Genomic DNA, 72,089 nt, shown 5'->3' with positions numbered 1-72,089 from the left:
TAATAATGCGTGGTACTGGCAAGTGAGGTAAAAGCATATGCATGCTAAAAAATGCGAGGTAAAAATGCGTTGTAAGGGCATCCAATGTTTTTACCTGTGTTGTTCCGTCATACAACCGATCCGTGGCATGGTGGCCTGTACTGCGGGAGGTGTTTGTGCCTGTGCTGCCTCATGGGAGCAGGAGTGGTGGGAGACTACTGACCGTGCATCAGGCTCAAAGGGCCTTTCCTTCAATGTGAGTGAGAGCTGCAGAAGCTAATACCAGGTTACCAATGCCTCTCTGCCTCCAGGTACTGCTGGCAAGATGCCACTGACTGACTTGATGTGTCTAGTTGCTGCCCATGGAGGGTGTATATCATGCTACCGCAGTGCTCAGCCTGGAAGCCATCTCCTCCAGATAAGCAACCTTCTATTATGGGCAGGGACAACCTGTCAAAGGAGCATCGCTCCCTGCATGCTGTTCTATATCTCCAGGCTGCGTATTGGCGTTTGTGAGGTGAATAGAACCAGGCCTCACTCCTTATCATTTAATTTGATTACATCTGCTTGCCCAGTTGATTATTGCGCTCAGTATTTGGGCTTCTTTTGCTTTGGGCACTGACAGTAGAGCACGGATGGGTGCTATTTGTTAGTTATTGCTTATCACCAGCACTGTGGTTGTTAAAGTTTCAGATTTGCTGGGTTTTTTCTGACATCTTGTGGGCGTTTTGGGGTTATCTGGTTATTCCCTTTCACATATTTGTTGTTTTTCAGAGAGTGATATGTTAGTGGATTTATAGCTTACTTTTTCTACAATAATTCCTGCTTTTTCTACCAGCCATGTAGACGTCTGTCTACCTGATCCTCTGTTCTTCACCACAACACGGCAACATGGTAAGGAGGATCAAAGACAAGCCAAGATTCCTTTCGACAGGAAGACAGTTCCTCCAGTCACTGAAAACTCATTAACCCAGGCTGTCGCACACAAGGCATGTAATGGCCCTGACGCACCACAATCTGATTCTTATGGGTTTAAAAGCCAGCACGACAGTGCTTAATTTGTAAAATATTAAGTGCCAGGGCTCTGACCAGGAGGCCAATGCAGCTTGCACCACCCATCGCCCCTGTCATCACTGCCAAAACAACTACTAACCCTCTCTCTCGCATGTAAATGCGACAGTAAAGATTATTCTAGGTCCCCAAAGGTAAAGGAATGGCTGGGTGTGGCAGGTATTAGTCATTAGGTCTCGCCTGACCCAGCGCATGCGCTGGTCTGGCGAGACTTATTGAGAGGGCTCCAAAAAGTGCTACCAGGCCAGCCTGGAGCCACAGTGCATGTGCGCGGGCGCACGCGCCGCGCTTTACCGCGATTACTTTCACTTTCGCAGCCGCAGCCGCAATCGTGATCGCGATCACTTTCACGGCCGTGTACATAGCCAATAGATCTCGCTTTTGGGACCTTATAAGTATTTAGTTATGCAACTGTTGCATGGCTAAACACTTATAAGGTCCCAAAGGCGAGACCTATTGGCTATGCCAATGCTTGTTTTTTAATGTCTATTGTTTCTCTAAACAGCTGATATACTGCTCCTTTCTAAATTACATGAGCAGCACCACCTTGTGGCAGACTGCCCTAAGGGTGGTGTTGACATTTAGGTGCGGGTGCCGAGCACCGGAAACCAATTAAGTGCCGGTGCTCAGCACCCAAAAGCTCCGGCTCAAATTAAGCACTGCAGCACGATTGTAATTGATAAAAGATAAAAAAAAAAAAAAAAAAATCGACAGCCTCACCATCTCCATGGACCAGAGGAGGGAGCTTCTAGGCAAGAAGACTGGATGTGTGGGAGGCGGTTTCAGGCACGGAGTATGGCTGTAAGGACAGCAATGACAAGTTTCTAAAGATGTAAGCGGGCATTTGAACTGACCATGGGAAAAAAAAGGTATCTGCAAGGGTGGTCAAGATTAAAGAAAATGCACATTCTGGGAGCTCCAAACACTACGACCCCTGGCAGTATGGAGTAGTTAATGAAACCTCAGCTAGTGCAGCTTTTTCAAATCTATTTGTGGTAGTTAGGGCCCTAAGATCACTGGCCCCAAGATCTGTTCATGAGCAGCCCCCTCTTATACTCACCATTCTTCCTAAGTCTTGTGATGCTCTGATGCTGGGCCTGACCGATGAATAGTAATCAGGTCATTAGGTTGCCCACTTCTCCATTTCCCCGGATTTTGCTGCTGATGTAGAGGAGGCATGTAGATCCTCTTTGGTCATTAGGAGGCGACTTTGAAAGCATCAAATGAAAGACGCCTTGCTGTCCCCGCTAATCTATCGATGGAGTACAAGGTAAAGCTTTGATTCTTAACAAAGTCAGAAGCCACTTCGCACTTTGTTGATTCCCTCTTCCCAGGTAAGAGGAAGGGTGACATATGGATGAAGGGGGAGACTATTGTAACACTGGCTTGAGTGACAATGACTGAGGTATGCTGCACCTTTTCACTGTAGGTTGCTTTCAATTATCTGATTTACCAAACTATTCATTTCTGAAATGAGAGTGTTTGGGCACCTAATTATCCATTTGGTAGCTGATCTAAACTACCCTACGTTGTTCTTCATTCTGATTCTATGATGGTTCCCATGTTTTTTGCCATTCTGGATTGTTTCCCCAAGTGCATAGTCCTGAAGTTTGTAAAATGCCTTTCCACATTTTACATGTACTACCCCCTTATTGCCGCTTTTTAGGTTTCGCCTAGCAAACGCAGCGCATGCGCTGCGTCGCCTTGGCGAGACTATTGTTGCCGGTTTGGTGCACTAAGGGAGACAAACCATGTGCGCACACGGACTGACGATGTGCAAGTGCATGTCGTCTCCGCTCTGCTCCCACCGCGCGCTTGATTTAGCTTTCCCGCGCGCTCCCACCACGCGCTTGCCTCCCCGTGCCTGTCCCTCTGCCACGGGATACAGCCTGGGCCTGTATTATACAATAGGAGCCAGGCCATTGCTGTACACCGGATGCCAATATGTGGTGGGGGAGGGGGTTTGTTGTGCGGTGAAGTAGAAGGCACATCCTGCGCTGCTGCAGCTTTTTAAATTAATTTAACCAGTGCGGCACACCTCAATAGCGGCCGTGACTTTCTTTTATTTGTTGTGCATAGTGAGGCACATGTTTTTCCTGGTTTCGGTTTCTCTCCACTAATATATTGCGCTTGTTCTCTAAGTCGCCTATGGCTACGCAGATTCCTGAATTCTGCTTGCTTCAAAACAGAGTGGCTTTTGATTGTTGTTGTGCCTAATTCATTTCAATCGTAAGTCGCGCCCTTGCAGCCTCGTTTTACGGGAGTGTGGCTGCCTTGGATTAAATGAATTCCCGCCGAATTCATTAAAAGTGTACAGGATACTGAAAGGATAGCACCACCGTCCAGCTGACAGACTGCAAATCCCAGCAACGTGTGCTAACTGCGGTCTCTGTACAGGATCGTGATGTGATAAGTCAAAGGTCTCTGTGAATACACCAAGTAAGCAGGAACTAAATATTTTTATAATAAGATTCCTACCATGCCATGGGGATTTTCTCTGGTGCTGCAATTGATTGAATTTGTGTATAGGGGAGCATGCAATCAATAGTGAAACAATACTGCATTGTTTTCCACCTCCTTTCGGTTATTAAGTGTCCCGTTTTACATTATTGAGCTATCACCGCAGAATGCATTCACCCCAGGGAGTGGCATCAGCCTTGTGCATCATTTTATGCATTGTGATGAGGCTGTTTTCATAACTGCGCCTCTCTGACCCTTCGCACACACGGCCACTGTAAGTCAGAAGCACCAATAAATGTTATGGTGCAGAGCGTAGTTTATTGACAATATTTTCAAAATATTTGTGCGCTGTTGCTACTTTTAAAAGTAATTCTTACAATTGCGTTTTACCCTTTGTACAATACAGCCTTTTCGAGGAAGAGCCTACATTTTAAACAAGCATTACAGCAGTTAATGGATCTGACTATTTAAAATGGGTTTCTACCCTGGCGAGTTTGTTGTGTCTGAGCAAAGGCATGGACTCTTTCAGGGGCACAATAATATATTCTTCATTGTATATACAGACTCCTTGTGCCTCACACTTCACCCAATGATTTACTTCCTGGTGCACATTACCCAACTCGCTACACACTTTCTCAATCTCTTCTTGGAACTCACCTGAGTCAACCTCTTTATGATGTGTAGTTGCCCCTTCTCCTTCCTATGTGCGTTTCTGCCAATCTTTTGTAGTCCACCCATCTTTCGGGCCGCTTCCCTTTTTTTCTGCCATGCACACCTGGCCTCCTCTTCTTTCGGTTCACGTTCACACCATCCCTCTATTCTACAACAGCTGGGTTTACCTTCCTTACTCTTGCACACCCTTCCTTCCTAATGCATCCATTCCCCCCTCATGGTAGATGCCTTTTTTACATTATGCAATGAGAGAGAACATAATCAGTCTACACCAAGCTGCCATCGGTGACCAAGGTACAAATGCGTGTACTCTGCAGAGGACCCAGCGTTGTGGACATCTCTCTCTTTGGAAGTCTGTCTGCCCGTGCAAACTCCTGGCACTTCATCAGCTCTCCATTGATGTGGTCAAATACTGAAGCCCTTTGTGTATTTCAGCCGCCTCCTTGCTCTCAGCAGGTGAACCCTTTCAGCAGCGGCTGATTGTCTCTTCAATGTCATTCCGTTATTCTCACAGTCCATCCTCAGTAATATAAGCATTTACAATGCAATACGTCTTGCATTTGCGAGAGTGTGAGCTATTGCATTGTAAATGACAATGCCTTTTATTTATGTGTTTTGAAAACCTGCAAGCTGTACGGAAACATGCACTTTGTGCTTATAGTACTAATATATTTATTTATTCATTCATTTTATAGTCCTTGCTTACGAGAAGCAAGGCTGGCAGTAAAAGAGGCGCAGTTACTGCCAGCCTTCCTTCTTGTGAGCAACAACTACAAGTACATAGGGCATGTTTATGCACCGCTTGCAGGTTTTAAAAACACATAAATAAAAGGCATTATCATTTACAACGCCAATTGCACAATCTCTCGCAAATGCGAGACCTATTGCATTGCAAATGCTTGTTTTTTAATAGGGGCTCCAAATGCACTGGGCGCTTTTAATTTGTAACTATCATCCAGGCTTGGTACAGAAGAGACTACTGCATTTATGCAGGGTTTGGATAATATGAAGTGGGCCAATGTAGGGCGTGGTGTGAGTTTACCTGTGTCACTGCCACTTCTGGGTGGAATTTGGCAAATTGTACACTATTCACAGAAGTTTCATCAATACCATAATGTATGAAAATGGAAAAATCACAATGATTTTTTGCTGATGTGGAAATAAAAAAAAAGTGGTTATTTTCATTTTTCACTTTCACGTATTTGCAGAGAAGGAGAATTCCTTCAGCCCTAACCTGGAGCTCCTTGAGTTAATTAAAAAGATGAGAGGGTCTGAGGTTCTGTTGAAAATCTTGGTTGTCCACCTGGGGCAATGGGCCACAGACTGGGATTTTGATTAAAATACTAAACTAGGAAATGGATATAACAGATGTTGTTGCTGAACTATGGCCGCGCCCAATCTGTCAACACATGGTGGCAGAAATTATGCAATATATTTCTTGTGAAGAATGAGCTTCAGCTATACATGGCATGTACATCAGGTTCTGCAAAGTCTGTCCTCCATCTCTGTCTAAAGATGTGTACAATTAAAAGCACGTTACCTCATCCAAACCTGGGCAGATAGGATTCAGATTTTTAACTCTCTCCATGCCCCCTCGCAAAAAATATAAAACACTTTGAGTTCGAATATTCTGGAGGATCCAATGAACATTATGATGTGTGAGATATGAGCAAGGTACATTGTTAATAGAGATTATCCTGAAACCAGTTCGCACCTTGAACCAAATCGTTGAATGTATCACCTTTTTGTATTGTGAAAGGCCTTTTCTCCTATATATCTCCTGCGATATGAGACGTAACAGTGTGATTCAAATGGTTTGTGTGTGAGTGGACTAACAAGCCCCAATTTTGAATTTCTTTTCTTTGATGGTTCTTGTTTTGGAAAACTGTGAAGAGAGACATTTACAAATGTACAAGTTTGCAAAACTAGCCAAAGTGACACGTTTGCTCCCTTTTTCCTAAAGATAAATTCAATGCTAACTTGGTCATCACCCAGAAGTGGTATACTGTAACTAATGAATATTCATAAACTTAATGGAATGTTTTCACAACACTTGCATAGTCACAAATTCATTTCAATGTGGAACACAGGCAAGTGGCGCATTAGTATACAAAGTGTTGCTAGGTGCACAAATCAGTACATTTCTCCAAAAGAAGGTTGGAAGAGTAGGCATAGTAAGAACATAGGAAAACGCTGCAAAAGTAATACAAAATATTACAAAACTCCTAACCCCCAGTTTACATACTGTACACTGAGTTCAAACACATAAATCTAGGTACAGGAATATTGTTGTGAATTACCATTGTACTTAAATACCATGACCTGGTTTTTTTTACCAAATCGAAAACTAACTAGGTAGCCGTAAATTGCTCTTTACACTTGTACATTGAAATCTTATTAATCAAAGTTCTTGTGTGTTTTTGGTGACGACCCTTGAAGTGTCCCTGTTTTGCAGACCTCTTGGCGAGCTGTACAGTTAGACTGAAAACCACCCGACTAAGATTTCTTTTGCCGAGCTCTGAGCTGATCTTTTAAACAGGAAGAGACCGGCAGCCAGAGAGTGTCTGTCACACCTGTTTGGCAACCCTTAATCCAACTGTTTGCTAATCTGGATCCCGCCCTGTTTATAACACGCAGGCCTTGTTTCCATTCCGCCTTTTCAATCTGCGTTCATTCGCTGGCTATGTTGCATCAGCTATGTTGGTCTATGATGTCCGGTTACACTTCCCTTTATTATGGATACCAGCGTTTAAAAATATACGAGACAATGAAAATAAGAAATATGTGTGTGTATTTTTTCTTCACTTAAAAAAAACACAGCAGTTAAATCGACGGTATAGTTAGGTGTTGGAATGAGACACAAGCAAACATTAGAAAAACACAGAAACCACTGAATTATGGCAGTTGAAGTTTAGCGAAATTTAACTTGCGACTTCTTCATGAACTACTATGAGCTCACATATTACATCACTAAGAGACATGCCAAATGACATCCTTGATGACATCACTGATTATATTTAAATAACAACTAATGATTCGGACAGTGTTCTGTAGACTTTGCGAACTAGGAGTAACACAACTACCTAAATCGATGGTTGGACTCATAAGTTTGTAAATTTTTAAAAGATGCAAAAAGCAATTGTATAATTTAAAAGTGAAGTTACTTGCATTCACTCACCGGATGGGTGAAGTGGGGGTAGGTCACTTGCAGAGCGATGTCCGCTGAACATCACTGAACAGACCCTTTGGACAACCATTGCTATGAAGGGCTGAAGGCTGAGCCAGTAATGTGATAGGTGGTCATGGGCCAGGCCATAGGGCAAGCCCACCACTCCATCTCTATAGTATGTTGGATGCAGGGTCTGGTGTGACACCAAGCCTTACAGACTACCTCCACTGTGTAAATCCAAAGTCTGTGCATAGTGAAAGTTGGCAGCATGTGGGGTGGGGCGGGGTTGGTACAGTACCCTGGCCACAGGCTAAACCCTGTGTCAAACTTGTCCTTCGTATGGATGAAGATTGTGTGTAGTGGAGGTTTGATGCTCGCAGAGGGTTGAGCGCAAGGCCTTGTAAGAGCCTAAGCACTGAGTCAGTGTCCTCCTTCGGATTGGCTGCAGGGTCTGGGCAGAAGCTATGACTGAAATATCATGAAAGATGTTATCATTTATTTCATTTATCATGTCACTAATGATGTAATATGTGAGGTCATAAGTAGTGCATGATGGGAGCGCAAAAGTTATAGTTAGCTCTCTACACCATAACATCTGTGGCTTTTTTAATATACACTTGCATCTCATTCCAAAGCCAAATTATAATGTTGCTAACATTTCTACACAATTTTAGCTGCAGTAGAAAACCGGGGACTCAACCGATAGGCTGCTGCTGCTACTAGAATCACCTTTTACTCAGAATATCAGGCTATATTCTCACATGGCTGAGGAACATAGTATGAGATTAAAGTAAATGTAGTCTCATTTGTGATTCAAAAAGTATATTAAAAAGGCGATGGACGGAATGCTTGAATTAATTTTTGCCACTGGTAATTTCTCAGGGCTGCATCCCAACCCATCGTTATTTTGTCCATCTGAGTTTGGACCCAGCTATATGCCAATCAGTCTTGATCCTGTTCCAGTGGACACAGTCTAGCCCAAACTGCCAAGCCAGGTCCTACCTGAACCGAAACACAAGCAATCCAGGACCGGTTTTGCCTTGCTTAGCACTCATCAGCCAGGTATAGCTTGGCTCCAGTGACACAGTGTGCACAAGATCCACATCTGGGCATACTCGTCCCACTTAGGGCGACAGAATAAGTATACAAAAAGTGGTGGATGGAATGCTTGAATTAATCTCAGCCACTTGTAATTATTCAGGTCACATACCAATCCACTGTTATTTTGCACACCATGTTTGGACCCAGCTATATGCAAATCAGTCTTGACCCTGCTCCAATGGGAACAATCCAGCCCCAATTGCCAAGCCAGGTACTCCCTGAACCAGAACACAAGCAACCGAGGACTGGTTTCGCCCTACTTAGAGCTAATCAGACAGGTATAACTTAGTTCCAAAGGCACAGTGTGCACAGGACTCACGTTTGGGCATACCTGTTCCAAAACATAGTTATAACACAGTGACCAAATCATGAGAGCTGAGAGTAAAATGTTCTAACTTTTGTCCAATGAAACTATCTCTTTATATCTATTTTCTGATTATGAGCTTCACCTGAAATTCATACATCTATATAATCCATAATGCCATAAAACATGATACATAATCCATTATCACCATAAATGAAACACCGCAACTCCATGAAAATGCCATCAACAGCCAAGAAGATACAAGTTGAAGTTTAATTGATCAATCAAATCAATATATGATTCTTTATTTGATTTAAAACAAGCAGCCCATAAAAGAAAGCAGTACAATACAATAGAAATCCAATTTGATTAAAAATAAATCAAGTGCATGATATACGACTTTTAAAATCAATCCAAGCAGCAGTTAAAACCAATCAAGATGCCAATACAACACGAACTCAATTACATCATTCTAAAATCATTGCATTTCTAATTCATATAGCACCATTTAAGAAACATGCACAATTAAATCAAGTTTGAATGTCAGGCAGCATCTGTAAATATAACATGGGCTGGCCTAGCTTGCCTAACATTTCTCTCAACAAAAAGTAGCTTTAAGAATCTTTTTCGCTGGAGGAGGGGGGTAGATGGAGGGGGAGGGTGACGGGGGGGGGGGGGGGGTAGGTATGCCCTGCAAGATGGCTAACAGGCAGCACTGAACATCCTACGGGCCAAGGGACTCGCGATGCCTGCAATGGTGTGGAGGCTGTTTTAAGAAGTGCACCCATCGGCTCCGTGGCCACCCTAGGTGACAGCAGGGCCGGTCTGGGAACCAAAACCAGCCCTGGCAAACAGCACAGCTGGCCCCCCAGTGAGGGGGAGAGGGGTGGGGTCGAGCTGTTTGCAAGTGCCAGTTTTGGCCTATTTTTTTACAGGGGAACGATATTTCAGGTCCCCCGGCAACAAAACAGCCCCCCAGGAGCCCCAAACCAGCCCCCACCCGGGCGGTCCACCGGGAAAATGCCTGGTGCCCGCTATGGCCAGTCCAGCCTTGGGTGCCAGGGTGCCGGATATTCATGAGAGGTCCTGTTGCTAGACCTGCTCCGCCGGGAAGGTCAGGGAGCTCTACGCTAACCCCAGGGCTCACGTAGTAAAGAGGCGACAGACGAAGAGGGCACAGATGGCATAGGAAGGTGGCCTGGTGCTTGGCCCCTCTGCCCCCGTAGGTCAGGACTCTGTGGTGTGGGCCCCAGCTGTGGCCGAGAGTGACCGGGGACCAGCGGAGACTGTGCCAGTGGACTGGGGTGGGGCCCCTTGCCACAAACACCTGGTGAGATAGTCCTGGAGGCACGGGGGAGCCAGAAGATCCCCCCACAACTCGCACTGATAACGCGCGGAGCCTGGGCATAGCGTACTCACCTCTGTCCTGGCAGGCCCAGAGAGATGACAGCCATGAGGCTTGCCAGGCCGACTGGCGAAGTACAGCGGTCGGAATGTGCCTCAGGTTGCACATCCACAATCGACACCGGGTTACACCCCACCCCAGGGTACTTCAACTGGCTGAGGAGAGGGGAGTGGGTTCAGATACACACTGGTGCAGTCACGAGTTTGTAGTAGTTACACTTAGTGAGGGGTGGGTATAAGACATAATGGGGAGGCACAAGCCTTTTGGCGGCGGGTGGAGAGAAGGCGACGGGAGGGGATTTCGGGGGGTGGGAGCCAGGTGGATCCGAAGACTTGCGAGGATTGATAGATTATGATGGGAGGACCCACATGCTGTCAGAATCCACAGCACAATGAGTTACTCCACATGTCACCAATCATAGGAATTGTAAAGAACACCAGATGAAGAGCCATGGGCACCCTTGGAGGGTGGCATGGAATAAAGATAACTCCAAGATGGCTACTCTAGTTTTCAACTAAGAACAGTTCTAGTCTTTTCACAGCCCCTGAGACCAGAAATCTACATGAAACGTGCGCCATCTAAAAACAGCACACTTCACTGAAGTGAATTCCAGAGTACGCACCTCACAGGCTTTCGGACGTTGAATGTACAAAGGCAGTTTTTGTAAAGTTTGATATATTTATAGTTATTCGGCGAGGAGTTTAGGGGTCACTTTACCGTAGTACGTCAGGCTGTCAGTCTCCTAAATTATCCAAAGGCATAAGAGTTCTTCAACAAAGTCTGCGCTCTAGGGAAGTTTTCCCTTTTGAGCATGTTCAAAATCAGCACTAGAACAAAGTGGAATTTACCTATGTTTGGAGTCGGCATAGGGAGAAGTGTCTTCTCTAAATGCATGCTGAAAAATTCACCATCGGGAAGCTGAGGCGGTCCACAGATTAGAGTATGCACAGTAGATTAGCGTTTTCTAACACCTACAAGCTCTTGCTTCTTGAGAGCAGTTCCTTGATGACAGAACCGCAGTGGTGTTCTCGTTGGCAATTTTTCAGAGCTCTTCAGTGAACAGAGCAGTGTTCCTCAATCCAGAACATTCAGCTTAGTATCATTTTTTGGGGAAACTGCTTATAGTATCATGTAATGTACATTATACGCGAAGACTGAGCAGAGCAAGAAAAGAGACAATAGTTACCAGAGTTTCGTTCCTCAGGAATCATTTGCCTGTTAAAAAAGAAAAAGAAAAGAGCTAAAGATTCGCAAGAAAAGTAGTTCCTACACTATAACAACTATACTATTATACAAAAGGTTTTTACTTAGGATATCATCTACTCACTTCAACAGAAGAGGAGCACAGGTCTTGGATTTACTGGGTATGTTAAGTCGAATAAGAATTTAAAAATGTATAAGTATAGTAAGTGTCTAGAAAACTATTGTCAATCTTCAGAAATCTAACCACACGCCATGTTTAGTTTCATTGGTACTCCAGATAGAAAGACGCGCACATCAGAACTAGACAGATGAGGTGTTGATTGAAAAAAAAGTAGCAGAAACCAAGAAAACTCAAGGCAGTCTCTTCCTCTTTTATTATTTTGTCCCAATCCCCTTACCCCCCTTAGGACCCTCAGGGTTTCCAGTAGATAGTCTGGTCATCTGAGGAGTGCTGGGAGAGGCATTGGGAAAGATCATAATTCTGCTCCTATAAAAGCCAGAGGTAAGACTCTTGATAGAGTGAAGTGCCTATGTTATCTATACTTACAGCTGAGCAGTATGGCTGAGGATGTGCATTTACAAAATCTCAGGGAGGTGTTAGAGGCGATCCAAAAAGAATAATTGGCAGTCAGGAAAGAGAATACAAATTTGAGAGAGGAATTGGTGACTTCAAGAAGAGAAACCTCAGACCTAGCCTCTAGAATGACTGGGATAACATCAGGGACGAATTTCCAGTCTCAGAGAATGAAACATCTAGTGCAGCCACAGGTCCCACATCTAGAGTCACTCAAGTATTACATTTGTTATCTCCAGTTATACTCTTAGCTCCACCAGAATGCTGTAGTGGGGACCAACAGAAGGATCAGATTTTCTTGACACAATGCTCTTTGCAATTATGTGCCTTCCTTTGATTTTCCCTGATGAGCAATCGTGAGTGGCTTTCATCTTATGATACCTTAGTGGAGATGTTGCGTCTTGGTCAATTCCCTTAGTTTCTCGAGAAGACGCATTACTCTACAATTTTGAGGATTTCAAAAAAGAGTTTCTTCGAATATTCGTTTGACGGAAGATTTCACAAGCTGTTGATAATGAGCTTTTATAATTAAGGCAAGGAAATAGAGACTTCGTTGCCTACCTAACACAATTCAACAAACTAATGGTAGAAACAAGTTGGCCAGAAAATAAAAGAGCAGCAGTTTTGTATTGAGGTTTGAGGGATTAACTTAAGGATGCCTTGGCGCAAATTCCAAACAGACTCACAGAAATATCAGCATTAGTGGACTTCGTGTTGGAGACTGATTTCCGTCAAAGCGAATGAAAGGGAGAAAGAAGAAAACAATACCAACTTAGTGTACCGAGATTCGACAGGGTAGAATTAGGCCCTTCCAGAATGATTGAAAGTCAGCAAGAGATAGAACCAATGAAATAGGAGCAATTCAGGGGCCTTTGACAAAAGAGGAGAAGGATAAGAGACGACAAAACAATTTATATCTGTTTGAAAGTGCAAGTGGCCACTTGTAAGGCTATGTCCAAAGAAACCAAAAACACCATTGAAGGAGAAGGAAAAATTGAGGCACTATCAGTAGGTGGAATTTGAATGATGAGTGCAGACGAGGAAACAACTATAGTTGGACACCAGCTGACTAATACCTTACAATTGTCATCCCCTCACTTGATTTCCTGTACGGCCCTAAAATTGAGACAAATCATCCTATTAGGCATTTCTGTGATGATAGATTCTGGAGTCACAGGAAATTTGCGTGACCTGAAGTTTGCGCCAGAATTGAATTAAGAGCCATTCGGAAACTCAAGAGTGAACCTGTACGTGCTGTGGATGGAACAAACCTGTCTTCTGGACCAACAGTGAGTCATACCGAGCAAGTGGGAGTTAACTTCTTAGGAAGGCTGTAAGGAAGTAATCCAGTTCAACTTAATTGACGCCCTCCAATTTCAAATCATTTTGGGGTTGCCTTGGTTCACAGAGCATAATTCAACCATAAATTGGAGTGCTAGACCAAATGCTGTGGATTCAGATTTCTGCAAGGAGAACTGTTTTGGAAAAAGAGAATGGTCAAGAGAACCGAATCCAGCAACTCCGTTATGTAGCGCTGAAGCACTGGTGTGTGCGATGCATGCAAATGAGATACCTCAGGAGTACAAGGATTTTGAAGATGTGTTCAATGAAGTAGAAGCTGAGAGACTACGACCTCTCCGATCGATCTAGAACCAGGTTCTGTTTTACCTTGTAGTGGAGTCTATGCATTGACAGAGAAGGAGAATCAACATTTAAAGGACTATATAGAAAAATACCTCGCAAATGGATTAATCTGACCATCTCAATCCCCCTTGTCATTGCCATTATTCTTTGTACCAAATAAAAAACAGGACTCAAGGACTTGCATAGAGTATTGAGCAATTAACAAAATCACAGTGAAAAATCGTTATCCCTTACCCCTCATATCGGTTCTGCTGGACCAGGTGAAGGGAGCACGGATTTATACCAAGCTTATCACTTGTAATAATGAGGGAAGGCGACAAATAGAAGACCGCCTTTCGAACAAAGTTTGGTCTTTTTGAGAATCAAGTGATGCCTTACAGGCTCTGCAATCCTCCAGCAGCTTTTCAACATTTTATTGACAACATCTTGAGTGAATTTATTGACCGATGTGCCTTAGTGTTCATAGACGATATACTGATTGATTCAGCTTCTAAAGAAAAACATCGGGAACAGGTACGAAAGGTCTGACAAAAACTACAGGAGAATAAACTATACATAAAGTTGGAGAAATGTGTCTTCAATGTAAAATCTGTAGAATTTCAGGGGTTCGTGCTTTCTCCAACAGGAATCACAATGGTTACATTGAAAATAGGAGCAGTGATGGAGTGGAAATCACCAACGTGTGTTAAGGAAGTGCAAAGCTTTATTGGCTTCGCCAATTTATTATAGAAGATTCATTTGTGAATTCTCACACTCAAGAAAGGGGCTCAGTTCAAATGGACAGATGAGGCAGAGAAGGCGATTCAATCTTTTAAGAGATTTTACCTCAGCACCCATCCCCCAGCATGCAGATCCCTTTGACCCCTTTTACTTGGAAATGGATGTCTCAGATCAGGTCATTGGAGGTGTGCTATCCCAGAGCCATAAGACAATGGAACAACTCCATCCAGTGGCATATTAGTCAAGGTAGTTAACCCCAGCAGAAGTGAATTACACCATTATGGAAAAAGAATTGATGGACCATAAGCATGCATTTAAAGAATGGTATCACTATGTAATGGGAGCGAAACACAGTCACTGTGTTCACCGATCATCGTGATCTAGTTTTTAAAATCTGCAAGGACCCTAATTTCGCGCCAACTTTGATGGTAATTATATTTTGCAGATTACAATTTAGTCATCACTTATAGCCTCAGAACTAAACAAGCACTGGTATAGCCAATAGGTCTCGTTTTTGGGACCTAATAAGTATGTTTACTTTTGCTATAATCGCGGCACGTAAAGCGCGGGTGCCGCGATTATAGCAAAAGTAAAGAAATAGATGTTTTTTTCTATTTCTTTACTTTTGTTATAATCGCTGCACCCGTGCTTCACTTTTAATGTTAAAAGTAAAGCGTGGGTGCCACGATTATAGCACAAGCATTGGCCGCGCGGAATGCATAGATGGGGGCTGTAGCGGGAGAGAGAGGCGGAGGGGGTTGTGTGCGCGCGCACTGCGCGCGAAAGCACTTAATTAGCCATGACGGCTTGAAGGCTTAATGAGATAAGAAAGGCAGATGACGGCTGTGCACATTCACGCAAGCTTTAGGCCACAAAAAGCTTGTGGGTAGCAGTTTTTTTACCCCCTACTAAAAGTCAAGCAAGCAGTGCATGCGCTGCTCTAGGCTCGACCTAAAAATGGAAAGACGGACGCTCTTTCGAGAATTGATACTGAAAACCAAAAAGACTCGATGGAAGTTCAGAAGATAATACCAGAATCAAAAAGTGTGGGAACAGTCTCCCATGGATCAATGGAGAAGCAAGTAATTCGAGCAATGAAGTCAGAGGAGATGAAAGCATGGACTGCGCAGGTTCCTGGAAGAGAAATTCAGCACCAGTTACCATTCTATGAAGGAGCCTTGTACCTGCCCAGCCAAGAGCTACGGCATCAAGTCTTGCATGAATGACACGATAGTCCACTAGCAGGCCACAGGGGAATTTTAAAAACCGAGGATCTAGTCAAGAGACGTTTTTGGTGGCTGCAGACAACCAAGGACATTCATGCTAACATCAGGCAATGTGAGGTTTGTGCTGGGGGGAAATCTGAATGACAGGCTCCCAAGGGTTTATTACAACCAATGCCAAACCCTCTTTACCCCTGGCATCCGATCACCTTAGGACAGATTGTGGATTTACCTTCCAGTCAAGGTTATAATACAATCTTGGTAATGGTATACGCCTTCACTAAAATGGCTCACTTCATAGCCTTAAAAGGGGTTCTTACTGTTTAATAGCCAATCATTATAGTACACACACAGTGCAAGCTCATGGTATTCCTAAAATAGTCATTTCTGATTGAGAGTCCCAGGTCTTGTCCCATTTATTTAAGGCTTTTGTGGGAAGTTTACCACATTTAATCAACAGTTAAAAAGAGCCACACAGTGTTTTGTAAAAATAAGTCTATTTATTACACAACCCAATCACTAACATATTGGTATATCTTCTACACTGAGATATCAACACAATACACAAGAATACTTCAAAATAATCAGGTAAGTAGCACAAATATACACTGGTCTCCAGGTGGATACCAAACCATATATTAAGAAAGTGGAATGTGAACGGCAAAGGAGAAAGGGACTTGGACCAGAAGACTCAGAGGAGCTGGGGCACATGGAAACACCCATAGGTAAGTACCCAGGAACCCCACGGAGGCTGTGTGCAGAGTGGAAACAGTTGCGTGCCCAATGGAAGTCAAAAGAGAAGTCACAGATGCAGTTGTAAAGAAGAAGGACCCTTCCTCGAGGACCCCGGAGAAATCCTTTGGAAGACAGAAGGTTGGAGAGCCACCCCACCCGTGGATGCCCAAAGAACCAGATTACCTGCATCAGGGAAGCAGGGTACATATAGGTGAATTGACTTCAGAACATGCCGTAGACGACAATGGGAGACTTCAAAGATGTTACCTCTGGATAAGACTGTGAAGCAGTCTGGGGGAATCCGAGGGTGGATTCTGTAAGTAGAGAACCTGCAAGCAGAGGGGATCAAGTCTATTTCAATCGGAGGTGACCAGGAGGCACGGAAGCACAATGACCAACGATGCAAAGAGGTTCAGCAGAGATGACTGTGCTCTTTTCGCTGCAGCTGTGAGGACCAGGCAACGCTGAGGAAGACCAGGAGCTGTGCATGAGCTCTCCCGCGTGGGATGTTGGTGTCTAGGTGGTTAGTGTCCGGCGGTAGCACGAACACGCCTTGGCAGCCGCAGCTTGCATAGCAAGCCAAGAGGTATTGTCACCGGGTCCAGCAAGGTCCAAGGAACTCACCAAGAGCAGGAGAGTCAGAGCGGGCCCCGAGCAAACAGAAGCAAATGAAGACCCTTGAGAGGACACGCTGGCCAAAGGCACAGGTGTCACAAGAGCATCTCAGGCAGCTCACCAAAGATGGAGGCCCAAGGAGCAGAGGATGCAGTGAAGATGCTGATCTTCGAGGGGTGAGGTTCTAGAGGCTGGAGCTTCTTGTAGCTTGAAGATAGCTGGAGTGCAAAGCCAACAAGCCTTGGCATCGGCAAGCCGACGCAGTGCACAGGAGTTTGGTCCTAGCTGCTCCGACGAGGGATACTGTCCTCAAAATTGCAGAGAAGACAGGTCAGGCTTCTAGGGAGCTGCAGAACCACCACCTGTGATGCTGGGCCTCGGGAAGTCCGTAAGACGAAAGGAGGAGCAGACTGGTCAGCTTTGTTGCGGTGGCTGCAGATGCAGGGGAGTGACTCCTTCACTCCAAGGGGGGATTACTTCAGATGTCCTTGGTGCCCATAGGCCTTCTGGAGAACCTGGATGAAGCATAAGACACAGACGAAGCAGAAAACTTGAAAAACAGCATGACCAGGAGCCTTCCTTGATGCAGTCTCGGTTCGAGTGAAGGACTCACCCGTAAGGGGAGCCCTTAAGGACCCTAGGGAAAGTGTTGGAACGACTCGGGTCCCTCCCAGAATTATTGTTTTCTTATTAAACAGCATTTGTAAAGCGCATAGCTACCTGAAGGCATCCCAGCGCTAGCAGCAAGGCAGAGAGGAACTAGGCAATTTACAGAGAGACATTTTGGAATAGCCATGTTTTAAGAAGCTTTCGGAAAAGAAGGTGACAAGACTGATCGAAGATGAATAGGAAGAGTGTCCTATAGAATAGGGACAGGACAGAGGGGAAGATACTCCATTGTCCATTGTCCAGATTTGCGCCTGAGTGGGAACCAGGTGTTCCTGATATGGCTCAAACCACAGTATACCAGGAGGGCACCAAATGTGGCCTTCAAAGCAGTCTGATGGCGCTGGCACACGCCTCCACCCCAGCCCAAGTCCTGGCTGGGAGGTGGTCACACGTCCCGGTGACAGGAAGCCTAATGCTCTACCTTCCCCTGCTCAAGCTCAGCAGCAGGAGGGCAAAATCTTGTCTGTGGTCGGCAGCAGCACTAGCTTACTAGCAGACCCTGGAAAGGCTGTTACCAGTAGTACAGAAGGTCTGCTAAGGAGCCCCCAGTACATGGGATCATACTTCCAGCACCGGAATCAATTTTGGGGTTGATTCCAATATGTTTGAGATCAAACATGACCAAATTCAGTCTAGCCATTATATAGTTAGACATCTAGTAATGAATGATGTCTACTATATGTATTAAAATGGCTGACCACACTTACAAAGCCTGGAGAATCGACTCTGGGGTTTGTATGGGTGTCCTACTCATGCAGGGCCACCCTCACACTTATAACCAAGCACACTGCCTACAGGACTGAACAGTCTGTCATATGGGTAACTGAAACGTTTTAAGTGTAGTGACCTCAAATATAAGGGGACTTATATCTGTTGTGAGGGGTGCAAGCCCCAACACACACAGGCTGCAACTGTCTGGACTCCCATGGGTGGCACAATACATGCTGCAGCCCATGGGAGACCCCTGTTGTACCTATGCTCTGGGTAGTTTAGTACCATACACTAGAGATGTATAAGCATACACAACTAGCCAATTGTGAAGTACAAAAGTACTTACCAGAACCAATTTAGGGAAGAAAGCACAGATACTGGGGCCCTAATTGGCAGGATCCTAACAGACTAAGTCAAAAACACACTGACATCAGTCAAAAAGCAGGGGTAACCATGAAAGCAGATCCTACTTTCCTACCACCACTAATTCGGATTTTTAATAATTATTAAAAATGGTGGTTTAATTATTTTTCTAGCTATTCCCATTCCTGAGATACAGTTTTATGATTGTTAATCTGTACTCTGATTTTCTACATAGGACTGCTAGGCCTGCCACAATGAAAAATAGATTGTGGGTGCTAGTTACTTCTAATTTTCTAGATATCCTACTTTTAAATACTGTGCACCATGCCTTTTGGGCAGCATGACCTACATGAGGGGGGAGAGGGCTTATTCATACCTTAAAAGGAGGTTTTGACCTCTCAAACGCATTTATTTTGGCAGGTTGAATTGCAGTTTTTAGACTGCTACAGGTCTGAAGTCACGTTTACACAACCACTGTTGTGGAAAGCACAATAGTCCACAAGTGGCATCTAATTTCCAGGCCCCGTGTCACACATGCCAACATTTTAGAGCAGGCAAGTGGGAGTTTTAAAAAAATAGTTCGCTTAGATTGAAGAAGAGGCAATCTGCCAGAATTGGGTCTATTGGCTTGTATGGTGACAGACAATCAGTATTTCATTTTTGGCAGTTTAATTACATAGCACAAACTCAGATTTGTTTAAGCAATGTGTAAAATTGCCAACAATTAAACAGCTAGGCCTGTCACATCACACAGCAGAAGCATTATAGAATCCTTCTGCTTTGTTCCTGTGATGAGGTGACAGCTTTTGAGTGTTACACTGGTACAGCGACCTGGCGTCTACTTGCAGTAAACTACGAAGCTTTATTCAGGAGAATAATGATACACTCTGCACAAGCGTACGTCACGACCATTAGGTCACGCTCCAGGTCAGTTTATTTTATATCCCCCATCCCTACATCACGGCCATGACCATTGGGAATAGACAGGGAGGGTTATCTTACAAAACAACCCTCCTGAGGTTAGCATACTGGGCTGAACCTACTAACGTGAACATAACATTCCTCCTTTACCAATAAGAAGAAAAACAACAAGGAGAGAGAGAGAGAGAGTGAGTGTGAGTGTGAGTGTGAGAGTGAGAGTGAGAGTGAGAGAGAGACAGACATCCAAGTCAGGTATTCAATGTAACAGAAAATCCCTCAAACAAGATGACCTTGCAGGGTGGGGTCGAAGATGGTATCTCTCTGTCCCTTGAAGACTTGCATCTCCACTTGGATCATTTGGCAAAACAGACAGTGGTGAAGTTTCTCGAGCAGATGGCCCAGATGAGCACAACTTCGGGCAGCAACTCCTCCTGGCCTCAGGGACCGAGGGCATCGACCCTGTGGCCTTGAGTGGGGCAGGTTGACTAACTGGCAATAGCTCTTCCTCAGAGAGCACTTCGACTTCATCCATCATGGGTCTGTTCACAGGAGTTTGATAAATCTTGATAAACTAGACGTTTCTGGTGATGGTTGCTCCAGCTCATTGCGCTGTGATCATGGTTCCTTTCACTGTTTGCACCTTCCATGGATCAAGATCAAAAGCTAGCGTGAACTTTACCCGGAAGAGTCTATTCCCTACTATAACCAGATCACCCACTTTAATTGAACTCTGTTTGGCGCTGCGAATTCGGAGCATGTGTTCATTTCTTATTCAACGCTTCTGCAACATGTCCACAACCTGATCTTGACTTTCTGACACAACTTCTAGGTGCGGAATGACATCACAGCAGGTGCGATTCATGCACAGCAAACTTGGACAGACATGTGTTGTAGAGTGAGGCGTCAAACGAAACTCCCTCAGAAAAGCATAGAGGGCACAATCCATGTTCTGTCCATTGGCCAAGGTGATTCTAATTACCTTATTTAGAGTGCGGATGCAGCACTCCGCTTCACCATTCACTTCGGCCCAGCAGGGTGTAACCTTCCTGTGGTGGACACCCCGGGATTGTAAGTAGTCAGTGAATTCTTTGCTCGAGAACAGGGGGCATTGTCAGTGCGCAGTTCCTTGAGTAATCAGTGAGTGGCAATAATTTTCCCAAACGAGGAATAGTCTGACTGGCGGTGGTGGATTCCATGACCTCAACCTCAAAGTCGGAGAACTTCAAACGCCTTGCACAGTGAGCCAGGACATGCCCACAAGTATCTCTGCGCCGGCAGCTGGGCTCCAATTTGGAATCCGTCGTCCGGAGCACACCAGGATGGGCAAGGCGACACACCAGAGGGTGCGTGCGTGACTTGCTTTCCGGGCGGAGATGCAGGAACCGGCAGCAGAAACCTTGGCCCCTCTGCACAGCGTTGCACACCAAACTGCGTGCCACCAAGGAGAACACCAGGCCTGCAAGGGTTGTCACGGCAGGGCGCTCGAGGCAGGCAGAGCCCAGCAGATGAAAAACACACTGGGAAGGTGGTAGATCCAGACCCCCTCATCAGCAGTTGGTGGGTGTTACACTAGTACAGCGGCCTGGCTTCTACTTGGAAGTAAACTGCGCAGCTTTATTCAGGAGAATAATTACACACGCTACACAAGCGTATGTATGACCATGAGGCCATAACCCAGGTCCGTTTATTTTATATCCCTCATCCCTATGTCACACCGTGACCATCGGAAATAGACAGGGAGGGTTACCTTACAAAACACCCTCCTGGGGTTAGCATAGTGGGCTCAACCAACTAACGTGAACATAACAACAGCCATCTCATTAGGAACGACTGTTGTCAAGACGACAAGATGAACAATGAGGATAACTGGTAAGAAACCTGGGCATTAACACCTACAGTCTGGTGGGGTTTTGTAGATATATGTTATGTCGTGCCTGTGACGCAACAGGCACGATGCGTTGGGTTGTGTGACCTTAAGATTAATAAACGGTGGCGTGCATGTGTAAGGCCAGTAAGGAGTACGACCGCGAGAGACACGAAACGAGCTCCCAAGCCTCTGAGTCCTTTTATGCAGCCCCAGGCCCCTAAGTGACCCACAACACCCGGCAAGGTCGCATGTCATCGTGACCCTGCCGACATAACAGCTGGCGACGAGGGTGGGCGTGCCCCGTGTGTACCGTCTCCGTGCTGTGTGGCGGCCTGAGAGGTGTCACCCTGACCTCGCAGCGCTCGTGCCACGGCACGCTCGGGACCCTGGTGAGCTGCGGGTTGCTCCACGACGAAGGATCTTCTCCAGCACTTCATCGCGAGTGGCTGCCTGAACGCTGCGCCGTATTGTCATCCACGCGCATAGGCTTTAGAGGGCACGAGACCGCATCCGCGGTGGTGCGCGCACCCTGTACACGTCAGGCGATAATTCCACCCTGTGTCGGGCGTAGATTGGCTTCCCAGGCAGAAACCGCTTCCCCAGGAGCGATGCACAATGCCTCAACCTTTCTCAAAGACACCTTCCACCTAGTGTCGCTAGTAACGCACACTAAAGTAGGAAACGTGCCCTCAAAAAATGGAGAGACCAACGAGACCCCTTAGACTAGTCTCTCCCACAGCAGTAGGTCCTAGGTAACATAGGCGTGGAATCTATAGGCAGGATAAAAGACATAAGAGGGAGAATTAGCAAGCATATACAAGAACAGTCTATATACCCAATTATTATACTGATAATATATTCTATGGGGTTGTGTACTGTGCCAAACTTACTTGTATTTACCACAGAGGCAGAAGAATGCAGGAGTCTCTTCAAATCAATAATACCGACTGTTATCCTGTCAACCGGTATGCAAACAAAACACGAACCAATGCAGCGTGTAAAATATGCAGCAGCGACCGTGAACGCGTTTTGGCGTTCTATAGTTAAGTTGGTGTCCGTGTGAAAACACGTCCTCGCGTTTTCTCAATTACAGGCCAAGGGGAAGGCGGGGGCCAGGTAACTCGATAATAACAGTGTCCAACTTAGGAAACGCTAACTCGCGTTTAATAAATTCTTCCAAGAAATACTTCCAAAAGCAAAAAGAACGAGCAGCCAATACGGAGTACAAAAAGAGTTCAAACAAGGAACAAAACGCGTTCTCGCGTTCTGATTGGCTGACAGTCTGGGTGCGGAATAATACAGGATCTGATTTGCTGACAGTCCGGGTGCGGAATAATACAGGATCCGCCAAGGGTCAAAAACGTACACACAAAAATACAAAGAGAAATAGCCGACTCTGTAGAGCTATAAGTAAATCGAGTTATGAGGCAATCGAGGCAGAATCCAAACGGCGTGTCTGACGAGTTGAAGAGGGAAGACACACAATCCAATAGGGCCGCTTGTGGAATGGACTCTCAATAGGCACGTAATCCAGAGGTACGAGTGTTGGAGGAGCGCCAACGGTGCGAGGCTAGCTTCTGTAGAAAGAGTAGGAGGAGGAGTTCACAGGTACACGGCAGGGTGACAACAGGAAAGCCAAGCACTGAGGCCATTGAGAGGACGGCTTAAAAACCCTCCCAGTCATGTGACCTGTTCAGGGGCAGTATGGGACAGTACACAACCCTCCTCCCTCACACTGCATTGTGGGATGGGTAGTTTTAAGGACGACACAAGGTACCCGAGCCCTAACACCCTGCCTCGTGTTTGAAGACCGGCCGTCTGTGGTGGCTGCTTCGCCTCACGTGCACACCACATTGCGCGTTGGCCCTGGTGGGAAATTAGTGACTCTGAGATGCCCAGTAATTGGGGCAGACACCACAAGGGAGCAGCACACAAGCCCCTGGCAAAGCACAAGCAGTCCAGCACAGCGCACCGGCCTTTGACCAAGGCCCACATAAGCCAGAGCTGCGCAGAGGCATCTGCCCAAGGCCCAAGCAGTATTGCACGACTGCGCCACTGACGAGGATTTTGTCCCCAGCGTCAGGTGGCAGGACCACGCGATCAGGCACTGCAGCGAGGAAGACCCACAGGCAGGGGGTAGCAATGAATCATAATGTCCACCATTCCCCCCATCGAACCATTTGTGGTAGAAGGATCCCCATCGTCACTAGCGCCAAAATGGAAGGACTGGTTTGAAAGGATACTCGTATACTTCGAGGCTACAAAGGTCCACAAGGACCAAAAGAGGGCCAAGCTACTGCACTTGGGGGGCAAGGACATTCATAACATAACTAAGACGCTCGCTGAGGCCACGCCTAAAACTCACCACACGTTAATCAATGCCCGCAATGGACACTTTGAACTGATGGCCAACCAAAATTACGAAAGGTTCACATTTCGACAGGCGCGCCAGCTCCCTGAAGAGTCCCTTGACACATTCCAAGCCAGGCTCAATGATCTAGTGTCCACGTGCGGGTTCAGAGACGAAACGGAAGAAATAAGAGGGCAAATAATTCAAGGCTGTGCGTCAGCGAAACTCCGTGAGAGAATTCTAAAAGAATCTGGAAGACCCCTGGCTGACATACTAACACTCGGTCGCACCAAGGAGCTATCGAAGGCCCGAGCAGCCCACATGGAGACCGCCGTCCAATCACCAGTCAAGATGGAACCGGTGAATGCCATCATGACGAAGCCAACGCCGCGGTGGAACAAGAAAGGAACAGGAACCACACCTCCGGGACAGGCGAAAGCCTTCGGATACTGCGGTGGACCCCCTCACACAGCAGCAAAGTGCCCAGCCAAGGGCAAGCGATGCTGAGGATGTGGACGGTACAATCACTTCGAAAAGGTTTGCAGGTCAAAGAAATACCGAAAGCCCAGACAAGTGGTCAACACAATTCCGGAAGGCGTGGAGAGCCTAGTGACATGGATGAGGACGATGAAGAAGAGAGAGTAGTCCACAAAGTGCACATGATCGGGACCACCACTCGAAAAGCCCGACGACTTCCCCATTGTCATGTCCAGGTGGGTTCGCATGACGTTACAGCAGTGGTGGACACAGGCACCACGATCAACATCATGGTTGCCACCCTGTACTAAACTATGGACCCTGCCCCAGTGCCATCACGGTTTTGCCTATGGCCAGGATACATCACTAAAGATAAGAGGCCGGTTCAAAACCCCCATCTCCCATGGCGCTCACTCCGTCACCACCAATGTGTATGTGACGGAGGATGGACAAGGCATGTTACTAGGTTGCCGTGCTGCAGAAGACATGGAGGTAGTGACCTTTGCTGTTGGCGTACACCAGGAGTCTGTTCAACATATCCTGGAGGAATTCGCAACAACATTTGAAGGGATTGGGAAGTTCAAAGGCAAAGAAGTACATCTCCACATCGATCCTACAGTACAACCCGTAGCCCTGCACCACCGGTGAGTGGCTTTCCACTTGCACTCCAGAGTGGAAGAGGAACTAAAGGAGCTAGAGGCGGTGGGCATCATTGAAAAGGTGACGGGGCCCACCCCATGGGTCTCCCCAATCGTTGTCACCCGGAAGCCGAAACAACCAGGAGCAGCTAGAATCTGTGTGGACATGAGGCTGCCGAATGCTGCCATCAAAAGAGAGCATCACATCACACCCACAATCGATTATCTGATCGGAGAAATGGCGGGAGCGTGCTGGTTCTCAAAATTAGACATGAGGTCCGGATACCATCAGCTAGTAGTAGATGAAGCTTCCCGCAATATAACCACCTTTTCCACGCACATGGGTCTCCAAAGATATACTCACCTGAGTTTCAGGGTGTCCAGTGTGGTGGAAGTCTTCCAGAACGTGATCCAGTAGCTGTTTACGGACATACCAGGAGTCATAAATGTCAGCAATGACATCATGGTCCACGCCAAGACAATCACTGAACATAACTCCCGACTGACTCAGGTGCTCCGTATGTTGCAATACGCCGGACTCGCGCTCCTCAGAGAGAAGTGTGAGTTTCTCAAAAGGAAGATACAATTCTTTGGGTACACCTTCTCGGAGGAAGGAGTCAATCCCGATCTGGACAAGGTCTGTGATATCAAGAATGCAGCTGCCCCCACCAACGTTACCGAAGTCTGCAGTTTCCTTGGTATGGTGAACTATTGCGGGCGATTTATTCGAGACCTCACGACGCTCACCCAACATCTGAGGGAACTCACGAAGGACTCCTTCCCTTGGAAATGGGATGCAGATCAAGCCAAAGCATTTCGAGACATCAAAGATGCTCTCTTGGAAGCGACCACCCTCACGTTCTTCGATCCCAGAAAGATGACACTGATTGTGGTGGATGCTGGCCCAGGCCGGACTAGGAGCCGTGTTGCTACAACGGCAGCACGCCGAAGAAGATTGGTCTCTGGTGGCCTGCGCCAGCCGTTCCCTCACGGACACTGAACATCGGTACTCCCAGATAGAGAAGAAGGCCATTACAATACACTGGGGGAGCCGTCACTTTCACCTCTACGTGTATGGCAAACCATTTGTTGTAGCGACCGACCACAAACCCCTAGTAGCCCTGATCTCAAGGACATCCACCAAACCACCACCCAGAATCGAGAAGTGGATGCTGCAGTTACAGAACTACAACTGCCGGGTGGAGTATCCAAAAACCCTGGGGATTACCTGTCGCGTCACCCGAGGGGGGCCTATGATCAAGAAAAGGATGACGCTGATACTGAAGAGTACGTCAGGTGTTGTTACAGTCCGGTCATGCCCAATCCTGCTCTCTATGGAAGATTTGCGAGAGAAGACGAGCAAGGATGACTGTTTACAACGCGCAAAGAGGGCCCTGAGACAAGGCAATTGGCATCGGGCAAAGGAAGAGTGGAAGATGCTTACCGTGGAGGCACAGTGCATCATGGATAGCCTATACCACATCAGGGTAGAACTCCCCGAGGACTCCACTGGATGCCTCCTGTGGGGACACCGACTAGTGATACCGTCGGCCCTGACTGCCAGAGTAGTTCTGCTAGCACACATAGGACACCAGGGAATGGTCAAGACCAAGTCGCGGCTCCGGACCAAAGTATGGTTTCCCCTCATGGAGGAACTTGTGGAGGCCACCGTCCGCTCCGGTCAGGTCACTGGAGAAGTTACCCGCCCAGCTCCTATAATTGCCAAACCGAGACCCCAGAAGCCCTGGTTGTGTTAGCTTGGATTTCGGCAGCCTGCCAGACGGGAGGTACTGGTTTGTAGCCATTGATGATCACTCTAAGTATCCTGAGGTCGAATCATAGCCTCCCCAAACGCAGTGGAGGTCATTCCAAAACTGGAGAAAATCATGGCGACACACGGCCTCATCCAGGAACTGAGAACGGATAATTGACCTCCCTTCCAAGGGCAGGAGTTAGCTGCCTATCTCACTACCTTGGGCATACGGCACAGGAGAATCACGTCGAGGTGGCCACAGGCGAATGGATAAGTAGAAAGATTCATGTGCACTTTGAATAAGGTGATCCGCATTGCTTACGAAAAACATCAATCAGTGGAGCTAGCAATCTTCACCTTTCTTATGAAGCTATCGCCAGACGCCACATACCACCACTGGTGTGGCCCCGGGGAGAGTAGTCACTGACTCCATTCCTCACCACCCCCAGTGGTGTCCAGCGACACCAGATGAGGTCCAAGTAGAAGCACAACGCACCCGGACCCACGCCCAAATCAGTCGAAGGCGACGGGCCCAGCCTGTGAAATTCGTGAGAGGAGACTTTGTGCTGCTCAAAAACCGAGTGACCAGTGGGAAATTTCGATTGCCCTATGAAAAGGACCCGTGGACTGTTGTCAATGTGAAGGGCACCCGGATCATCGCGAGAAGAGGAAGAGAGACCGTAACAAGAAATGTGTAATTCTTCAAGAAATTCCAGCAGGCCTCAAGGGCGGATCCGGCTGACACGCTGGATGATCCACCTGAATTCCCTGGAGTGACGGAGGCGAGCGTGGACTCAGGGTCCGAGACTCCCCAAGTACCGAGACCGAATGACACTCCTAACCAAAGCCCGACACCCGCAGAAAGGTCAGTAGCTGGTGCGTCAGTGGAGGAGTTTTGCAGTTCCACTGATGGTCAAGGCTACTCGCAGTCTGGGGAAGAGGAGAGAGAGTGGAGTGGCGTGGCAATTCCCAGTGTAGACTTCGCAAGAACCCTGAGCCGACGCGCAGGTTGCGAGATTATTTCACGCAAGAATGTTCCTGTTTATTTAATGATGGTTGTATAATTTGAGTCAGTGACTGTCAGGGATTATCATGGACCGCTGAATGCCACAATGGGAAATGTATTATTGTTTGATGTTTGTTGGGGAGGAATGTTATGGTGTGCCTGTGAAGCAACAGGCACGCTACGTTGGGTCATGTGACCTTAAGATTAATCAACGGTGGCGCGCGTGCGTAAGGCCAGTAAGGCGTATGACCGCGAGAGCCACGAAACGAGCTCACAAGCTTGAGCCCCAGGCCCCTAAGTGATCCACAACAAGTGCCATTGCGACCCTGCTGACATAACAGATATATAACTTGGTTACCCATACCTACATTATTACAAAATTAAACAATCTTATTGAGGCGAACCTTGTTGAACATGGACGGTGAATAACCAAACCCTTATATTTAAAAAAAAACTAACTTTTACACATGGCACATAAATGCCCGCCCCCTCCCATAAGCTCACACACGCGCGCACCACCTACAATACGTGTATGTAGGGAAATGAGTTCTCATACCAGAAAGTTATACTGTCGCTGACCCAAAACATTAGCCATGGAAAATAAGATAACTATTTGACATTAAGGTTTTGACGTCACTATCCACCATGAGCAGCGTTCACTTCAGCCCCTTAATTGGCGCTGCAGCTTAAAAACACATCCGGCTACCCTCGCCTTCCTTTACTAGTAATGACGCATGCACTCGCCATCCTTCCCGCCCAATTTGAGTCTCCTGTAACTCCCCTCCTTTGACCACGCCTTCGATTGCGAGGTTTTCTGTTATGTCCGCCCACCTCTAACTAACAATACACAGCTTTATACTCGGAAGCGAGGCTTGAAACGCTTCATTTGCTAGTAGTACTAATAAGTGTATCGAGCGATAGATAAGTATATTCAAAAGGCAGAAATAGAATAGCGCAAAATGTTGAATTTTGTATATTTGAAACGACAAAACCCACAATCTAACTGAAATATTAAGTCTGACTCTGGTTATATTTTATATACGAGTTAAAAAACGACCTAGATTATATTTTCGTTTTATAAGAGTATCGATACTTTCACCTCGTGATTCTTCCAAGGGAACACTTTCTCCCAACATGCAGTCATAGGTGTGAGGCTCTCGTTCAAAAACATGCCAGCAGGACAAATAAGACACGTGCCTCCTTTGGTACTGGCGGCGCTACAAAATGGTATCCCATTTGTTATCATGCCGCATACATAATTCTGTTATAATTTCAAAATGTATTCATGCAGAAAAATAAAGATACAATTCGTCTAAGATCAGACGGTGTACGCTGGACCCTGGTGACTTCGCAGTAAGATGGCTACGGTCGCTGGGACAGGATGCTGCCTCTAGCTCCGCTCAGACTGCTCGATGTAGCCCTGAAGAGGGAGGCTGTATCGGGCTTTAAGAACCGCCCCCGTCCCTCCCCCACCCCGCCTACTGTCAGCTGCAGGCAGGAGGCGCGTCTGTGCTGGGACTCCCTGTCCCCGCACCTCCTTTTCCACGCCCTATCTTTTCAGCCGGTCTTCAAGAGGCTCTCGCTGCCCAGGTGCGATCCAGACCGAGAAGAAAAGATCTTGGAGGGCAACGGATCTGCAAGCCTCGGAGCCCCTGGACACAACACTACCAGCCTAAAGATATGGCAGACACCTTGAAGAGCGCCTCTAACGGGGATGTCGCTAACGGTGGTCCGATCTCCCCAGTCCGCGAAGCTCCGTCCCCGGGTGGATGGCAGCGGTTTCGCGCCTTCCTTGCCTCCAACGCCCTGGTGCTGCTGACAGTGCTAGGTGTGCTGGTTGGGGTAGCCTTGGGGATGGGGGTGCGCGCCGTGGGGCTGTCCCATGCCCAGCAGCTGGCATTTGGCTTCCCCGGGGAGCTGCTCCTGCGACTGCTCAAGATGATCATCCTGCCGCTGGTGGTGTGCAGCCTGGTGGCGGGTGCAGCCTCCCTGGACCCGGCCGCGCTGGGCAAGCTCGGGGGCTGGGCCATGCTCTTTTTCCTAATCACCACTCTGCTGGCATCGGCTCTGGGGGTCACTATGGCGTTCATCATCCAGCCAGGGGCCGGTGCCACCATCAGCAGCCCGTCCCTGGGGCTCAGCGACGAGGGGATCCCAGACTCCAAGGATGTGGGAGATTCTTTCTTGGACCTCATCAGGTGAGGCAGAGGTCGTGTAAGGGGTACGGTTTTGGCACATGTGGCATTATATGACCTGTCTCGGGGGCTTAGTGACTTAATTACTGGTTATCCCAGAAGCACACATGGGGAGGTGTTGCGGCATCTGATTCCATTCTAGCTGCTTGACAATGCCACCTTAACCTGAATAGTTGTTAAATAGTAAAAAAAAAAACTGCTTTGAGAAGTTGAAATGTGGACTACTTCAAGGCAAACCGGCGCACAAACTCTCCGCCAGCCTCCTTAAAGTAGCCCTTGGTTGTCAGCAGGTGGGTGCGGGGGGTTTTGGGACCCAAGTGGGAGGGCAGTTATTGGTATCCCAGTAGGTTTAAAAATGTGCGTTTTTATAGTGTCCGCGCAGTGTTCTGTTCTATCGGTCGTTACTTCCACTGTATGCAGTTAAGCCCGTCCATTTCTGTGCGCCCGTTGGTATTTGCAAGGACACCTCATTCATCCACGCACCGCCCTCCCCCGCGCTGGAGCTCAGCCAAAAATAAAGCTAACCTTTCTTCTTCGCTCTGCGTGGCGCCCCTGACCTGGGATCCCGCGCCAGCTGTCAGACGGTGCTTGCCTACCCGTATAGAGCCAGGCTCCGCTGCATTAGCAGTGTGTGTGCGTGTACTCGTGCCAGCTGCCATGTGTCGACCTCCTGTGGCCCCTCCTATCTCCTGGCGTCTGATGCAATGTTAGCAGTAGATTGAGTGACCGAAGAGCACATGGCTTTTCGTCGTCACCAGGCTTGCGCAGGCGGGCCCACTCCAGGGCTTCGTGACACACGCGACGTGGGCGGGGAGTTTGGTTGTGGTGTTCTGTAGTTAAGGGCACCGCTTGGTTTGTTTTCGGTGCATACCCCAGCTTGTCCTACCACCGCGCCCTACCAGATGCACACCCTTGATGGGCCTTGCTGAGTCATGTTCAGATGGCACATTTTTGCTTTCCACCTAGCCACGACACAGCACATTTCTTACCATTCTTGTTGTTCTCTTGTGATGTAGAGATACATTTTAGCGTGCTGAACAGCAGCTGAGCTCTGGTTTCCTTGGAGAAGCATTCCCCTTATTTACAGTTAGCCTGTTTGCCTTGGTTCTGTACAAAGTCACCCTGAATTCACATGCATCATTTATTCATCCGAGGGGAATTGGTTAGTTTTTACTCTCCTGACCGAGTCCCCCGGTAAAGTCTCTTTGATGAAAAGTCGCATTGGTCCATGAAGGCAGTTTCAGTGCCAAATGTTCAGGATAACTGCCGTGTAAACAAGCTGCACTTATATTCATTGATTGCAAATTATTCTCGTGTGGACATTCTGTACCGGCGCTGGACAGGATATCTCAAGATAGTGGACCGCGACAGACCCATCTCTTGGTTCTGTAAAATATCCTGGTGTATCAGTCTGTTTCATCTTCACTGAGACTGCCGACTCGTTTGGAATTGTTTATTTTGGGATTTTATATCGGTGCTCCTGGAATGCGTGTGCACATTTTACACCAGAACTCAGTTCTGTAGTGCGTGGCTGATGGTCTAGCTCAGTGGTTCCCAAACTTTTGACTCCCGAGGACCCCATTGAGTCCCTTCTGGAAGTCGGGGACCCCCAAGCAATTTCCACAATTTAAATTTCAAACATTAGAACAGTATTTTCCAAAAAATACACAAACAAGTGCACACCCCAAAAAAATCTTATATTACTAACGATTTTATATTGAAAAAGTTTGCATAAATCTAATAATTTGAATGGGACGGTTGGTGCTGCATCTCTGCAACTAACTTTTTAATACTTGGTTTTATTTTGCGGTACGAGGCTCCTGCCAGGGGCGGACGGAAAACCCCAAACAGCCCTGGCAAGTATTTTCAGATCAGTCCCCCATGTGATGCACACCAAGTGCAGTGAGTGAGCCTGACCACTATAAAAGGGGGCTTTGGGGAGCTCTCCTCCCTAGAAAATCTTGGAAAAAATTGTGCATTTTACAATACATTTGTCATTATATATTGAATTGTATTAGCTTTTAAAGCATAGTAAATGATGACCTTACAGTGCACCAGGATACAACAATCTTTGTTGGGGCTATCAATGATACCCTCACTATCCCCCCCCCCCCCCCAGCAGTGCCTCTCATCTCTCCATAGTTCCTCTGTCACTTGTATTTCATTTGTTTTATAGCACCTCTCCTGCCACTGGAGAGTGTCAGAGCACTTTACATCACACACATACAGAGACAATGAATCATACATCAGTGTTTAGAAAAGGTTACATAAGGCAAAGGGGACTACAAGGTGTTCTCTATATTGGTAAGCATTTTATAAGAGTGCTTGGTGTGGAGAAGCACAAACTCAGGATTCAGAACATAACACAGTCCTTAGCATTGACTTTAATAATAAGAATGTATTTCTACCCAAACAAACCTTTTTTAGCACCATCAGGATAATGCTGGAAAAAAAAACATAACTTACTGACTTGTACCATGCAGTTTGCATGCAGCTCTAATGGCAGTTCATAGCTCACTGTGATAGATTACAAGTGTAACTTTTGAACTGCACAGTAATAAAAGAATCTCTGTGACAAAAGCAGTGACCGACTAAGTTATGCACATAAAATGTATATATATTTTTTAATGCATGGTACACGTTTTTGCAGCAGGCACATTAACCTTCTGAGCTATCTTAGATGAGTCAAAGCTTGCATTTCACTCCAGCTGGTACATTAATCACCAGAGTCATCTTAAAACTTTTATTCTTGCCCGACAACTGCTGATTATGCAAGGAACTTTGCAGTGCTTTTAAAACTGCTGCCTGGGGACCCCCTGGGTATGTGTCACGGACCCCTAGGGGTCTGCGGACCACAGTTTGGGTACCTCTGGACTTTAGCTTGTAATTGTCTCGTGGGCTCCATTTCCACTGCAGCTACTCCCTTTATGCACAAGGTTTCTAGGGTCCCCATGACCCCATTTAGGATTCTGACTCCTATGGAAAGCAGCAATAGTCCTCTTTTAGGGTCTCATCCTGCGGATCAGTGCATCTTGCTGCGTAGATTGTGCCTGCGGGTATTTGAAGCTGGTTATGTGCTGGCTCAACTTGAGCTGAGTCCTATGTGCTACAGTAGAGAACAGCAATTTATCACGACATCTCGATCAGGTTGGCTGATTATTTTTCTTATTGGTTTCGGTGGCTTTATACCAGCTAGTCAGACTTTCCTGTTACGGGCCCCCACACTGTGGTTGACTGCTATGGAAGGGACGATCCTTCAGTAGTGACCTGTCCAGCAGGTGAGCCGGATTTTCCTCAATTTGGTACAGATCTGGCTTCTGTACCTATAGCCAAGGGACTTTTGGCCAGAATAGGGTGGAGTACTTTGGGCCCAATGGCCTGCTTCCATTCTTTGGTTGATTGCGCCCTGGTTCTACTGCAAGGTTATCTGTGGTCAATTTTTTTCCCCGAGTTAAAAGGAGGTGTTGGAAGGTGATTGTGTAACTGTTTGAATAGTATCGAGTAGCACCTGCAGGTCTTATCTTAGGCAGCTGCTTTACACAGTGATAGCAGGCCCATATTTAGGAGGCTAGATAACATTGCTATTGCACTAATGATGAGAACAGTGATACCAGTGACCCGCTTGGAGTTTAGCCTGCCTATGTCTTTGGCATTTGTCCATTTCCTTCCTGATTAACATAATGAAGCTTCTGATTTTGGGTTTTGCATAGAACAAAGGTGCCCCGTAAATATCACATGTCAATTGTCATGTTACAACTTAGGTTTTCACATGGAAGGGTCTAGTTTGGAATCGAGAATCCTTAATAGCTAGTAGACATGAGCTTTATTGATGGAAGTATGAGACAGCCAATTCCGTGCTCCAAGTGGTCTATCATCTAAAGTCACCTTTGGATTACATCAAACTGTATGTCCAAATCAGTGCGCAGACTACCTCCATCAACCAGCCAAGCCCCCAGCGTGTGTGGAGAGCCTCAAATGTGCTGTCTCAATGGCATCGGTGACTTCCTCCAAATAGTCCCAGAATTCTCCAGCTCTGTCACCAGTTACACCTCAGAATAATACTCTGTAGCAAAGTTGAAGGAAATGACCCACTACTATTGCATAACACCTATCAATACATTTAAAGGGCACAGATTTGCACTCCTACAGCTTCTAAATAAATTCAGTCAAACACCTGCCATGAGTTGAGGACATCCGCCCAAATCCTTGCTCTCTTCTAGTACCTAAATATAGTGATCTGGGAATTCAAAATGGCGACTTAAAGGCACTTCAGCATGGTCAAATATTGCAACGCAGGACACTCTTACTGTGCTTTAAACATTTCCACTTTATTATAAATACACTATACCAGTTCCTCTGGATCACCTTCAGCTTCAATGTCAAAGTGTTCAAGACATGCACACATGAAACCATGCATACTTTGGTTGTTTAGCTTTTAACACTTGACAACCAACGACAAACCAGAACCTCGACCGCCCTCAATCCAGCACAAAAGGACTTACCCTATATTATGATCTTCAGGGTGGCTGCCCTTACCTCTGAACCAAGGTTGGGAGCACATTTTTGATTCTTTAAACATCAAGAATGATTTCCAAAAGTTGCTTTGGAAATCAGTGACTGTTACATACAATTCTTAAGTGCCTAATTATTGCCACAAGCGGAGGTGTGCAATCCCCCATACAAAAAATAAACACAAACTTGCAGATTACATTTAACATATTTCTGTTTGGTTCTCCAGAGGGAAAGTTTTGTTGATCAGTAGACACAAACCTACAAATTTATGGGTGTTCACCAATGTTTTCTAGTTGCACATACTATAAACATACACATTTCTTCATCTTGACACATGTCAATATAGAAATTGCGCCACCCGTTCTGAATTTCCATATTAGCAAGTCCCACTAGCAAGGCTAAAAGATGTACATTCGTATTTGGCTTTAGCTTCGCAATTATATTTTGTGCACACCTAAAATGGAATGAGCGTGCCAAAACTTTTAAGAAACTGGCAGTCAGAGGCATGGGGCATAAATGCCTACAACTTGGTGAAAGCCATACCTTGCAGGGGAATCCAGAAATTGACCTTTTATTACTTTTTTGTCTTTGCGTTGCTGGTGTGGTGTTTTGAGGCTTGTTATGTGTAAGTTTTAGAAAACCTGGTTTTGCGCTGAAGGGGAGGAGGGTGACGGGTCAGACCATGCTCTAGTCTGTAATTTGTCTCCTTGAAGAGTTAGTTATTGGTAGGAGGGAGGGGTTGACGTCACTTGGCGCTCTCGCCCCTGGACGGATTCCTGATAATTTTTATTTTTGGACTCTGGGCTGTGACCACATGCTTTACTGATTTGCTCAGCAGTGAATGAGATGTTTATTTGACTGTAATTGAGACCAGTTTCCTGAAGTTTTAGAACTAGTTTGAGCCGGAATGGGGCACAGCCGAGGCGTGTATAATGGCAACTCCATTCCAACACTCCTGGAGGGCAGGGAGGTTGCGAGAGTAAACCACTACTACTACCATCGCCACCACATCACCCACAGCAGTGTTATTCAAACTGTGGATTACGACCCACTGGCGGGTCGCGAAAGTTCAAGCAATACATAGAGGTTTTTAAATTCTATATTTAACTGGTCATATTTGCTGTGCTTCAAAGACCGAAGTCAAATGTCAGGCTGTGTCTCCTGCGTATGTTTAAAAAAAAAAAAGTTTTACATTGGTACTGGCGATAACAAGCTCCTTACTTTGCAGTCAGAGGAAAACAACGTCATGTACGTCACAATCTTGCGGGAATTCATGAAGTGTGGAAGGCAAGGCAGTAGGATGTCATTTTTTGTAACATACATCAAAATGCAAATACCTGCAATTGCACTGTACACATTCAGCAGAAGGGACGATAGCAGATTTAAACAAAATAAAATTTCGAAGTGTGAAACCAAGATTTTAAGAACTAATCACAAATACTTGTAGATGGACACATTATAAATATTCACTGATACCCGAATTCCATGCATAAATATTTGTGTAAATATAATGTTCTCAGTAAAACTATGTCTTTGCTAATTTAGTGAACATTTCAATGGAATATATGCGCTCTGTATAGGACAATGCGCCACAACCTGATGATTTAGTTGCATTAAAACATTGCATGTCTCGTCCATTAAAGCTGGGTGGGTCGCAAAAGTTTGTCGTAGTAAAAAAAAAAAATGGCCCGGGGTTCTAAAAGGTTTAGGCAGCACTGCCGTACAGTATGCCCCAACTCTATCAGGTCTGATGTTCTATTCTGGTTTCATTGGAAGGAGGCTACTTAACAGGTTCCTCTTTGCTTCAACTTCTAAATGAAACCTTGGTGTTAAATAGCATGCTGTTGTGGTTGCAACCACACTGCCCTACTCCTGACCAGTCTGATGCATAAGCTACTCTTTGAAGTTGCATGTTCCTGATTAAGTGTGCTGCACCATTGTCCTCTCATTCCTCAGTTAAGGATATTATTCTCTACGCTTGAGCAGTGCTGCACATGCAGAGCTTTCTTTTGTCTACATCTGACAGGTTCAATAGCCTAATGCCACCATTTGTTTCTGCATTTAACTTTGCTTTGGATCTAGTTCAAATGCCACGTTACTAATGCATTTTTCCCCTCTCTCCTCAGAAACATTTTCCCATCCAACCTTGTATCTGCTGCATTCCAGTCGGTGAGTGACCCTTGCGTACAATCTTGTTTTAAGAGGGTATCCATTAATGTTGAAATCAACGCTGCCACCGGATCCTTCCCAAGCTCTGTGGCACTCTGTTGGACCGGGTTGTGGTGGGACTTCTAGCAAACATGGATGATCAAGCTTAAGTCGAATGCTTTTGAGAGGGCTGAGTAGAATAAAATGCGTTATTTCCTGGGTAAAGCCTTTAAGTGCTTACATACCAGCAGGGCACAAGTCCTAAACAAGCACTGGCATAGCCAATAGGTCTCGCTTTTGGGACCTTATAAGTATTTAGTTATGCAACTGTTGCATGGCTAAACACTTATAATGTCCCAAAGGCGAGACCTATTGGCTATGCCAATGCTCAATTTCTTTCTAATTGCGGCACTGGCGCTTTACTTTTAATGTTAAAAGTAAAGCACCGGTGCTGCGATTAGCATGCTAAAAATGCTACAGCCGGTCCCAGCTTGCAGTGCATGTGCGAGAGTGCTGCAGTAATCGCACCATATGGCACCTCTGCTGAAGCGCGCGCCCACGCACATGCACTGCAAGCTGTAGCTGGCGGTAGCATTTATTAAAGCCCTTACTAAAGTCTCTCCGAGCAGCGCATGTGCGCTGACTCAGCGAGACCTAAAAAAGAAGGTGGGGGACTAACCTAGTTAATCGGAATGCAAGTGGCATCACGGTGTGTGACATCATGGCACACGACATCACAAAGTGGCATCAGATCTTGAGCCGCCACATATATGTTTAGCAGGTCTGTCATGAGTACATTGGAGCACATTTCGAGTACACAAGGAAACCTTCCTGATTCAGGCAGAAGATTCACACTTTTGAAAGCTACACATAAAACAATCTTGCCTTTTGTCAGCATAAACGTCCTCTACCCATAGTGATTTATAAGAAAAAATAGTGGTACTTACATTATTTTAACGCCTCCTCAGGGGTAGTAAGCACTATATAAATTATCTATCTTGTGTAAATGCAGGTAAAGATCAATACATCTGACATTCTTACAGTGCATGCATAACAACCTAAACAGGGACTGAACAAAGTGAAAAGTTGCCTCTCAAGTATGAGTGAAGTGCTAACTAGGTGGGAACCTTTTTTTTTTTTTTTCCCCTCCGCTTAAAATGCATCAGGTGTGAGGCTCCTGACTGCTCCCAGCCAAGAGACTGGAACAAAAGGAGGCCTGATGACCCCTCAAATTCGCCCTTTGTTATGTGCCCAGCAGGAGTCTTAAATAAGAAAGTGCCGTCCCCGCCTGCATGTAGTTGAGATCGAAAGCAGACAACAACGTGCAGGCGCTGCTGAATGTGTACTTGTGTTTGCAAATTACACTGGGACGAATTCAGCATATTTTTCAGTGGGGCTCAACTTTTTGGCATGGTTGACAGCGTCCACCCCGTGAAAATAGCGGGCAGATGCTGTACACCCGCGTGTACCCCCAACTCGTGCCCTGCATAACAGGTCAGGTCAAGGCTGGGTGACATTGGAGGTAGATTTGGCAAGGAAGATCAGTGCGCTCTTCACTCACCCCCCCCCCCCCCCCCCCCTGCTGCTGACCTCATTTGTGGGCATTACTTCTCCAAATTTGCTTTGGCTGATGGGAATGGCTTCCGGGCAGCAGTATTCACAAAGACTTCTAAGCTCACCTTTGCCTCTTGGGGGTTGGCACTTTGTTATATCCTGCTAATGCTAATGCATTGCCAGTCTACCACCAGTGGAATTTTAATTCGATGATGCTGTCAGAATGTTGGGAATCTGCAGTGAGTAATGACAGTTGACTGGGCTGAGCTGCCTGCTGGCTGCTCCTGGTGGGGTCTTTATCTGGTCTACTTCCAATCATCTTGTGATTCTTGTCAAGAGGACATTTGATTGGAGAGAGAGGCCGATTCCCCGCTATAGAAGGTGAACAATGCTTGCTCTTGTTATTGAAGTTAAATATTTGAGTGTTAACACAATTGTGTTGTTTATCACAAAAGTACTGTAATGCCCATTTTTCCATTTGTCTCTTCAGTATAGCACCAGTTACAAATTGGTCACCATAAAGAAGAATATAACGGACGGTCTAGGAGGCCTCAACGAGACAATTACTGTTGAAAAGGTACGCTTGCATCCTCGTCTGTCCAGATTTATACGGAAGGAGTTTTCCTTCTTGTAGAACCCGAGATAACCAATATTGATTGTTTGTTTTGACCTCGTACAGTTTTGTTGTCCTGCTCCTCCCTGCATGCCTTTTGTCTCTCCACCCTCCAACGATTTGTGTTGCAATGATGCGTAGTTTCTGAGTGCAGGCTCTGGGTGGTTCAAGTAATTATTATAATGTGCCACATGCTTCTAAGACCAAGCAAAGATGGAAAGAAAATGTACCTTCCTGCTGGCTGGACAACCTCGCGAACCACCACAAATAGAAAATATACATTGTTTGCTACAAGAGAAAGGTTCAGTCCCTTATCGCTTCACATTTATCCTTTACTGAAGGCTAGGATATAAGCCTCTCGTGCCAAGATCTTGGCTCGAAGTCCCTCCATTGCGAGAAAACAGAAACGTCCTTAGATGTGGGTATCTTGGGCTCTGGCAGTAACCTTCACACATGATTGAACTAGTACTATTTTGCAAGTTGTAAACTTTTTAAATGTGCCCGTAATATTTTTTTTTTTTTCTCCATCTTATTAAATTTAATTATGTTTTTGGCTGTTTTGGTTTAATGTGATGCATGTGGGTATACGCTTTATGTAAAGATAGTTTTCCAGGCATATTTAATGGGGCATATGTGATCAGAGAATAAGGTTTCATCCTTTTCTACCTTGTAACTCTTTCTGTTCCTACCTGTTTCCCCAGGTTCCATTTGGAATGGATGTCGACGGCATGAACATCTTGGGGCTTGTCGTGTTTGCCATTGTGTTTGGCATTGCTCTCCGAAAACTAGGGGAAGAGGGTGAAATCTTGATCAAGTTTTTCAACTCCTTTAACGAAGCAACTATGGTTCTGGTCTCCTGGATTATGTGGTACGTGAGGCACAGGCAACATGTTTACTTGGTTGTTTATACACATATTTATGCATGCCTTAATACTGAGCAGGCAAATCCGTGCCCATGGTGCATGCTGTTTAGTTTGTGTTTGATTTAGTCTGCTTTCTCACTCCTGTATTTCTCGTTTGCCTCTGTCTTAGTAGACAAGGCCTCTTGGTGCACGACACTTACCTGAGAGCGTTGCTCCTTAGTCCGGCAGGGCAGAAATTTCACATGCAACATGTGGAGATACTACTTAGTTTGGAGTTCTGTCCCTCTGAGTGGAAGAAAGGACCAATGTTTGCTTGATTACAATTGTAGGAAACTGCAGTGTGGACATTGATTTTTGAAATCCACTTCTGGTAGTTTGTACTACCTGCTAAAAACTAGTTGGTGCACAACCCAAACAACTACTTTTATTAGTGTTTTTTTTTTTCCCACTAGCATCTAAAAAAGTTATTTTGCTCACCTTAGCATTAAAACTTACAAAGGAAGCGTGCCTCTTTGAACCCCTCGAAAAATGCTGTGCAGCACAAAAGGATACCTGATGTTCCAAGGTTCCCGATTTTATTTGATTTTTTCCCAGTATTTGGCTACTCCTGTCTTAGACCGTTCGTTCTTTACATCTGTACCATGGAATGCAAGATGCACAAAACGGCCTTGCTGAACGAAAAGTTCTAAACTTTTCGTTCATTAAACTTTATATTCTGGTAGTTTAATATGATTGTCAGTGGCTCAACTTGAAAAGGAGGGTAGGGGTGGGGGGGGACAAGGATTTGCTTATACGGTCTTAAAATATTTTCAATGAATAACAGAAAAATAAGTGGTGCAATTACGGAACTGATCTAATACAAATGGTAAAATAACAGTAATAGGATATGTTCACTTAACCTAGCCCTTTTGATCTGGCTTGATTTGCGGACTATATGTGCATTAATAATGCCTTATCTAGGTTTTGTATGGCGTATTGGTGCTTTCTTTTACTTTGTGCCCTTCTCGCACAGTTCTACAGTTTTGATTGATGGGTTGTGTTGCTATGCGGTTAGTACAGATTGGTTTAACTTCTTGGATTTCTAAAGGCATTTGCTACATAATGTGAATTCGCTAATACCGGTGCTGAATGACATGAGTCCAGTTCCATACATAAGGGCATATAGGAAATAAAGTTTTTATTTTTCTGCCCTCCCGATCGAAATGGAGGCAACCCTGGTGAAATAGTCTGCCCCACTACGATTCCCACAAATGACAGGTTTTCCTTCTATGATGTAGACATGTATCGTGGGCCTGGTGACTGAATGCTGTCATTAGTGAAGTTTTTGATGATTGGCTACTTATGTACTCCTCTGCTCCGTCTGTGTTTCCTCGCACAAAACGCCCTCCTTCTTGAAGACTTGCATATAAACCATAAATACCTGGTCCGGCCAAAAGACAAGTTTCCGCTTCCCAAAATAGAATGCCCTACTACTCCTTTGAACGAGAATTCTGGAGATGTCAAGAAGGTAATCTGTAACGAGAAACTGCAACATAAGTGTGAAACGACGGAGTCCTTGACTTTTCCAAAGGAAAACACCATATGCAGAGAAGACCTTCTCCTCTATGAGAGACAAATAAATATGGTGGTGAAGGAAAGAGGTGTGATTCGAAAGTTAAATTTAGATTACACTCTCGAACTGGCCTCTGCTAAATTGAGGCCCATAGCCACATTTTCTAAAAAATAAAACCAATGTTCCCAATTTATAAGAAGGAGTACATACTTCTCAATGAGAGGGCAATGCAAGCAGAATGTGCCAGCCAAATGACCAAATTGGTAACAGTGACCAGGTCAAGTGCGGCTCACTTCATTAGTTCTACAGTTGTACTATCCCAGTAAGCCCTTCTCGAGGAGGTTGCTTGAGTCTCCCGTTTTAGCTGTCGTTGGTAGTGATGGAATTAAGCAGTGGCGTAGCTGTGCAGTTTGCTGCCTGTGGTGGTCCTAGCCATTGCCACCCTGTAGTGGTCGTAAGAGCAAGGGGGGGGGGGGGGGGGGGGGGAGGTGCTGGCGAACAAATCCTACATTTGTTGCCCCTTGCGGCTGCAGGTAAGAGCGGGGGTGGGTGGCCCCTTGCTACGCCGCTGTTTTTAAATGATGGGAGCTCAACCAGAAATTGAGTTTTGGTTCAAATCTCTGTTTTGCCTAGTGGAACGGATGACCGTGGCTACTGTGTCCTGTCAATATTGGTCTTAGACTGCTACATGTGAAAACCTAGAAGCAGTTCCCCTTTTGTTTTTTTTAAGGCCTGGGAGTCTTTAAGGATACATTAGCTGATGGTGACGTAGAAAGACTGCATGGAATGTGAAGAATTGCTCGGCACAGGCTGATCACAGCTGGTGGCCAGATGCACGCTGCCATTGCTGTTGGAGAGTACTGCTCTTCTATTTGGCTTGGCATGCACTCTTCTCTTGTTAGAATTTTTACTCTGCCTTTCAAGACAGTAGGCGTAACCGCGTAGAACTTCGCCTTGACTTTAGAAGTTGTCCCTTTTCCAACGTTGACTTCTGGGCTTAACTCAATGTTTACATGGAGGCCTCCGAGTTTATCCATAGGCTTTAGGTGTTCGGCTTATTCTATCTGAGTGATTATTTTGTTTGTCCCTGTGTTGCCTGCAGGTATGCTCCATTGGGTATCATGTTCCTGGTTGCTGGGAAAATCGTAGAGATGGAAGATGTCGCAGCTCTCTTCTCCAGCCTTGGCAAATACATCTGCTGTTGCATCGTGGGCCATGCCATCCACGGAATTCTCGTCCTTCCACTCATTTACTTCATCTTCACTCGAAGGAACCCGTACCGCTTCCTGTGGGGCATCTTCACTGCTCTGGCCACAGCATTTGGCACCTCCTCCAGGTAAGCGCCCAGATAGTGTGGTGTTGAGTGGCCAACAGCAAATAATGCAGAGCAGGTTTGGTGTCAGCAGTCTGATGGAGACAGGGGAGCAACTACACCCGACCTTGGTGGTGGGGGGGGGGGGGGTTCTAGTATTAAACGGTGTTGGTGGAGCTACCATTTCTCACACTGGAGGCCGATACAGTATTAGAATACACGTTTGGAAGGCCATTAGGTCTGGGTTTAATGCGCTAGCATATGGAAAAGGCATATGTCCTTGCCCGTTCTATCCTGCAGTGCCAAATTAAAGTCAGAGCTTTTGTCTTCACCAGTGCATTCCCCTGAGACACGGAGTAATGCTGAAGCTAAGAGGGTGTCCAGCAGACCTGTGAGCATCGGATGTCTGCAAGATGGTTGGCACCAAGCGAGTCCTGTGCACGTCAGAAATTAAAGCACTGGTGGCTTACTGGGAAATCGTCTTTTCTGAGTAAAAGTAGCATGAACTGCATAATGATAATATGCTTCCAGGGAACAAGATGGTGTGTGTGGAGGAATCTGCCAATGTGCCGAATAAAGTGCTCCCACAGACATTGAGACACACTTGCTGTGTGAAGAATAAACCGGGATAAAGAAAATCATGGGAGCTTCTATCTAGTGGTCACAAATAGAGGCGACCTTAAAAGGAAGGGGTATCCATAGAGAAAAATAAGTTGATACCTGTTCATAATATAAACGTATGCATGTGTTGGTATTTCTATAGCATGGATCTAACCCGAGAGCAATAGAGCATTACCCAGTATGGGAGGTGATGGAAAATGATGCAAGAATGCACTCATCAAGTGGTGGCTTATATCATTTTGATACTTGCACTAGTATCACCCACAATTTTAATTTTTGGCACATTGTGATTTCCTGGAACACCAACAATTTCAGTCTGTGCCAAGCTGGACTGAAAGCAAGGTCTTCATCTCGACAGCGTAGCCACTAGGCATCTCCTTCCTTAGTTGATGTACTAGAACTTACAAAAAAGCTTCAAACATTCAATGTTACCACTCCTTGTGAACACTCCTGGTTTGTTGATGTTTTCACATTAGGGCGCATCCCTCATGCTGTCCGGTGACAGGACCGAATGCAAATTATTTTGGCAATGATAAAAAAAAACGAACAGAGCAGTGTTGGCCATTCTGTGGTGGCACTAGTATCAATATAATCTTCACAACATATCCGAACGCTCAACTGTTAATGACCTCACTGCCAAAGAATCGTTGTGGAAACACAATATTTGAGAACAAACTTAACCAGGAGTTCTCTGTATCTATGTAATCTTTCCTATTTATGGAACATTACATATCACAGTCAATTAAACAAAAATCAAGTGATCAACATCAAAACCATGATTAACATGTGTATCACACACAGTCACGTATTCCTTTTAATTCTGCTTTTTACTGGCATTCTTTAAAGTAGTCAGTTAATCAGCCCAGCCAACGTGTTTTGTCCATGCGGACTTCATCAGGGCTGAAAAAGTTTAAAAATCAAACGTCTATATAGTGTATATATTCATGTGAAAATATACACATACAAATTGACTGACCTCTCCACAACAGAACATAAACAACACAAACGTGACTCCGACAATATACTGATAACAATATAAACCTAAAAATACACTATATGTACAAATACATGTATACAATTTTATATATAACACAATAACTAGGGGGTACCTAGAGCGCTTTAAGGTCCAACATACATGCTCCAAACAGATACTCTTATTATGATTGGTATGCAGGTCATATGGAAGTGAGAAAAGAGAATCGGAGGACGGAATATCAAAGGCGTTACAACAGGTCAAGTTGTTCGTAGGGTGGTTCCTCTTTGGATTTAGAGCCCTCACACGCTCAAATGAGTGTCATGCTTCATCATAACACTCATGATAATACCGCGGCGACCTAACCCGACTCCGAGGCGTCTGGGTAGGTCACCGTGGTATCGCCGTGACGATCACACTGCAATTCAGCGTGCACCTCTAGACCTCCTCATGGAGCAATAAATATAACCCGAATTAGGTTTATCCCCTTAGGCTCTAAATTTGAAAGCCTAATCGGGTGGTGGGGGATGAGTAACTTTTTTTTAATGTGGCATTTTCTGTCATCTATGGTAGTGTTCAAATAGTTGAGTCTTTCTTCAGTTTTTGGCCCAGCAATAATTGTTTTAAATGGCTAATCACTGCTGTGAGAGAAATGGGGCTTGTAAATTATAACTATACAGTCAGTTTCTATTTTGTTAGCTCTAAATAAATGTTCTTATAAAAATGATAAACTCACACATGAGCCAGACTTGCACTCAGTCACACTTTCTAATCTCCAAACAGAAGAATATTAGACAAAGATGCACACATTTTAATGTTTGCTTGCTGCAACAGAAATTCATCTTGGGAAGTAGTATTAGCAGCCATACAAGTGAAGGAGCTGAAGCCATGTAAAAATTACATTTATTCTTGTTATGGTGAGCATCGACTCGATTAAACCCATCTTCAGGATTCAATTTGATATAGCCAGAGGCAGACCTGTGAGTAGAACCATGCTTCTGGAAAAGTGTGTGCCAATAACCCTGCTGCACCTCTCTCAAAGGGCTCCTGTAGCTCAAGCCAGTGCAGAACATCTGAACCCTCAGCCACTGCAGAACTCGTGTTCCTTCATCGGCACAGATGCACTTAAATATCCATAACATAACGTTTGCATCAGCATTATTGTTGTGGCATTGTTCGTACATCTCTCACTCTGGCGTTTCCTGTTTCACACTCTGTTATTTTCCATCTCATTCACACTTTCCTCGCCTTATTTCTATCGTACCTTTCTGTCCATATTTGCAAACATTCTTAATTCTTTTACTACTATCTACCTTCTCTCTCTCTCGTCAATTGTTTCTCTCACTCCTTTCTCTCGTCAATTGCTTCTCTCAATCCTTTTTCTCATGAATTGCTTCTCTCAATCCTCTCTCTCAATGGCTTCTCTCAATCCTTTCTCTTACCCTCTCGTCCATTTCTACTCTCTCGTCAATTGCTTCTCAATCTTTTCTCTCTCTCGACAATTGCTTCTCTCAATCTTTTCTCTCCCTCAATTGCTTCTCTCTCTTTCTCTCTCTCTCTCATTACTTCTCTCAATCATTTCTCTCTCTCTCATTACTTCTCTCAATCATCTCTCTCTCTCTCCTTTCTTCTCTCAATCATTTCTCTCTCTCTCTCATTACTTCTCTCAATCATTTCTCTCTCATTACTTCTCTCAATCATTTCTCTCTCTCTCATTAGTCCTGTCATTTTTCTCTCTCTCTCTGTCTCATTACGTCGCTCAATCATTTCTCTCTCACTGTCACCCCCCCCCCCTCACTCCCCATCAGGAAGATTAACCTGGGTGAGAGATGTGGGACATTCCCACAGAATATTAGCTGGTGCTGGTTTTTCAGTCCCCACAGAATCACAGGTTTTACATTATAGGCATGAATGCTTAAAGAGCTCAAGTCTGGCTGTGAACTGGCTCACCTCAATCTATGTCTGTGCAGGGACTCACCACTGTCTGCAGTGGACAGCATACTTGGAAGAGCTCTGCTCTGTCTGCCCAGGTTCACAGTGCTAAGTATGCAGGAACTCCGCTCCAGCTCAATGAAATAAGTTACCTAATGGTCTCTGCTCTATCTGTGCATGGGTTCAGCACTATGTATGCAGGGACTTGGTTGCATCTCTGCTGGAGCTCCGCTCTATCTGCAGAGGAGTGAGTTAAGCTCCAAGATAATGAGGTATGTTTGTTGCAAAGCCTCACTCTTTCTGTATGCACAAGAACCTACTTTTCTCTGTGGAATTTATGTCTTCTAATTGTTCAGCCTATCTCCAAAAGAACAGCCAACTTCTTCTTCTCCTTAATAAACTAGGCACAGAAATTAGCTTTTTGACACAAAGCAGACCACACCCTTTTGAATTGTGTGTTTTTTGTTTTTTTGGGTTGTTGTTTTTTTAACTTAACGGACTGCAAGAGTTTGGACACAAGGTTCTGATCTCTATATACTCGGTCTTCTTATCTCTCTCAATGGCACACCCTCTTCTTTCCCAGAGTGTGATTTGTTGTGAGCATCTTCTTGATGTTTATTGCTTTTATGTCATTTTGGTATATGCTTTTCCTCTACATTTGTAGTGAGGGAATTTAGAAAGAGCAGGGAAGATCACGCTGAGACACGGAGACCATGATAAACATGAAACGAAAGAACGGTGAAATGTACGGGGTGGAAAGGGGCAAGTTGAGAACGATTAAAAGGGAGGATGGTGGAACAGGAGAGAAGGCAGTGACATGTGGAAAGAGTGACGAGGGACATAATGTAGGCTGAACAGTGCTGAGGTCCTTTGGGCAATACAATAGAAGTTAAACAGTGAGTAGGAGTAACAGTGAGTGGGAGTGAGTAGGAGTAAAATTGAGCAAGTGTGGGCATGAGAGTTAGAGTGAGTGAGGGAAATAGACTAAGGCCCAGATAATCAAAACGTTCCTACAGTTTAGCATAGCACCTAAAGTTGCTGCATTGCGTGAGAGGGGGAGAATATAAAGCATCATATCTCCAAAGATTTGGCACCCTCCTGCTCTCTCCCTAGCGCTGGCACACCATAGGCTACTGAGCGCTACACACACATTTGCACAATAGTGCAACGGTGTCTGCGCGAGTCTAGCATAGGTTTGTACTGGAAGGGTGCCCTTCTAGTACAAAAAACTGTGCTTTGACTAACTTTAAACGGATTTGTGCTTTAAAGTCCATTACATATACAAAGTGGGAAAGCGTAGGAGAAATTAAAACATATTTCCTTTTTAATGCCAGCTTTTATGTGTTTGTTAGTAAATAAGGTCTTACGATAAAACCATGGGTGATTGCATGGGTACTCCCGTGTAAGACCCATGGCATGCAGAGTAACCCGAAGCAGAGATTTGCGCTGCTTTGCGTTACTTTCAGGTAACTTTCAAGTAAATTAAATGGAACATTTTGCTCGGGTTTGCGTCACCTTAGTGATGCAGTCCCAGCGCAAAGGGTTGTTATCTGGGTCTAACTCTGAATAGTAATGAGAATGTGTGAGGCAAAATCTTGGGGAAAAAAGATGGGGTAAACTCTTGGGTGGTAGTACACCACACCACTTTCAAAGATCACTAGCCGCCACTGACGCCAATACCAACTGATGAGATTTAGCCTAGCAGCCCGAGCTGCCGACTTTGCAACTTGGGAACGAGGTTGGAATCCCACTGTCCGCTCAATATTCCATTCCCTCTTACCATTTACAGAAAAGTCTAGACTGCTGGATGGTCAGTGTATTTTAAAAAAACAAAAAACTGTTTCTTACCTTTTTTAGAATTTATTTAGCACTTATTAACCCTCACATGAGTAGTAAGCACTCTATAAATGCTATTACGAATCAAGACAATTTGAGATTTATGTTTCGTTTGCTTTCAAGCAGAGGAGGATGGCAGAGATTGCCCTTAAAGGGCAGATGCGGTCTCGCATGCCAGAGTTAATGGGCAAGCATTGTTCTGCCTTTAAAATAAAGATCAATAAAGCGCACTGCCATGCACAATTAAAAATTCCCACAAAGGGTTTGGTCCTAGATGTTGTGAATGACCTGTGACCCCCCCGCCTCCCTCCCCCTCCCCCTCACATCACCTCCTTCGACAATGCTGTAAAGCAGCAAGATAAGCTGTCTGTCAGAGAACAGAAAATGTTTATTCTTCCGCACGCTTCTCAAACCGCACTTCGCCCAGGCTTTACCAGGGGACAGCAAACCACACAGCTGCAGCCCGGGCTGCTAAACACGACGTGGGAGGGGAGGAGAGGGGGCTGAAGACCTTTGAGCCCAATGGGCGTTGCGCGCCTGTCCAATGCTATGGTTAGGGAAAATATTTTGGGGCTGTTGAGGGTCTTAGTACTTCATGCAACAAAAAAAAGCTCTCCTTGTATTCAGCGAAATTCCTCCGGAGCTAATAATCTTATTAACGAAGTAATAGTAACCACACAAGACAAGAATTCATTAGTGTCCACCAAATGCATGATAACCAGCAGTGATTAACTCAGAGCATTGGGTATGGTTGCAGTATATAAATAAATGCTTTGCCACTATGGAATACCTATCCATGGGTAAAACAGAACAGCCATAGCTGCAATGTCTCTTGCGCCAAGCTAATAATATTAGTTACATGCCCTTCCCTCCCTCCCCAACCATTTGATTTTTTTATCAAATACTAACTTTAAATATATTTTGGAAATTCATCTGTTATTCTCCAAACATCAACTTATGATTTCTGAAAATACACACATTTGTCTCAAATACATGCCTTTCAATATTGGTATACATATATTGGCTCAAATAAACAAAAGCTTCTAATTTAGTTCATTGGGCAGGACAGAGGAGAGCTACTTACAGGTAGGTGGAGAGCTAGCCATAGCTCACAAGCTACTGGGTGGACAAACATGGTCTAAGCATTGACCTATCACATCGCATTAACAGCACTGTCCACTATAAATTCACAGTTTGCGGGAAGGGATAACCAAGGAGGAAATCATTTATGGTGGTACTAGTCATGGTGGGGGAGACTGGACAAAGTAGCCAGAAAAAGGGCTCCCCACCAAAAGTTTGTGAAACCATAATCACAGCAAGGGCCATGTTGGAGATGGGAGGGTAGGGCGGGGGCATGGAGACTCCCTAGCAAAAGTGCATTTGCCAGTGCTGTCAGACCAGGGAAGTTAGAGGGGTTGATTTAGCCTAAAGGTTCTGCGTCCCAGGGGCATTTTGTACTGACCTTGCTATACCTAGATTATTGTATGTTGATATTGTGCGTCTTTGCCTGTTGGTGCTAGGAGTTGTTTGTATATACCGGAGTATTGCTAAATATTCTGTGCATACATTCTGTCCGCTAGTTTGGCTGATACGTGATGTTGTTTCTTGGCCTCTGTGCTTCCGATACTGCCCTTCCCTCAGTATACCTTCTCCGTTCAGACTTGATTGTCATTTTTCCATAAACTTTAACATGCCCCAGTTTCTTACAGTTGTTTGCCCTTCTACCTGCCCCAAACATGGACCTGGCTTGTAATGTGTTTGTGACTGTCTTTTGTGTAATGCACTGGAGCTACTAGCGTGGTACTTGGTTCATTTATGTTGCCATCCACGTTTGGAAGGGATAAATGTTGGTTAGTGTAACCCAGGGGTGTCTAACGTTTGACCACAAGAACGGCATCTATGCCATATTTTGCTCAGGCCCAAGTCAGATTTTCAGTAAAGTGGACCGAACAGTCGAGTGTAGGAGGAGGGGGCTGGTGGGTGGCTGTCTGACTGAAGTCTAGGAGCTCAACCAGGCCAGAGGCAGGAAGCCAAGTGGGGAAGGGGGACGTATTTGTTTTGGAAGCTGGCTAGAGGGACGTCTGTAGGTGCTGGCTAGAGGAGGGACGTCTGTAGGTGCTGGCTAGAGGGGCGTCTGTAGGTGCTGGATAGAATAGGGACGTCTGTAGGTGCTGGCTAGAGGAGAGACGTCTGTAGATGCTGGCTAGAGGGACGTCTGTAGGTGCTGTGTCGCACAGACTAGGTATAAAGCCGAACCAGTTTTCGATAGAGTTCTCACCCTGCCCTTCTTTGTGTTGTGACCGTCGAGACGAACGTTTTCCTTAAGTTTAAAAGTCTTTACCTCCATGGGAAGTTTTGATAGGCGAGGCTTGACGCACCGCTTTCTCTCGGCAGCTCCGCCACCCTGCCCCTGATGATGAAGTGCGTGGAGGAGAACAACGGGGTTTCGAAGCACATCAGCCGCTTCATCTTGCCCATCGGCGCCACAGTGAACATGGACGGCGCCGCCCTCTTCCAGTGCGTCGCTGCGGTCTTCATCGCTCAGCTCAACAACATGCCACTCAACTTTATCCAGGTCATCACGATTCTGTGAGTAATGGGGCTTCCTCGTGCACCCTCGGCCTCAAGAGTTAATGGGTGGCATCAGAGGGGAAGTGGGCGGGATCTGAAGGGCATCGGGCACCACATGTCCGTACTATTTTTAACAAGACAAAATCATTTCCCCCCTCTTTATGTTAAAAGGCAACTGTCCCGAATGGTTAATTCCGACATTTGAGACACCCAAGTTGAAATGGAGGGGAGAGGGTCTCCTGTGCTGCGAAGGGGACGGAGGGAGGGACAGACAGCTGAACAAGAAACAGGCCTTCTTGCCAGGGTGTCTGCTGCCTGGGAGAAATGCAAATGTGCGCGTTTGGTTTTTCTGCAAACGTAAAAGCGGATATTGAATTTAATTGACGGAGTCACTTGCAGAGTATTATTTTTGTGAGGTATTTGAAGCTGACCCGATGAGCAGTGGAATGGCAGCTTTAAATGGACCTTAAAAAAAAAAAATAAAGTTGGGTGCACGTTCCCCACTTTACTAACTGAATTAAATTCTTAGATTTCTGCAATGATTGCTTAAATCAATAGAGGTCTCAAAACATAAAACAATGCATCTCACTGATCAGTTTAACTTGCAGTTATTCCTTTATTTAAGGTGTGTGTTATTTTACAAGAGGTTACTAGAAGGTGAAAGACCAATAAAATAGCATAGAAAATGTTGTTCTTCTTTGATTGCCTCATTGGACCAAAGTTCCCGGACTTTTTTTTTTTTTTTAATTAAATGCTCCTACACTGCTGAGTTGCAGCCAGCTAATCGCCTATATGGCGCTGTACATGGCCCCTTACAAAGATGATTAGAACCAGGGTGTAGTGCGTTTATTTAAACATCTAATGCTACCCAATGGAATAACCATTCTTTACAGTGAGTCAAACCGGCATAGCAAATCAAATGCAGAGTACAAACAATAAACCACGTTTTGCCGGGTGACTCTTCTGATGATGCGCATTCATATTTTGCAGCTCCTCCAGGATTATACAGTTTTTAAAAAAATATATTTAACTTTGCTGCCATTGTGGACTGGCACAAACCTATTCCTCCGAGTTAACATTGTGTTCCCTGTGAGGATATTTCTTCCAATCCGTTTTAACGCCTGAAGCCCTTGGCAGCCACAGTGTCACGGGGCCGGGAGTCGTGAGGCTGACACCCTTCTGAGGAGCGTCGGATGACGCGGTGCTTTTTACCAGAGGTGTCTTCGCTGGCAGTCTGTCTGCCCCGAGTTGCTGGCTGCATCAGACGCTGTAGATCCCAGATTTAAAATAGGAGCCATGCTCCTCCCCTACCCGAATATGGCGGCTTGAAGCGCCATGTTCATTTGCTCATTGGAACTGGCAGGGTTGCTTTTCCTGGCAGGTGGGGGAATCCAATTTCTAGGCTAAGACGCGAAAGCTGGGTGTATAAAGTACACGCCCCGCCTCCTCCTTGGAGGCAAATTGTTTCACGTTAAACCAGTTCTGCTGGCCGCAGTTGGACTGCTCAGCTGCAATGGTTGCTCAATAGGCCGGTTCTCAGAGTATTGTGGCATATGCTGGCACATGTTTCAGACTGAAATATTCCAAGTGCTTCTAGTGATAACCCTTCTTTCAATGCCAGAGATTCCTTTAAACTTGAACCCTGGCCACTGACAACTAGTGTGTGCTGGTCACAAGAGTTTGAACCTCGGAGAGATCGGCTTAGCCTCCCATTCTCCCCTTGTCGGCAAGTTGAGCACCAGCCAAACAGGGTAATGATAACTTACTTCATGTAGAACACTTAAAGGGCCGGGACCGTGTTATGGAGCTGTATATGAATGTATTCTTGTTAATATGCAGGGAGCAAAATATCAAGCACCTCTTCCCTGCAACACCTATTATCAAGGTGGGAGCTGGTGACCTGAGTGGTTGGGACTTTTTATTTATTTATTTAAAACCTTTTCTCAGGATCTGTAGAATTTGTTGGACTGAGATCTTGACTGGCTCTGATTTTTCCTCCTTACTCAGTGTCACTGCAACCGCATCTAGTGTGGGGGCTGCTGGAATCCCCGCCGGAGGTGTCCTCACGCTCGCCATTATCCTCGAAGCTGTTGGACTGCCCACCAATGACATTTCCCTCATACTCGCTGTCGATTGGCTTGTGTAAGTATGGCCTATTGCTTTCTGTTCTTTACTTCTACTCTTCTTACTTGTGAGTGCGCGACTATGATCTCTCTGACTACGGAGTGTTGGTTTACCTCTGTCATCCATTTCTTATTGTTGATCGGTTGACTCGAGATTGGTTGCTGTAACTGCACTTGCATGTTTATATGGCAAAATTGTCAGTGCAGTTTTGTAGTGGCGACAAGGTGGGACAGTACTAAAACCAGCTTAACATTATACGTCTGAGACTAGAATGGTGCTGGAGAAATTCCCGCTTCATTTGACACCGGTTTCTGTTTGTGTTTGGGACAGGGACCGAACTTGCACCGTCCTGAACGTTGAGGGTGATGCCTTTGGAGCTGGCCTTCTGCAAGTCTACACGGAGCGAACCGCTGCAAAAGGGGCTGATGACGAAGAACTCAGGGAAGTCAAGACCGAGACAACAGAACCTAGCAGAGCACTGCACGAAGAAGAGGCGTCTCCCCTCATGAAGAAGGAGCTGCAGGTCTCGCTGGAGGGAGCAGGGAACCTCGAGAAGGAGTCGGTCATGTAATTCTGGCAGCTCTCACGAACTCATGTCATGCGCAACAAACAGAAAAAGACACCTACACTTGAAGTATCCGTAAATTTCCAGACTTGACCCAGCCTAACAAGAATCATGACATTCGCACACGTGCTGGAGCCCATGCCCTGCTCTCCTATCTTCTGGAGAATAGGAACAGTCTGATTGGTTCCTTGCTGAGAGAGTTCTCAGATTGAACACTATTTCTTCCTCTTTTTTTTTTAGGAAAGTAGGTGATTTGGGGTTACAGTGTACCCTGTTGTCTTTACACATGATTTCTTCTGATGCTCGGACTGCTGTGAGGGTTAGTTCCACTTTGTCAGACAGTGCAGCTCCCCGCTGCCAACCAACACAGCATGTAATTGCGGGTCGCATGGTTGTCAGATTGTCTTGTCCATTGTGGCCCATGCATCGCTTGCTGGACACTTGAAGCACCAGTGGTCATCGTAGACTGGCAGGAGTGTGGTTTCTTGTGATATCCTGCAGGAAGCAATACCAAGTAACCAAGGATGAGATGGAAAGTACGCATTTCTAACTCTAAATCCTACATTGGGCTGGAGGTCTATACCCTTGTTCCCGTCTGCTCGTTTCCTGCCCAAATGACAGCTGCGAAGTTAGATTTGTCCTAATTTGAAATTGTCTATTTATTTAAGTTTTAATTTAAAGTGTCTTTTTCCCTACCGGGAGACTTTTATTCCAAAAAAAGAATGTAGAGTGAAGGGCATAGAGTGCTTTTAATCTATCCAAGCTTGTTACAAAATGTAAGAGCCTGTTTGTTTGTTAAAGTAATGCTCTCCGTAAAGGAGGAAGATAGTTGAATTTAAGTTTCCTTTGTCTGGCATAGCAGGCAGTGACTGTCCAACATGCAAACCAGATATTTGGGCAAGAGCAACCTCTGATTTAGTTTGTAGATAGTTTTGCATCTTCTTCGGTGGTTTGTAGGGCACTGCTCTAGCTAGGTTCATAAGACATTGATTCTTAGTGAGTGCAGAACTATTTGTTGGCTATGAAGAATTTTGAATGAGACGAGGGTATATAATTGAAACCCATTATTAAGCACATCTGTCTTCACTACAACTCTCAAATGACGAGTGCTAAGATGTGAACAGGAAAATACATTATTTTTGTAAGTCAAAAAAATTGGGTGATCTGTGACAATGTCATACCGACTTGTGAATTAATGTTTTTTTAATTACGATATGTCTACTTGATATTAGGTGGTGCAAAAAAGTCTTATTTTACATGTACATGTATTTCTTGTTGAGGTAGTCTTACTCCTAGTGATTAAGGGGCATATGTATCAACATCACCATTTGCGATTCTCAAATAGCGATTTTTAAAGAATCGCTATTTAAGAATTGCAAAACGGGATGTATTTAAAAAATTGCAAACTTTTTGCGATTTCTTAAAATTCCTTAATTGCGATTAGCAAATTGCGAAATCGCAATTAAGGAATACCTGCCCATTCATTTCTATGGGCCAGGAGACCCATAGGAATGAATAGGAAGTAATTCTCAAATAGCGAATCGCAATTTGGGAATAATTTCAAAGGTGCAAGGGTGTCATGATGACACCCTGATGCACCCCTGAAATGAGCATGTGTGTGCATATGGCACACATACATGCCCTAAGGGCATGTATGAGCGCCACGTGGCACTTTGTAAAATTAAAAAAAGTGCATTTTGAAAGGAAATCGCAAATTACCACCAACTTCCAGTTGGTGGTAATTTGCGATTTCTTAAGGATAATTTGCACAACTTGGGTGCTTTTTACATCTCATTTAAGAAATCGCAATTTGCGATTTCTTAAATGCTTACGCAAAATTAAGAAATCGCTAAATTAGCAATTCCTTAATTTTGCGATGGGATTTGTCTCATACATCCCGATTACCGATTTTTTAATCGCAAATGCTGTTATTTTGCGAATCGCAGCGTTTGCGATTAAAAAATCGTTTGATACATATGCCCCTAAGTCACTGGTACTTCTTCTGAGCCCGAGACCTGGGTCAGACGAGTGCCTGCTCCCAACACGGGAGTGGGTAGGAAACTCTTTGACGTGGTTTGACTTGTGCATTATGGACCCAGTGTGATTGTGACGTATAGTCTTTTGGGGACTGGACAAAACTAGACACTCCCTATATATTGCGTGGTCTACCTCTGCAATGCTGGATCAATAACTTACTCTGGTATTCTATTGAGTGGTGTCAAGCATGTGTTCATAATGTCTGCCATTGTGTCTCCTTATGGAGGTTTATCATGTATTTTCATGGATGCTTGGAACAGTATCAAGGAGCCTAGTCCGGTGGCTCAGTGGACTAAGGCGCCCATTGCAGGGGCCGGTGTTCGACCTTATGGTCGCAGGTTCTAATCCCGGTGGGTCCACTCAGCCTTTCATCCATCTGAGATCGATAAAATGAGTACCATTGAGTCGGGTAAAAAATAAACATCTGTTATTCAGCGCCAAGATACCTCTGGGTGAACATGCGCTTTACAAATACACGTTATGTTAGTGTCTGGGCTGCTTGTAGAGTTGTAGCCTTTTTTGGGGGGGGGGGGGGGGGGATCGGGGATATAGAAGAAAGGATCCACTACGTTCATAGCATTTTGGTCTGTTTTAGGTAAATTCTCCAGCAAACTAATATGGTACCGTCTTTGCCATCGTTCAAAGTTTCCATTTTTTTAAAGTATGTAATTGTGCCAGACTGATATTTCCTCTAGGTTAAAAGTTCAGACGTCACCCACTTCCGTCTATGTCCAAAATGATGGAAACGGTTAGCCTTAAGAATGTCCCTCACTTCTTTGGTGTTGTATACTTTCACTCCACTGACTGATGGTTCCCTTTCCTGATAGTCCCGCTTTTGTGTGTTGGCGCCAGAGAGAGAGAAACAATTAGCCTTTTCTGTGATTAAGCCTGAAGTCCTACAAGAATAAGCCACATCTACTCATAACAAAAATATTTGTGAATCTTGCCCAAAGTGGATTATCCCAGTTTCCTTTGGCCACATCTATTCCAGTCAACTTCTAGTAGGAGATGGCTAAAGTAGAGTTCTACTCACCCCTGCCAGGACTGTTCTGTTCGTCTGCTGAAGTGAATTCTTATTTTGCTAAACCTTCTCTAAAGATCTATGCTCGTCTGTTAAAGCTGAACACCGCATCCATGGCATTTAAAAAGTCAACATTGCTCTTCAGACCATTCCTGTGTTTTTGATTTTTTATTTAATATTTTTTTATCTGCTTTGGTTTCTGTAAGTCCTGTTAGCTCCATATGTTTATTTAAGATCTAGTCTAGGTAGCGCTGGGTAAACTAGTGTAGAAAAAAAAAAGGGTGGATGTTGCCTTACAATTCCCCTACAAAAAAAGCTGTAAAAGAACAGGTCAGCAGGGCTATGAAAATGCAAAACCCTTAAAACTTTGTGCCAGATCCTCCCACCACCTTATTATGGTGAGGTTACGGAATCACCGGCCTGGTTGATGCTTTGCCAGTCACCTTGTACATGTATGGAAGCTGTTCAACTTGGCTCTTCCATGGCATTGTGCAATCTTTGTCCCTCCCCGTTTCCCTGTGCCTGGTGTTCACCACCTGATTATGGTGAGGTTACGGAATCACCGGCCTGGTTGATGCTTTGCCAGTCACCTTGTACATGTATGGAAGCTGTTCAACTTGGCTCTTCCATGGCATTGTGCAATCTTTGTCCCTCCCCGTTTCCCTGTGCCTGGTGTTCACCACCTGATTATGGTGAGGTTACGGAATCACCGGCCTGGTTGATGCTTTGCCAGTCACCTTGTACATGCATGGAAGCTGTTCAACTTGGCTCTTCCATGGCATTGTGCCATCGTTGTCCCTCCCCGTTTCCCTGTGCCTGGTGTTACTTGTCAGCACATTGCATGGTTTAAAATCTTACCCTGCGGGTTTCTGAAGAGCTGAGTGATTGGAACAACACACACTGTACTCTGTTCGCAGAATAAAGAGCTTCTTCTGTGAGGAAAGGAATATTCTGCCAAGCAGAACAAAAAGCCCAAGATTGCGTTTCCCTCCTTTTTAAAGAAGCCAACTTTCAAAGAAAAGGCTCTCATGTTCCCTTTCTAGCAGGTGCTAGCCGTGTGCCTGGCACTCTTTGGGCCCTGTTCGACAGAAAGAGAATCACGAATGTGTGCGTGAGTGTGACCTCCCTTGCTTTGTTTTTGGGATTATTCTGCCTAAAGGAGTTTTTCATTTAGGTGCTCAGACCCGGTGGAAACAACTCTGCTTCTGTGGAAGGTCGTGGTTGTTCTTGATGTAATTTAAGCTGTACAGTATGAATCATTTTGTAAGATAATAAAGTAGAGTGAATTTTCTCAGATAATGGTTTTTTTGCCTTTTCTCATCAAATTGTACTACTTTATGGTAAACCTCTGTCAACAGTGTCCTTTTTCTTTCTCTCTTGAGGTGGGCATGCTCTTATGTTGACATTTATAACAAAGTTCTGTGGGTATCATCAAATACCGGATTCATCAAAGTTCTCTGAAGATCTAGTTTAATAACATGTTACTCTAAATAGGGTATGCCCGGTAACACTTATTACAGAAGACAGATGCTAACAGTGCTACATTGAGTTCTATATCTCATTATGTTAAGGGCAATTTCTTCTTAGTTAGGGTGCACCAGTCCACAAACAGTCTAGTCCCTAGGAAATCCATATTGTACATGTGCATTTTTGGAGCACATCTGTAATGACATAACATTTTTCACTCATAGCTTTTATGAACCAGTAGACTTCCATGACAAAATATCTTTGAAATCCATAATATTGAGGTTGTCTGCCCAAAGGTGTTATTATTAAACTCCAGATAAACTTCTATGAATGCTGAAAGTAATGGACGCCCCCTGCACCACCTTCGATCCATCAACTTTAATGTAGCTAATCTCACCTGGAGATCCTCCATCCTATCATGGACTGTGGAGGGACAGTACCTAATTTGGCTCAGTGGTTGTGCACTGGCACTCTTTTTTGGGAACCGGCGCTTATTTTTTCACCATCAGACTGACTCTTAGCAAGAGAGAAAGTCACAAAAGGAAGAGAACGGCAGGAAAACGGGAAGAAAGTAGGGATGAAAAAGAAACCACAAACGTGAGGCAGAGAGACAAAAAGTGTAGATTGGTGAAAAAGAAAGGCAGGAGGTGGAATCGAGGCCAGGTAGCATCAGTTCTCAGTAACCTTGGCATTTGGTTTTGCAGGCAGTGGACTTCTAAGATATAATACGCTTTATTTCGGGAATTGCAATAAAAGCAAACGCAATAGCTTAAAAATGTTTTTTTTAACGGAATTAAAACAGGACATAAACTGTAGAGTAATTAAAATGTTTGTTATACCCACAGTTAAAACTAGCAGCATATAGGGGGAACATCACCACAATTTTAAGATTCAAAAATTTCATCCGACAGCTCCTATACTGATTATCACTGTTACACAGTTTATTAAAGAAAAACATAAATGACAGCGAAATGAACTAGGACGGTTAAGAATCTTAGGTGCTATGTACTGGGCAGCAATGGAGCAGTCTTTTTCTGTCTGTGTCTCCACATATATTGAAGAAATCAGGAGACAGCAAAGACCATTACTTGAGCTGTGTCTGCCCTGGATACCCAAGTTGCAATTTTGTAGTCCCGAATGCCCAAGTTCCTTCATAAAGGCAGGATCCATTTCCTCCTGTGTGTATGATACTGCTAGCAAAAGTACAGGACATGATTGACAGTTTCCTTAACCTCCGGGCAAAACGGGCAGCTTGGGTCAGGTTCAGGGGTGAGCCGCCACTTCGCAGTAAATGACAGAAGTAGCAAAATCCCAATACAGAACGTAACATACAGCGTCTTAGCACCCGGAGGCTCAATTATGTTCATATATCTTTCCAGAAGATTAACTTTTACCTTTTTGGAATTTAAAGACACTAGAGGACCTGCTCCCCCATTCTTGTGCAATCTACCAGCTACGTATCTCCAGTTTTGCTCCTGGAGCGTAGGCTTGGAAATGCCACTGGACGTTGCTGGGTGAGCCCACATGTCGCCGCACCAGATCTCCTCGAGTGAATTCTTAATATACCCTAACCAAGGAATTCTGGTGGCCTCTGAAAGTTTCGTAATTTCTTCCAAGCTCAGTTGACCGGATAATAGATCTACTGAGGACCAGATCCTCCTCCAGTACATCAAAGGTCTGAGTTTTACTTTGTGGGTAAGTGAGTGAATGCCAAGATCTAAGCGAAGTAGTACCATTGGAGTACTGGGGGAAGGTTAGTGAGGAGCCGGAGGAAACTATTTTCTATCTGCTCCTGGTTGTTGACATTAACATGTCCCCAGAGCTCCCCACCTTATAGGAACTCCCCTTCTCTGACTTACAAGTTGTACATTTGCAAAGCAGGTGTCATCGGACGAAAGCTGGATCCCTTCTTGGCTCTCAGAAGGCCACCACTATAATGTTCTAGTCAGAGTTTGGACTTGATGGGGGTCTGTGGTGTCCAGCCAAATTGTTTGTTGCGAGTAAGCCCCAGGTATTCAAAGGTGCAGACTCTTTCCAATTGGGTACCATTGAGGACTGGGTGCAATTTGATTGTCTTGCAAAGATTCCACACCATTTATTTGTTGTTGCTTTTATTGATCTCCTGCCCTCTCAGGTTGCAGAAGACTCACTGATCCAGAAGACTTTCGATACACATTGGGGATCTCAAGACCAGTAACGTGTCCTCTGCAAACAGGAGGGGCTGGGACTTTGTTAGCCAGACGCGGGTGTTATGCTCGCAATGTTCTAGCATATTAACTAAGTCCTTAATATGTAGCAAAAACAAAGTGGTTGCTAATACACACCCTTGTCTCAACCCCCCCCCCCAGTCACTGGAATGGGATCTGTCAATTCCTCCGCAGGTACATATCTAACTAGGGCATAGTTGTTCAGCTGTAGCCTCCAAAACACATCAATTAGGTATTTCGGGACCCCCATGCTAGTTAGTACTGACCACAGGCCCTCTCAAGGAACTAAATCAAAAGCAGACCATAGGTCAACAAAAATGACGTAAGGACGCCCACCCCTCCAAAGTGACATATTTCCAATAGATTAGTTGTAACATTTGGGCGATGGTGCTTGTCCTGGCCCTGAAGCCTGCTTGGAGGGGTGTCAACTCATCTGCTTCCTCAATCCAGGAGTTCAAATCTACTCAACAGATTTCGCTTAAAAAGCTTCTGTGAGCTGTCGATAACGCTAATAGGGCGATAATTTGATGGGGCAGACCTTGTGCCCTACTTGTATATTGGTACAATTTCAGTTCCTGCCCATGTCCGGGGCACGGTTTGTCCATTCACAATGTTGTTGAATCGAAGGGCAAAATAAGGGCACCAAATCTCCTCCTCCGCTTTAAACAGGACCCCAGGCACCTTATCAAGCCCCAGAGCTTTCCCTGGTGTAATCCAGTCATGGGCCACGTCAGCTGCATTCAATGTAATTGGGCTAGTGGCATGATCAGTCTGGAGGGACGGGCCAACAACTAGGAAAACACTTGATGATTTAGACTTTTTCCCATTCCTCCCCCCCCCACCCACCACCACCCCAATGGTAGTCGGGCCTTTAGCATGTGTGGCTGAAATCAGTCCCTCATTTGCTCTTCTAGTCAGGCTCAATGTTGAGCCAGCAGTTGGCAACATGGTCTCCTCATTCCTTCCCCCATCCTGGGCATTAAGGCTTATGAAATGCTCGACCCAAGCATCAGCCGCTATATTACTAAACAGCGGGGAGAAACAATTGGGGCCCTTATAGGCCACCAATTGCCAGGAGCAGCGATGGTCTATCACCTTGTATGCAGCCAATAAAGCCTCCCATTTAGCCTTTTCATGGTCTCTTATAGCCCTGCCCAGTACAGCTTTATTTGAAGCTCTGGCTTCCTGAATGATTGATCTACCCTCCCCCACCCCACATAGCAACCACTAGAGTCCGCCTGGCTAGTCGACTTGCGTTGGTGAACCTGTTTGGGCAGAGTCTTAGCTTCTACCAATGAAAACTCCTTTATGATGCGGAACAGGGTGCTTTGGATATCAGTAAGGCCCCACCCCTACTGAAACAAATACTTTTCCGCCTTGAGCAAGACTGCTTCAAAGGGTATAGCAATGGCCTCGTACTGTTGGACCTGTAAGGCAGGTGTAGCAGTGATAGCACACCATCTCAGCCTGCGTCCATTACTAGATGGAAAAAAGCCTCCTATTGAGGGGTAAAGGTCATGTGGTGCAATACTGGGGCCCAAAGGGCTTAGGGAGAAGTTTAAGGCATTATGATCGCTGTCCTGCCTGGATACCACCTCCATGTCACTTACCCGCAACAACAGCCTGAAATCTCTCAAAAAATGATCAATGCGGCTAACCCCACCTTGCTGATTAACAGTAACCCTCCTGTATTTGTCTGATGGTGGTCTCCCATTTCAGGCTCGAAGGCCACTGTTTCAATGGAAGCACAGGGAGAAGCAGATTTTACTAGTGCAGGATTGCTAGTAATTTTGTTGCTCCAAATCACCATGGCTAGGGACTTCTAATAAGGTTAAATTGGATTCCACATGTGAGGAGTTTGTGGCAGTCGCTGGGCTGGGTTCGGCCTCTCCATTAGACAGTGTTCAAAACTTTCTCTGTGCCTCCTGAGGTCATACAAGTCAATCGTTGGTATCCAAGCCTGAAAGTGGTAGATATATGTTGGAGGTAGTGATGTATGAGCTGCCCAAGTTTCCGGGCAGATACTTCTTCCTTCCCTCCTTTCAAGTCGACCAGATTGGGAGGATAGACTCATTGGTTTTGGTTTGTAGAAAGAGCCCAAAGGAACAATTCTGATGGATGAAGACGCGCAACTAGACCCAGACCCCAACGTGTACCCAGAACCAATCGGTCAGTCTGCCAGTTCTGGATATCGACAATAAATGATTACACAGTCCCGCTCAATTGTTTCAGGTGAAAAAGCGATCCACACAAATCTCCTGGCCAATAATCTCTCTTTATACTCTGGCATAGTAAAATGTAGTGTTCTGTGAAAACCAATGGCAGACTTTGTTTTTCAGTTCTGGATTTTATTCCTCTTTGTCAACTACCATAGACGCACTCCCACCAGAACCGCTACATAAGGGCAACGTTGAGGAGGCAGTTCCAGAGAATCCTGGATTCATTCAAACTTGAGCATAGATATTGACCTATTGTCATGAAGGGTCCCAAAAAGCCTCTTAGCCCCAGGGCCTGTTAAAATATTACTAGATGCACTTGTAGATGGTAGAGAAGTCGAGGGGATGGTTGGGACAGCGGGGCAGTGGCAGCTGGGCAACTTTACAATTGGCAGTAGCGCTGGAGCAATCAACAGATGCCTGGGTGTATGGATATGGGGAAGTGTCTGCTGATATGAACGAAAGGTTCAGGTTATGGGATGGGTCCCGAATGATCCCTTCCAGTCAACTTATCCTGTCTACAAGGGGGGGGGGGGAGATTGCAGAAGTAACTAGAATTTTAACCTGGTCCAAGACAGTATCCCAGGTTATCCTGGAGCCATCTCCTATTACTTCAGGATTAGTGGTTGACGCTACATCATTCACAAGTCTCGGTGTACTCTGAACTTCAAGTTGGAGGTCCCGACTTACTGGATGAACCAGTAGCGACTCCTACTTTGGTCTTCCTCGTGGAAGGCTCACAAGAACTAGAGGATTGGAATGGGTCTAAAGCATCAGACAATAGTTCTTCACCCGAGTTTTGGAGAAGCATTGATTAAGACCTTCGGGGGAGGTAGTTCTATTGGCACAAACTGCAGAGGTGGCGTCGGGGACAACCACAGGGGCATCCGATATCAGCTCCAGGGATTGCCTGACAAAGCTAGGCCTCTCTCCCATGCCGAAGGATGAGCGCCTCTCAGCCAACTCAATCTCCTTGTTGACTACAGTGACTTACCCGTACCAGAAAGGAGTCTAATGTGGTACCGGGAGGAGGTTTGTTCACAATGCTGTCCTTTGCTGGTGCCAATATGCGCTTGCCCATTGCCCCAGTTGAAGTTGTCTTGGAAAAAATTCAGGGAAATCCAAGGCATTTGAAAGGAAATAGCAAGTATATTGCAGGGTGGTATTAGAGGGTCAACAACTTTTTTCTGAAAAGCCCCAAAGGTCCCAAGTGGCTGTCAGCTCAGTAGAGTAAAAACTGGCCTACTAATGTAATAAAACAAGGAAGAGGGATTTTCCCACCTAGAGATGACCAGGCAGGATCACTCACAGCGAGAGCATAGCCAGATCATGCGGGATTAGGTGAGAACGTTGATCCAGGCAATCAGGCCAAACCATGAATACTGGGTGATGGTGCAAGGCACAGCTCTAGCCTAGCAAATGTTGATTGAGACAAGGCAAAACCAAGAACCAGCAACATATCACAGGACCCGTATGGAATGAAGTCAACCACTTACCTCCTTCCCGTCCTGATCTTGCTCCAGCTGCCGCCTTCACCCAAATGGACCACTCAAGGGAGGTCAGAAATAATGTGATTCCTCAAAATCCTAGAACGGATAAGTTCATTTTTAACAGCCACCCCCTATCAACAGGAGGGGCTGCCAATGCAATGGTGGAGAGCGAGGGTAAAAGTGAGAGATAAAACTGGTTGGGGAGAGGCAAGATCTTCACAAAGCACAGACCAAATCAACTGTGTTGCGGCACCATTACAACCACCACCTGTTGCTATTGACCTCCTGCCGCACATCCGAAATGTGCCTACGTTTTGCACAGTGGCGGCTGGTGAAATGTGTAATTGGTGAGGTGTAAACTCCTCTGAAATTGCAAGGAGCAGGCGAGCAAGGCAAGTAAGCCCAAGTGATTGTGAATAGATACATGTACATAATATTGATGGCTCTTTTGAAAGGCGCCATGCAAGCTATAGAGACTGCAATAGGAAAATGCTTTGTTCTACCCATCCTCCTGCATTTCTGAATCCCATTCGAAGAAGTAGGGTCTTCATAGTGGTTTAATTACTCTTGTTATGTTTACTTTGTATTAGACATGCATGTCCTTTTTTCTCTATACATTTCTTCCATCAGCAGATTTCACATCTCGTCCCTTTACTCTTCAGCTTCTTCTTTTTCTCTCTCCGGAAATGTACTTCCTCCCATCTCCTATACTTTACCCCCCAACACACAGCGGACTGACTCACCTAAAAGCACTGCATTTTCTTTTTCTTTCGTCTTTTAATTTTTTGACAACTGTCTATTTTCTTCACATTTGCACAAAATCACAATTGCATCTGGAATACGTGACCATTGCTCTGTGCGCTCTGCAGAGAGGCCAACGATTGGATGGCCATGTACTCTGAACTCCGTTTTGACATAGTGGCATGCACTGTAAGTAACATGTGCAGCCTTTACCACCAGTTACAGAGCTCTCAACCGTGGCCAGTTACAAACACCTGGAAAGGACTCACTTCAAAGTAAGCAATAAACAAGTGTAATAGGACTCATGAAAAAGAAATATAGAAACACAGCATCCTACAAATAGCCAACACTTTTAGGGAACGCAAGATTAAGTAAAACATGTGAACTATAAATAGAAACTAAATAGCTGACAGATTACCTAATACGTTTTTTGCACACATTGTTTATAATCGATCAGAGTTTTTTTCTATTACAACTAAGAACATTTATAAAGGGCCATCTAGAGACCCGTTTCAATGTCCGTTTTAAAGTATTACTGAGTATAACCGGCCCACTTAAAGCCCTGACCTCACCTCAAAGTACTGTCATAAACCAGAGCACATGATATGCTGTGACTAAAGAGAGGCTTGCAAATGCAGAGCCACATGGCAAACGTTTTTTCGCATTTTAAGGCACTGTAGCTCTGTGATGCCAAAGAATAAAAGTTACAAAGTGAGCCCGAGATTTTTTAGCAAATCTCATGACCCAATACATGATACTCGAAAAAATATCACTCGCTGCAAACCGTGGAAAGATTGACAATAATATGCCATGTATAGGCCGGCACTGCATTGAAAAGTTTTTGCGAAGGTGGAATTATCCACATTTGAAACTTCCTAAACCTAGAGTGTTTTTCGTGGCCCAGATGCATTTTGATATTTAGGGATTTTGCAAGATTTCAAAATTATTTCAAGTCAAGCACAATTCTATGATTTTCAACTTCCTTCCAATACATTCATTCTCTGTTCCACACAGGCGCGCAACACCCATTGGACTCACAGGGCTTCAGCCCCAACCCGTCGCGTGTGGCAGCCCGAGAAAGCCTCGCGGCGCACACACAGCCGCACCCGAGCACTTCATCTTTAAAAGACCATTTGCATGTTAATGAGGCCTCGCTGTTGTTTCACCCCTTCCAAGAGCCCCTGCAGCTCCACTCTGCCTATGGCTTAAAAGATTCAGGCCCCCCGAAATTTTTTCTTAGCCCCCCCCCCGAAATTTGGCTCTAGTTGCGCCTCTGGTTCCACAACAGTACGTTGAAGACGGTCGAACTTGTGAGGCCTTCAAATCAGTTTCATGTTTCAAACCTTACCTCACCCATGCCGGAAGTTACTGCGAAAGCGCTAACGTCCAGTACTTGTAAAGGGTGGAGGCAGTGAGTTCCTGGAGAGTGGCGCGCGCTGCTGAGGCTAACTGCCGTGACGCAATGCAAGTATCCGGAACCTCTCTTGAACCCTGCCCCTTACACACTTCGTCAGAGGGAGAGGTAAAATCTGTAAATCGCGCTGATCACACCGTACCCTGTGACGAGATGAAAACAGGTGGTGTGCATCTTCGCTGATTGACTGACAGCCTCGGGAAGCATAGTGCTTAAGCCTAACGCGCCCCGGCGGTGTTTAATTAGTGAGGCTGCACCATGGTACGAGTAGGGTGTGGTCCTAAAGGGCCAGGCAAGAAGCAAGGTAAGCTCGGCAGAAAATGCTACAGCAGGCACATGCGCACTAGCGCTTGTGTCTACAAAAAAAAATAAGTACAAGATTGCTTCAATGAGTGAAAATGCTGTTATCGTTTCGGAATAAAAAAAAAAGGCAGCAGGAAATCAGAAGGGGTGAAGCCAATTCAAAATTTGCGAACATACGTGACAAGAATTTTAAATTCTATTAAGGACACGGAGGCGAGGATTATGCTTCTCAATTTTCTTTACTGAAAATTCTCAGCAGCCAATCATGTAAAGTAAAAACAAATAAATACACTACAATACCCTTAAACACCAGTGGGTATCACGTGATAACCATAGAGAGGACCCCTATATAAGGCATACCAGAGAATACCATATCCTCTTTCTTTGTAGGAAAAAATAAACAGTTAAGTCCAAGAACAATCCAAACACATGTAGAAGTCCGGAAACAGTTGAAAAGGCAGAACCAAATATGGAAAGAAATCCAGCAGCCAACGGGCAGGAACAAGACTTGAAGGCAGCTTCAATGGGACAGCTTCCTCTGAAGAGGCGCAAAACAAATCCAATAGCGAGGACGAAAAGCAACTCATTTGAGATCAGAACCTGAAAGTAAAAAATAAGCCGTAATACCACACTCCCAGTAAGAGGGACATTTAGTAACAAAGGGAAGGGTATCAAGAACAATAGGAGCATAGAATGCAATATATACAGCAAAAAAGGCAGAAATGTAATATAATATAGTACAGAGTCAAGGGTGGGATAATCCTCGCCTCCGTGTCCTTAATAGAATTGAAAATTATTGTCACATATGTTCGCAAATTTTGAATTCTATGTCAGGACCGGAGGCTCCGATTATGCTTGTTCAAAGCTGATCCACCTCAACAGAAGCAATATTTACAATTGGTTTATAATAAAAGGTCTTAAATGTAGAATCAGATGACCAATCTGCTGCCTTCATAATGTCTAACAAACTGACACCTACAGAAAAAGCTTTAGATGCCATAGCACCACGAGCCGAATGAGCCCCAAATTTGGAAACATCAATACCAGCTTCACCCATGAGCCAACGCACCCATCTTGCTAGGGTAGCGGGGGTCACTGGGTGAAAAGGTTTCTGTAAAGCTATCAACAATTGACCCCCCACATCAGGACGAAAACCTGCAGTACTTACTTCATAATCCCGGATACATTGTACCACACAAAGTTTAGGATTAGCAGGAAAACTGGGATAAGTGACAGAGGAGGTGTAACATTTAGTGCGTCTGGTGATGGAGAAAGTGACACCCTCCGGAGAAAAACTACGACCCGCGAGGTCAAGAGGGTGGATATCGGAAACTCGCTTACAGGACACTAGACAAAGTAACATTGTTAACTTAGCGGAAAGTTGTTTACAAGAGAGAAACTGATTATCTGGCCAGGCGTCCAAAAAACGTAAGACAGTGGAAACATCCCAAAGCTCCGAATATTTAGAGGAAGGAGGTTTCACCAATCGAATACCCTTGAGTAATTTACCCAACAAAGGGTGTTCACCAATCGGTTTGCCATCAATTGGTATATGGCCCGCAGAAATGGCCGACCGGAAGTTATTGACCGTGCGATAGGCGAGGCCGGAAGCAGCAAGGGATGCAAGAAAATTCACCACGAGGGAGACATCCGCGACAGCGGGATCCATCTCCCGTTGAGAGCACCAATCACACCATCGTTTCCAGGCTGAGGCATAACGCTTGTGTGTGTTGGGTGACCAAGCTTCATTGATAAATCGGGCAGCGTCTCGCGAAAGGCCTGGGACTTTCCAGCGATCCCCGAAATTCGCCATGCGACCAGCAAGAGTTGGCGGATGTTATCAGAGGGTGAGGGGACTGAAGGGGGTCCAACAACAGATTCCACCGAAGGGGAAGAAGAAGGGGAACCGCACACAACATTTCCAGAAGTACCGGGAACCACGGCTGAGCCCGCCAAAGGGGAGTGACTAGAATCAACTCCGACTGATAACACTTGGTTCGGGCCAGAACCCTGGGAATCATGACAAACGGAGGAAACGCATAACATAGAGACTGAGGCCACACCTGAAGAAAAGCATCCATCGCCAGAGCCTCAGGGTCGGGTCGCCAACTGAAGAATGCTGGAAGTTGCGTGTTGAGTCAGGAGGCAAAAAGATCGATCTGACAAGGACCCCATGTGCGTATCAACAACCGGAAGACTCTAGGATGAAGCCTCCAATCGCTGAAATCCCTCAGATGTCGGGAATTCCAATCGGCAACTTGGTTGCTGCACCCAGGAAGATACTCCGCCACCACAAACAGTTTGTGTTGAAGGCAAAAGTGCCAAAAATCCTTTGCAATCTCCGCCAGAAGGCGGGACCGAGTCCCGTCCAACTTGTTCACATAACGAACCGCTGACACATTGTCCATGCGGAGAAGAATGCAACAATTCGTCTGGCGAGGTGAAAGGCAGCGAATTGCAAAGGAACCCGCCAGGAGTTCCAGACAATTGATGTGGAGACTTAATTCTTCCGGAGACCACCGACCGCCCGTGGACACCGGGCCGCAACGGGCTCCCCAACCCCACCGACTGGCATCGGATTCGATCACCACCTCCGGAGTGGTGCCGAATAGGGCTCGACCGTTCCAAGACTCCATGTGCTCTAGCCACCAAACCATCTCCCACCTCGCCTCCTCTGTGAGAGGAATCTGATCGGAATACTTGAGGCCTTTCTGGAGATGACGGATCTTGAGTCGTTGAAGCGCTCGGTAATGAAGGGGAACCGGGAAGATCGCTTGGATAGAGGAAGCTAACAAGCCGACGATCCGGGCTATCGATCTCAAGGACACAATCTGCTTGTGCAAAATCAACCTCAATTCTCTCTTGATTGATCTGATCTTCTGATTGGGCAAGAGGAGTTGACAAGTAAGGGAGTCTACAAGAAAGCCCAGGAACTCGACAGACTGAGACGGAATCAACACCGATTTCTGAGGGTTGACCAAGAAGCCCAGATTCTGCAATAGACCTATCGTCCAAGCAAGATGTTCCATTACTAGGGGAGGAGTCCGCCCCAGGATGAGAATATCGTCCAAATAAATGATGAGGCGAACCCCCCGGGCTCGAAGAAACTCGACTACAGGCCTCAGAAGTTTCGTGAAACACCAGGGTGCTGACGAGAGGCCGAAAGGAAGGAACTTGTACTCGTACCAAGTTCCCTGCCAATGGAATTGGAGAAATCGACGATGAGGACTGTAAATGGGCACTGACAGATAGGCATCTTTTAGATCCAAGCGGACCATCCAGTCCCCTTCTTGAAGAAGATCGCGGAGAAGATGGATTCCCTCCATCTTGAAGTGACGATATACAACCCCTCCATTGAAATCCTTGAGATTTAAAACAAGCCTGGATCCACCCCCCTTCTTCTGAACGAGGAAGACAGTGCTGACAAACCCGTGAGGATGGCGGGCCGTCCGCTCTATGGCCCCTTTGTGAAGAAGAGACTCGATTTCGCTGGAAATGAAATCTTGATCTTGAAGGGAAAAAATCAGCGGGCGAGGAGGGAGGGACTGAGAGGGGGATGAAAGAACTCTATCTTGTAACCCTGCACTGATTCCAGGATCCATGCATCCTGCGAGATTTTTTGCCAATTGTGGAGAAAAAATTGAATCCTGCCCCCCAATTGAACATCGGAAAAAGGAATTAAGCTGACCTGAGGTGGAGGCGTCACGTTGACCTCCTTGGTTGCCTCCATAGCGACCTTTCCTGTTGTTATTGCGGGAACCACGCGTGGGATAGAAATTGGTGGAGTCCTGAAGTTTGCCACGGGCGTTATTATACCCCTGCTGGGCGCCTTGTTGATAACCGCGGCCGAGCGACCGCCCCCGATGTCGTCCGGCCCGGCCAAAAACCGGGTGAAAAGCCCGCTTTAGTGAACCCTGTGCCTTATCAAGGCCACTAAATGTAGCGACGAACTTTGTTAGCTCTTTCAAAAAAGGTTGTCCAAAAAGGAGACCTTGAGCTAAAGGACCAGCCTCAGATGTAGACAATTCCGCCAACTTTGGGTCAAGTTTCAATAGAATAGAGCGGCGACGCTCACAGGACATAGCACAATTAGCATTGCCCAAATGACAAATGGCTCGTTGAGCCCAGCCGATCAGGTCGTCAGGATCAATAATTTGCCCAGATGCCTTAGATTTAAATCCTAAATCTAAAATTTTAGTAAGGGGACCAGTTAAATCATGTAGTTTGTCTTGACAGGAACGCCAAGCCCGATCGATTCCCTTTTTGGGATCCTTGGTATACTTCTTCAAATAGGTGAGCATAGAGGGGTCCACTTCCGGAGTGTCCGCGACCTTGTCCGCTAAATCAGGTCTGGGGCATTCGGAACACAAGCGTGCACGGACATCCTGTGGAAAAGCCTGACGCAGATGGGACTGCACATACTCAGCAACCTCCGTATAGGGAAGCCAAGACGAGGAGTTCGGGTGGACAATAGCAGTGGGCTCAAAGGTAAGTAACTGCGGATGGGAGGGAGCATCCACAAAATGCTCTTTGCGTTTCTTTTTAGCTGGAGGAGGAGAAGCCTCCGGCTCAGAGGGAATATCAGAGGAGGAATTGCCATCATCTCTGAGGGGCGAGCTAGAAGAAGTGTCCTTTGAAGAACAACCATAGGAATGGTCAGTAGAAAGGTTTTTAGCCAATTTGGCAAAGTCTGAAGAATGTGGATTCTTTGAAGATTTGCTTGCAGAACGGGATGAAGAACCAGGAAGCCATCCTTGTTTTAGGGCATAATTACACAAATGGCGTTTTAAAGGCTCAACTGCCCTTGTCAGGATGGGGCTAAATGCTACAATCACGCCGCGCAGTTCGTTAGGACTGCATCGAGTTTGGGTTAAGCCCTCCCTCTGCAATTTATGGACAAGTATTTAGAGCTTGGGACCTCGTTCAAAGATGGCCGCCGAGTTTACTTGACTAGCCCATTACATTTGAAGTCTCGCGGGATCACGAGATTTCGTCTCCTCACGAAGCGCGTCGTGCTGCGCACTTCAATTTGACCATAGTCGTGTGAGGGAGCTTTAACTCACGCTCCTCACAAAAGAACTTTGATACTTGGAAAGACAGTTGTCTTCACAGAACATTAGTAAGTGTTTGGAAATACATCTCCGAGAGGATTGTAGACTCAAGCCTGAGTGAGAGAAACAATCTTAGTCAGAAGGAGAACAGAACCAGAGTTGCGGAAGAGAGAAGAAGAGATACCAGAGTTCCAGAGTTCCAGAGTAGCGTCCGTATTTCCAGGGATCTTCGTCCTCCGGTAGGCTTACCGTTGAGCAAGGGGTCCACCTGGAGACAGGCAGCAGTTACGGTGAGAGTGTACATTCAGTATCTCGAGTAGCAGAATCGGAGAGACAGTCGTCCAGTTTATTTTCCACTTCGCAGAACTTGCTTCACCTGCTCCCCCTCAAGCTCCGTCTCCCTTTCCCGCCCTCAGCGCTTTTCCTTGAACTTTCCCTTTTCCTGTCTATCCTTCCCTGTCCCTTTTTGCGCGTTTCCTAAAGAGCAAGTGAGCCTAAAGACTTCACTGCAATCATCCTTCCAAGCAGCTAAGACTGGTAGCGGAAGAAAGAATCACAGGTTATCCAAACAGCATTGAAAACTGTCTAATCGGCTAAGACCAAAGTCTGGTAAGAAAGAGTAGGAGAGTAATGATAAGGTGGAACACTGAAGGAAGTAAGTGAAGACTAACCTAGTGTATTTCTGTGCTATATACAGGTCAATAGAAAGCCGAGAACAGAACAACATCGAAAAATATAAAGAGAGGCAATACTCAAGCAAAAGATCTGGTAGGAGAAAGGCTTAGAAAAAAGAGAGAGCAATGAACTTGAAATGTTAAGTAGGTAGAGAAGGTATTGAAAGGCATTCTGTCTCCCTCTGTGCATTAGGTCTCCCTGAAATCCCACTGAAGACTGAGGAGGGAGCCAGGCCAGCTCGAGTGTCTCTTTCTCTGTCCAACTCCCCTTTCCCCCTGCCTGGAGCAGCTGAATTAACGCAGTGAGCTCCGGGAGGAGGGCATTGGGAACTATCTTCATTCTGCCTCCGTGGAGAGTTTCCGTTTGGCCTTCCTGACAGATTGAAGTGCCCACGAGTTTCCTTCACCTGGGCAGAATGGCGGAGGGGTTCAGTTTAAAGGCCTTAGGGGATATGTTGGAGGGGATT

At 45.6% G+C, this 72,089-nt stretch overlaps 1 protein-coding gene across 1 annotated transcript; it reads left to right on the top strand.

The window, feature by feature from the left end:
* The first annotated feature begins 29,127 nt into the window (after positions 1–29,127).
* Positions 29,128–57,353, top strand: SLC1A5 (solute carrier family 1 member 5). Its single transcript, XM_085625656.1, has 8 exons — positions 29,128–29,828; positions 36,464–36,506; positions 38,530–38,616; positions 39,354–39,520; positions 42,170–42,403; positions 50,136–50,330; positions 52,320–52,454; positions 52,767–57,353. The coding sequence occupies exons 1-8, from the start codon at positions 29,311–29,313 to the stop codon at positions 53,005–53,007; spliced, it is 1,620 nt and encodes a 539-aa protein (XP_085481782.1). The 5' UTR covers positions 29,128–29,310; the 3' UTR covers positions 53,008–57,353.
* Positions 57,354–72,089: the final 14,736 nt, after the last annotated feature.

This window comes from Triturus cristatus, chromosome 9 (assembly GCF_964204655.1).
Source record: "Triturus cristatus chromosome 9, aTriCri1.1, whole genome shotgun sequence".
NCBI classification, from domain to species: domain Eukaryota; kingdom Metazoa; phylum Chordata; class Amphibia; order Caudata; family Salamandridae; genus Triturus; species Triturus cristatus.
Note: the sequence above shows the minus strand (reverse complement) of the source record. Positions and strands in the feature narration are given on the sequence as shown.

Coding starts and splice junctions, on each gene's coding strand:
- SLC1A5 (XM_085625656.1), top strand. CDS start 29,311: ATGGCAGACACCTTGAAGAGCGCCTCTAACGGGGATGTCGCTAACGGT. Junction 50,331..52,319: donor ATCCAGGTCATCACGATTCT/GTGAGTAATGGG, acceptor CTCCTTACTCAG/TGTCACTGCAACCGCATCTA. Junction 52,455..52,766: donor CTCGCTGTCGATTGGCTTGT/GTAAGTATGGCC, acceptor TGTTTGGGACAG/GGACCGAACTTGCACCGTCC.